Raw genomic sequence first — 72089 nt, 5'->3', positions numbered from 1 at the left:
CGACTCCAAAACCCCAGGGGCTGACCTCGAGTTTCCCCAGGTTCTTTCTGCCAGAGGCTCCAGGTGGGGCCGTTCTCCCCGGCTGCAGTGTAGAGCACATTCTTTACATCTGGTCCTGTTTGAACTGGCCCAAGGGCTACTGCATGGACTATTTCCTGCTTGATTTGTTCAAAGGCTTGTCGTTGCTCAGGGCCCCATTCAAAATCATTCTTCTTACGGGTTACTTGGTAGAGCGGGTTTACAATGAGACTGTAATTTGGGATGTGCATTCTCCAAAATCCCACAACACCTAGGAAAGTCTGTGTTTCTTTTTTGCTAGTTGGTGGAGACATAGCTATTATTTTGTTGATCACATCCATTGGGATTTGATGATGTCCATCTTGCCATTTTATTCCTAAAAACTGGATCTCTCGTGCAGGTCCTTTGACTTTATTTTGTTTTATGGCAAAACTGGCTTTCAGAAGGATTTGGACTATTTTCTTCCCTTTCTCGAAAACTTCCTCTGCTGTGTCACCCCACACAATAATGTCATCGATGTATTGCAGGTGTTCAGGAGCTTCCCCCTGCTCTAGCACAGACTGGATCAGTCCATGGCAAATGGTAGGGCTGTGTTTCCACCCCTGGGGCAGCCGATTCCAAGTATATTGGACTCCCCTCCAAGTGAAAGCAAATTGTGGCCTACACTCTGCTGCTAGAGGGATGGAGAAAAATGCGTTAGCGATATCAATTGTGGTGTACCACTTGGCTGCCTTCAGGGTGTTCTCATCCCAAGCCAAAACACAGCATTCCACCAGCTACTAGGAAGAAAATTCTGTTCTAACTGAAACCAGGACAAGCTTCTCAGGATAAAAAAAAAAAAAAAAAAAACCTAATAGACTAAAACCACTGATTTGACTAAAATATAAACAGAAATATGTTATTTTTTAAATATGAAAATCTCAAAGTCACTACATAAGAGACTATGGAAATAAAAATGTTTTTAAATTAGCCTTATTTTATGCAGTATGTCTGCACAATTTAGAACTTTCTTCTAGTTTTGGTTTTATTCAGTTCAATGGTTGCTTGAATTCCATAGTCTACTTTTATCCTTAGTAAACAATTATTTTATCCCTCTTTGAGGCTGGACTTATATGTTCCCTAATTCTCTTAGTAATGTCTCCTTCAGCTTCAGCTCCATAGTCATTTGTGAACCTTTGTCCTGACACATCATACAGCTATTGGAAACTGCTCTACTTGAGAATTCCAAGAGCTCTCTAGGAAATAAACAATCTCCTTTTCTTCCAGATACTCACTCCTGTTTCTCCCTGCCCTTTTAAAGGAAAATAGGACAGAAACTGAAAGGGAAAATAAGCAAACAAATAAGCAAATAAACAAACAAAAAAGAAACAGACCATCATAATTATATTTCAGTCATATTTACAATTTTGTCTTATCTAAAACAGAAATGTACACTTTCATGCCCTGTGTTGTTCAATTTTCTGTGTTTTGTCTTCTTTCACGCTGCACTTCAGCATCTTAAGTTACATTATTATTACATTAAAATAATATTACATTAGATGTAATGTTACATTAACATTACAATGAACTCTAGGAACATACTCATTCCATTCTGCTGAAGACTGAATGACCTTTCACCATGGTATTCACCCTTTAATTGTAATTGACAGAACAATTTCCTGGTTTCCATTGTGCCACAGAATACTAGATATAGACAATTTGCTACTTTAAACAAGATCAAAATACCCTTAATTGTAATTGTCAGGACAATATTAGTAAAATTTATCCCAATAAAATAGATTCATATACACACAAATGCACACACAGATACACATAAATTAAATAAATAAATAAATCTTGTAAGATCTCATACATCAGAAAGTCTCCAGACGTACCTGTAGCTTCAGTTCTGAAATTGTCTAGATGAAGATTCACTCAATTTAAAGATATTTTATACTAATATATGGAAACAGAGAGACACTGACTTTCTCTTTTGGTTGTGAAGTCAAATTCAATGGTTTATTCAGCTAAATTTAAGAACTTTTTAATACAATAAACCTAATATTTAATAACCTTTTGAAGTCATTTTTATATATCTAATTACAAATTGTGACTGAATGGAAAATATGATATTTGTTAATAATAATAATAAATAAATAAATAAATAAATAAATAAATAAATAAAAAACATTTGTATTGAAATATTGTTTCCCCCATATTATAACTTTCCAGAATTATGGCCCCATGATTGCAGTTTTGTCATAGTGTAAGACCAAATTGGCAGTAGGGACACTAAATGGTCTCAATACTAAAACTCATTTATCTACAGAAATATTTAATTTTAAGGAGTGACAGGCTCTCCCTCCTGCATGGGGAGACAGGGTGGTCTGGGAGAAAAACATCAGGTCAGTCCTCACAGGAGTCCAATTTTCATGGTATATGGGCCATGGGGTCCCTTCTGTTACTGCTTAGTAGCTCCTCAGCATGGGGAGATGAAAAAATTATTACCTGTTACTACCAAGCTAGAGAAGTGAAAGAAAGGAAAGAAACTAAAATTCTCCCCACCCACCATTTTCTACCTGCTCCACCCAAGCAATGCAGTGGAATGGGGTTATGATCAGCCTGTGGCATTTAGTCTCCACCGCTCTTTCACAGTCACTCTCTGCCCTTGCTCCAGTGTAGGCTCCCTCCCACGGGATGCCGTCCTTCCCAAACTGATCCGGCGTGGGCTTCCCACAGGCAGTAGCTCTTCAAGAACTGCTCCAACATGAGGCCGTACCATGGGGTCCATCTGTCAGGAGCAAACTGCTCCAGCATGGGTCTCCCATGGGCGGCAGCTCCCCCCAGGCTCTCTGCTCCTGTGTGAGCTCCTCTCCACAGGCTGCAGCTGCAGCCTGGGGCCTGCTCCTGCGGGGGCTCTTCATGGCCTGCAGCCTCCTCCACGCCATATCCACCTGCTCCACCGGGGGCTCCTCCACGGTCTGCAGCATGCAGATCTGCTCCAGTTGCAGGGGGACAGCCTGCTCCACCCGGGGCCTCTCCACAGGCTGCAGGGGAACTTCTGTTCCAGCACCTAGAGCACCTCCTGCTGTCCTTCAGGGCTTTCTCACTCCTTTTTCTCGTAGTTGCTGTTGTTGTAGAGCTGTTTTTTGCCCTTTTGTTTTCTGCTTTTATAGAGGTGCAACCAACATTGCTTACTGGCTTGGCTTGGGTCTGGCCAGTGATGAGTTCCTTTGGAACCAGCTGGATCTGGCCCTTATCACATGGCAGCTTCTGGGCTGTGATCATGGAGGTAGTAAGCCCACCCATTAAAATCAGACATGTCAGTCCCTGTTATCAGCACAAGTTTCGTATTTTTAGCTTAAGTTCTATGCAATGTTATAAGGATATATTTTGCATTAGGCAAAGCATTTCCTACAGATAAAGGGACTTGAACACCTCCACTCAATGCTAGAGAGGCTACACCTGGCATATTGTGTCCGGTTCTGAGCCCTGCAGTACAAGAGGGACATGGACATACTGGAGAGAGTCCAACAAAGGACCATGAAGGTGAGAAAGACACTGAAGCATCTCTCATATATAAATAAGGTAGAGACTGTGCAGCCCAGAGAAGAGAAGACTCCTGGGGTCTTATCAGTGTATATACCCGAAGTGAGGGTGCACAGAAGATGGAGATAGAGCATTTTCAGGGGTGCCCAATGGCAGGGTTAGAGGCAATTTAGAGACATGATGATGGCTCACAATTGTCACTCAATTTAATTACTGATAATTAATTACTGATTAATTAATTTAAATGTAAATTTAAATATGAAAATTCTATGTGAACAGAAAATATCAGCTTGAAATTTGGCACTGAGATTAGTGGACACAATAGCTGCTTTCTTTACACTCTCTGAGAATCTAATCCATAGATACAAAGACTATAGTACTGCTTAAATTCATAGATTCACAATGGTGTTTTTGAGATTACTTCAGTATTCAGATGCTGTGATTAGAACACAAGAGTGCTCTAAGTTTCTAAGAATAGAAAAAAAAAAAAGAAAAAGGAAAAAAAAAAAAGCTGATTTGAATGTTTTGAAAAAAAAAAAAAGTTTGAATGTTTGAAAAAAATGTTTCTGAAAAAAAAAAAAAGAAAAGAAAAGAAAAGAAAAGAAAAGAAAAGAAAAGAAAAGAAAAGAAAAGAAAAGAAAAGAAAAGAAAAGAAAAGAAAAGAAAAGAAAAGAAAAGAAAAGAAAAGAAAAGAAAAGAAATATCAAAAGCTTCTTTGAATTTACTGACGTGTCCTTAATGGCACATCTTCAAAATGCCTGGTAGAATCCCATTGAAATATCAGGATGAAATGAATATTCTATGTCAGTCATAGGAAAATGGAATTTGTGGGTGCACCACAAAGCATATAACCAGCATCGCTTAATTGTAATAATATTTTACAATTTATTCTCATGACCTTTCCAAGTGATTTGAGACATTCTAATTTTGTTTTGCCTTGAAGCAGTTTCATTTTAGTCAATGAAGTCCAAAAGATTCCCTAATGTAGGGCTCAAATTGTATTTTAATTACCAGATTTCAACTTTTCTGAAGTGTCATGTAGTACACAATAGACTGCTTTGAATTCTGCACTGTGAAAAATCCCTTAAAACACAATTGCCACTCAACTTTTGAGTCACTTATGCTTTTGCTCTGACACTTATAAGTTTAATGGTAATGATATATACATGTATTTACTCATGGAAGAAGAACGTTAAAATGGTGGTTTAGTCAATCGTAATGTTTCTCTCTCTCTTGCTCTTCATTATTTTTGGGCTATAGGCACATGTTGTCATAAATACTGATCAGCATTTATGTAATATCTTTCCCTCAAATGATAACAAAATACTATATATATATATGTATATATACATTTAATGAAATATACACTCATCACTGAAGTTCATTTACAACTACAGTAGTGTAAGTTAAGTAACAGATTTCAACAACTGTTACATTTAATAAAAAGTAAAAATAAGTTATATGGTACGATCCAGAAAAGCTACTTTTTCGGTATAGTAAAATTAATCTGTACAAGGTTGTGGTTCAATTCTTTGAAGATTTAAATATTCATCTGGTTTTTCACTTTTTTTTTTTTTTTTCCTCTTCTAAAGTATCTGTTACTTTTTTTTTACAAATTCTATGAAAACAAACAAACAAAAAACTTATATCTTGCCAGGTGCTTCCTGTCAAGTAGAGACAAACCTCAGTTTGCATTTCACTTGTGTTGTTCTCAGGGTGTTCTTTGTTTTTATTTTTTTATTTTTTTTTCTAATGTATGTTATCTAAATTTATTCAAGACAAAAAATGCATTATTTTTAAGAATTCATTTATTTATTATTTTAAAAATATGATCTGACAAAAGTGTCTTGTGGGCTCCATTGACTCTGATTCTTTAAAATATTTGTTATGTAGCTGCAAAAGCTTATACAAATCTTACCGTAGTTATACTAGAGCTGTATAAAGAATAATTTTTCAAATATATGTATATAATAACAGGCAATTGGTGAAAGCAACAGACAAAATAAAACAGGCAACTTAGGTTTGCCTAAGGGAAACCTAAGGCAAACCTAAGGTTTTCCCTAAGGACAAGGGAAAGTTGCAACAGATAGAATTTCTTCCCCAGGAGAGATGGTCTTTGCTTAATGGAAGAAGTTTAAAATCATGCTGATTTTCAGTTGTGGCCAATACAGTTTCAAGTTTGTCTGTTGTAATATCTACCACTATCATTAGCAATTTCCAGAGTATTTAATTAATATATATATATACACACACATTTAAATACTAATGTCATGTAGTTTTATTTACTTTGTAGCTTTGTTCCAATTTATTTTACAGTATTATACATCTTTTGTGGATCTGAGTTAGTGCTTAGTTCTCTCTAATGTCTTCATCTTCTCCAAATTCAGGATGTGCTATCATTTCCATTAGCTTGTCACTAATTCCATCTTTCTTATCATTTGAGAGTAAATCTTGCCCTTACCATTGTACTCTTGAAGATATCTCTGGGAACCATTCTTCATTCCGTAAATTTAAATATCATTATCCCTCTACTAGTGTCTTTTAGCCATGTTTCAGTCCATATGAGATTATCTGCATACATTCAAATGAAATAATTTTGACTCAGCCACTTTGGAGACAAAAAGTCTTTAAAATTAACTACTTAGGGATGTGACATACAGTTTATAGAACCCTTAACTACCATGTCAGTGCATCTTCTGCTCTTCTCCAGTGTTCTGAAGCACTCTAAAGAAGAATTTTCCTGGCTTCCCAGGGAAGTGGTCACAGCAGCAAACCTCTCAAGAGTTTAAGAAGTGTTTGAACAATAATTTGGTCTAATTTTGGGGTAGTCCTGTGTGGAGCCAAGAGTAGGACTTGATGATCCTTGTGGGTCCATTCCAAATCAGCATATTCTATGATTCAATAATTCTATGATTTTCAAGCATCTCAACCAGTTAGAGGAATAATTTTTCTGTCTGCTCTTATCCTGGTCATGCACATTACCACATTGCTATGAAGTTTTTCTCTGAACAACAGGTATTTTGCTCTCTTTTAATCCTACTCAGTACAGTCAGTGTGGATCACAAGCACTGCATTTCTCGTTCTAATTCTGCTGGTCATTCACACTAAATGTACATCATTTATCTCTAGAGAACCTCTTCAGAATAATCCCCTATCACCAAATCATGCAAATGGTTTTATTACTTCAGGTTCTGCCTTTCTATCCAGTATGTCCAGAACTTGTCTTGTGCTTGAAATTATTTGGATATGGATAATGATAAAGTCTGTTTTTTTTTTTTTTTTTTTTTTTTTTTTAAGGTTTGTGTAGTCTAATGTTAGGTATATGGTTAGTTATGCTATATACTTTGACAGGCATCTTCTCTTTTAAATTATTATTTATTTTTATATTGCAGAACTGAGACTCCAGTGCAAATAGACAGTTTGAAGCAAAAAATGTATAGGCAGAAGGCACAGGTGGTCTGATTTCAGACAGTTTCAAAATTAATAGGTAGACGCAGTACCTGAAAATTTTTGCTTCCTTTAAAACAGCAAATAAACAAGCAAGCAGTCCTTCAAATGTCACTGAGTCAACTCACATTTAATAAAATATGTGGAGCCTCACAATTTGATTGTAAAGGTTTTATTACTGAATAATATAACTGAAATAACTGAATAATAATACTTTTATTACTGAATAATATAACTGAATATAACTGAAAACACAAAAAGCCTTCTGATGTCTCCCCTTGAATGTAAAGCACTAGCTGAAAAGACAATTCAAATCCCAATCTGACTGAATTCAGAGATGCTATTTTTTCTTCACCATTCACTAAGTTGAGCATGAATGTGACATGTCATTTCAGTAAATACATCTTACATTTCAAATATGTTTTTTGTATCCTTGCATATATCTCTTACTTCTTCTTTTTCATTTTATTTCCATTTTTCTCCTATGTTTTCTAGTAACTAAGTCTGTTTTAGCCAGCCAAGATTGTCTCTTTTACAGTATTAGTGTGAATACATGATAGGAGAGACACCTCACAGTATTTTTATGCACAATCTGACTCAGTGTCTCAAAATTCTGATATAGATGGTGAGGGTGTACCCCTACCCATCCCTCTATCTCATAGCTTAAGCAAAGCATCTGGCCTAAGCAGATATCCATCAATGGAAGTCATGATGGATGTGTCTTGTCATGATAGCTGCATCTTGGATTTGAGGGAGACAGAAGATAAATAGCCAATAGCTAGTTTGAGCAAAGCATACTGCCCCCCAAAAACCACAGTGCTGGCCAAATTTGGTAGAAAGCCTGTCTCAAACCAAATTTGGAAGGAAACAGTTGTGTGTGAATGTGACTATGTCAATCATCTTAACTCATAGATAGTGAGCAGCCCAGGAGCCCTTGGAGCTCTCATGACATGACAGCAGGCTGCACATCAGGACCTACCCTTGGGCAGGGAAATCTCCAAAGGTTACTTCTGCAGATTTAGAGGACCCTTATCACTACAGATAGTCAGTAAATGGATTAGGAATGTAACCGTATGCTAACACACTGTAATATTCTCTGTGATCATGCTTCATAATCTCAGCTAAGTATCACACAGAATTTTCAAAATGCTTATAATCCTTAGACATAAACTGTTGACCAAGTCTGGGATTAGAACTGGATACAGCCACACCTAGGCTCTTTACCTCTTCAGTGCAAGGCATTTAGAAAGCAAGGGGGTACATTCTGAACCATAGGACTCAATGGGTGGGTTTCCTTGATGTAATGTCATCTAAGCCGGTGTCTTATGTTTTTGTTTGTTTGGTTGTTTGGTTGGTTGTTTTTTTAGTATAAAATGTCTTTCATCTACTGTCTTTGAGTAGTATATGTCTTTTATATAGTGTGTAATGAAGTGTATCTTCCAGTTATAATCATGTGTACCTTGCCATCATCAAATCTTTGTTCAGTTGTGTAAGCTTTGTAGACAACAAGTCAAGTCACTGCTTGTTTCTCCAGAATGAAGTGCATATTATTCCTCCTTCCTTTTCCACCCACAGCATAGAGTAACACTCATCAATCTCTATTCTGTACCAGACTTCTTCCATTTCAAAACAACATTTTCTGCCAAAATCTGAAACATCATTTTCTTTTCTGTGTTTTCTAGGAGATTGCTTTTTTTTAATAATAAGGGCAACAATTTGGTGTTTTTAATTTTTTATTTTTTATTTTTTCTTACCAGACTGATGAATAGCTAGTGAAACTATTGATAATTATTATGCAATTGTCAAATGAGGTGTTATACTTGTTGTGATAAAGATAAAATTGGCTGGGTTGACACTAACCAACATCTGCTTACCCACACAGCTGCTTGATCACCACTACCTCCTGCCCAAGCATGACAGGGAAGAGGGTACAAAGGAAAAAAAGGAAAAGAACTCATGGGCCAAGGTAAAGACAATTTAATATGTGAAGAAAAAAAAAAAAAGTGATGCAAGTGCAGTGACTCACTACCTTCCACAAACACATTGCCCAGCCAGTCTCTGAACAAATCCACCTTGGGAGACAGCTCCCTCTCCCTTACTTCTTCTTCTGCTTCAGTTTTTATTGCTGAGTATGATGTTATATGGTATGGAATATAGCTTTGGCCAATTCAAGTCAACTGGCTTGGCACTGTCTACTAAAGGAATAGAGTGTGAAAAATAAAATTTTGATGTTATGCAAGAACTATTCAGCAATAGCCAAAACATTGGTGTTACCAACACTGTTTTAGATACAAAACCAAAAGCACAGGCTGTAAAGGCTGCTATGAAGTAAGTTAACTCCATCTGAGCCTTATTCAGCACACTTATAAATACCTCTCATTAAAAACAAAAAGCAAATGGGCTGTATAATGTTACTCCAGTAAAATGTTAATTTGGTTTTTATGTTTTCAGTAATCTTTTTCCTCTCCTTTCAATAGCTCTGACAACTTTATTATTATTAATCTTGGTTTGGTTTTGTTGTTGTTATTATTGTTGTAGTGTAGGACAAGAAGCTTATGATTTTAGTATCCAAATTTCATGTTATTTAACTGAGTTTCTCAGCAACAGTAACATTGTCACACCCTGGCTCATTCATTTTTCCTTTGAGTTTGTAAACTGCTCTGCAAAATATCTTTATAATTAAACTTGAGATCACAGAATCACAGAATAGTTGAGGTTAAATGGGACCTCTGAAGATCATCTGTTCTAGTGCCTACTTGCTCAAGCAGGGACTGAGCAAGTTGTCCAGGCAGCTTTTAAAGATCTCCAAGGAAGGAGACTCCACAGCCTTCTGGGCAACTTGTTTTAGTGTTCAGTCACCCTCACACTGAATAAATGTTTCTTGATGTTTATATGGAATCTCTTGTCTCCCAGTTTGTATCCATTGCCTCTTCTTCTGTCATTGGGCACCACTGAAAATAGCCTGGCTCCATCTTCTCTGCACTCTTCAGGTGTAGACATTGATAAGATCCCCCCCTGAGCTTTCTCTTCTATAGGCTGAACAGTCCCAACTCTCTTTGCCTTTTTATACATGAGAGATGCTCCACTATGCTCCTCACCTTCATGGTCTTTTGTTGGACTCTCTCCAGTATGTCCATGTCTCTCTTGTACTGCAAGGCTCAGAACTGGACACGGTACTCCAGGTGTAGTCTCCCCAGTGGTGAGTAGAGGGGAAGGGTGACTTCCATCCACCTGCTGGCAAAACTTTCGTTCTAATGCAGGAGTAGCCTTCTTTGGGACAAGAACACATTTCTGTGTCATGTTCAAGATGGTGTCCACCTGGATGTCCAGACCCCTTTCTGCAAAACTGCTTTCCAGCTGGGTGAACCATATATTGTGTATGGGGTTGTTCCTCCTTATTGAACTTCATGAGGTTCCTGTCAGACCGCTTCTCCATCCTGTCCAGCACAATGATCTAGGTCTATCAGACACATTCGCATCATCAACAATTTTTCATCAGCAGCAAACTAGCTGAGGCTGTACACTCTACCCCATCATCCAGATCATTAATGAAGATATTAAATAGGGCTGGATGCAGATTTTACCCCTTCAGTACACCACTAGATACTGGCTTCCAACTAGATTTTGTGGTAACCATCCCTACTGTCTGGTATTGGCTATTCATCCAGTTTTCAATAATGTTTCTCTGCCCATCCAGCTCACAAAATTCTCATTAAACATGCTCTCAGAAGTAATAAAATGTATAGCCTGGACAAATACTGCAGAACTACAACCAGGTACAGATCACTTCAGTATTTTGAGTTAAACGTATTGCTAACTGTATTTGTATCATACTCAAGAAACTTAACTGAATCCAACAGTGTCTCATATTAAACATTTATATATATACATGTGTATATATATATATATATACTTGAAAGACTGTAAACCAGAGGTCATTACCATGGAAAGCATATGCTCTTGCATATGAAATGTAAAAACAATAGCCGTGCAGAGAGGAATTGATTATTTTAATCTTTTCCATATTACATAAAATAAAAGTATTAGGTACATAATATTGTTTTACATGTGTGAATGAAGGAAAAATGCAATTAGAAAATAATATACTTCTACTATGTAGTGAAAATATATCTGAAAATAAAATACGTTCTCTCTGGTATGAAACATACTTCTGTGGGGAAAAATAAAAATAAAAAAATAATCTTCAAACCAGTATAGTTATCGTACTTGATTGTCAGCTATGAGAGCATATCAGGTTGCTCAGAGTTTTATCCATCCAAACCTTCAAGAATGGAGAATGCAAGGACTCTATAGACAACCTGTTCTACAGTTTGATTTTCCTCATAACGAAAGCATTTTGCATCACCTTGTTCTCATAAACTCTTCTTTTTTTTCTCATAAAAGCACAATAAATGATCATTAAATCTATAAATACTATTTTTTTCAGTAATAGAATTAGTTTTTCTTGGGCTGCTACTGTTACTATGCCACTTCATGATCATCTTCTAATAAGTATCATCAGCACAATTCATAAGAAAATAAGAGAACTTCACATAAAATACAATGAGGTTATAGGAGCTGAAACTGAATGTAGGTGCTATCAGTGTAGATAAATAAGATTTTAGGGGTTAATTTATCTATTAATATCATATTCAGTTTCTATGTCTAAAAATTGGATGTCAGCATGAGTTTTTCTTATGGTCCTATTATATCTGATGGAAACGTGTTCAATTAACGAGGTAAATAATTAGCCAAATGCATACATGTGGTACCATTTTCAGTACTATAGGAAATCCTGTCTGGTCTCTGTCAGTACAGGAGAACTGGCATTGAGATTGAATTAGCAAAGGCCACAATGATTATATAATTACTAGGAAGACACAAGAATGCTCTGAGATGCTAAAGTATAATAAGGTTCATAATTTCAATCTCTGATTAGCAAATGCTTTATCCAGAGGTTATACTCAGATAACCTGGTTAAATTAAAAAACAACAACAACAACAACAACAATAAATATGTGAAACTATCATTTATTTCATTTACATTATTCTTTTGAATTTTCATCTTTGAGTTGCCTCAGTTTTTACAAAGTTTTCTCTGGATGCTAATATTATTTATTCATTGTTGCTGTGAGGAAGTTCCAAGTTCTGAGTCCTCCCATCAATCTTAATTGCCCGTACTTGTCTCACCTGAAAATACCTTTTGCCAATGGGCCCAGGAGATACAATTGCTGAAGTATTTGCTCTTGCCTGTGCTGTGGACAGTCTTGGCACCAGCTCCTCCCATGGAGCAGGCCTGTTCTTTCTGTTCCTTCTCAGTTGAACAGATCCCTCCAAAAGAGGGTAGTTAAGTTAAAAGATTTTAAAAGTCGCAAAAAGCAAGAAAAAGGAATCTTTTCAAAGGTAAAAATGAACTCTTCATAAAAGAAGATCTTGAGACAAAAAAGTAGCAGACAGAATGCATGGGAATTAGCTTTTACTGTCTTAAGGAAATTATTTCAGTCATAAGGGCATAAGCATACCATGTCATCTCAAATAACCTCAGGCTTTTAGAGCACCAGCATAGGAATGGAAGATAGGACCCATGTTACAAGATTAACTGTTACCTTCCTGGAGCAAAAGCTGAATGTAAAAGGCATATCCTAGAACAAATCAAAAACCTATGTATAGAGAACTGTCTAAAGTATTGGTGTACACCATGTAAGGGCCTACATTTGAGTTAACTGTACAAACTCCCATAGAGGACTAATCAATACAGCTAATTGACTCAGCTTACCCTAAAACAAACAGTCACTTTAAACCAGTTGAGTAATTCTCCATTGACTGTACTGACTACAAGTTCAACTCATTTGCCAAATGTCAATGTTTAGTGTAATTTGAAACTCCTCAAGTTATATGAGAAATCTTTATAAGGCTTAGAATTGTGACAGAGGACTTGCAGAGACTCATGCCCTTCTGAATCAGCAGCTGAAAGACAGGTGGATAGACGTGAGGATCTGTACTGGGTCTGGCTGGAATGTTAACTTTCCCGGCAGCAGCCCATAGAGTGCTGTACTCTGCACTTGTAGCTGGAACAGCAGTGTTATCACACCAGTGTTGTGTCTACTGCTGAGCAGCACTGGCACAGCATTGGGCCTTTCTCTAACCCTCCTAGGGGGTGGGCAAAAAGTTAGAAGAGAAACATCACTAGGGCAGCTGACCTAAACCAACCAAAGGGATATTCCATACCATGTGATATCACACTCAGCAATAAAAGGTGGAAACAGGAAGAAGAGGGGAGAGGTGGGCTCTCGTCATGAAAACGTCAGTCCTCCTCCTGAACGCTGGCTACGTGCGTTGAGGCCCTGCTTCAAGGACGTGGTCAATCATCGCTCATTTGTGGGAAGTAGAGAGTAATTTCTTTCCTCTGCACTTCCACATAGCCTTCATTTATTTTATTTGTTTGTTTTCCTCCCTTCTTTTTATTTTCCCTTTCCACCTCCCTTTTCCCCTTTCCCTTTTTATTTCCCTTTAAATTGTTTAGTTCATAATAATCTTTATTTAATTATTATTTTAATTTCCCTTTAATTAAATTATCCTTATCTCAACCCGTGAGTTGTTCTTTGCTTTACTTCTCCCCCTTCTCATCTAAAAAGAGGGGGAGTGAGAGAGCGGTTGTGGGGTTTAGCTGCCCAGCACGGTAAAACCACCACAGTCCTTTTTGGCGCCCAACGTGGGGCACGAAGGGTTGAGATAACAATAGAATTGTAGAATTAAAATGCGTACAACTAACACACTTACTTGCTAGTAACCATGTTCATTGTCCTGTTAATAATGGCTTTGATCATATGTCATGCAATCCGTGTCATATTCTCCTTTCTCCTATATATCCGATCCGACAAAGTGCTACAATCTGTGTTCGTTTTTTTTTTAATTCGCTGTGCTGCCAAGCACTGACCTTGAGTTTAATCCGGAATTCAGGCTCTGCGCTGTTATCATTTGGGTCTCATGGAAACTATCTTTCAGAGAATGTTCAGAACTACACTGCCTTCCTCTCCTCATCTGGATACCAGTTTATTAATAATATCAGGAATGGTACCTTTCCCTTCTTTCACAGTGGGCTAATTACAACAGTTTGGGAGTATTTTGAAGATCCGTCTGTAACCCATGTATTTCTATTTCTAATTCTGAATAACAGGTTTCATTTTCTCTCTAAGATTAGTCAATTGTTTAGAAAGCTTACTTGGGAATCTGTCTTGAAACAGTCTTGTGGCGAGTGGCAAGGTGTGTGGGATGATGTTGGCAGATACCTGTCACGGGTGTCTCCTCCAATAGTTTTGAACTTCACCCCTGAGCAAGTGCTAAATCCTGAAAACCTGGTAGAATGTTTGAGAGTTGTATGTCCTGACCCTGATAATGCCAGAGAACGACAGCTTGCAACATTGTGCTGGGTCCTGGCTTATTCCTATCAAACACTGTTTAACATCATCCAGCAACTTGAAGAGAGGGAGGAAGTCTCTGAATCTGATGACCAAGTAACACATGCTGTGGCTGACTCAGAGGACCAACTGACTATGGTATCAGTCGCCCCCATAGTCAAGTCAAAACAATGGAAACGGAGGTCAGCTCGTTTAGTAAGGGAAGAAGCCTCTCCTAAGGAGGGAGAAGGGGAAATGGCAGGCACCTCTAAAGCAGAGCCATCACAAAAACAGCAGGAAGAAGAGATGGAAATCATAAAGGAATCAGAAATCACTCGATCCTTATCTCTGAGTGAGTTGCGAGAAATAAGAAAGGATTATAGTTGACGCCCAGGTGAACACATCCTCACCTGACTGCTTCAATGCTGCAATGCTGGGGCCAATACCCAACAATTAGAAGGCAATGAAGCCAAGCAGCTGGGATCCCTCTCTAGAGAAAGGGTAATTGGCAAAGTAATTGGGAGAGGAGCATAGGCCCTCAGCCTCTGGAGAAGACTCCTGGCAGCTGTGAGAGAAAGATATCCCCATAAGGAAGATATCGTATATCACGTAGGCAAGTGGACCACTATGGATAACGGTCTCCAGCATCTGTGGGAATTAGCTGTGTGGGAGATGATTTGTAGTGATTTGGACAATGCCCAGACACCTCAAGTCCAGTGCACAACATCCATGTGGCGTAAATTTGTGCGGAGTGCACCATCAGCATATGCCAGTACACTGGCAGTATTTAACTGGGATGAGGGGATGGGACCAACAGTGTATAATATGTCCTGCCAGCTTCAAAAATATGAAGACAATCTCTCTGTTCCGCTACAGTCCTGTGTCTCAGCTGTGAAGAAACTGTCTGAAAGACTTGACCAGCTCATGGAACGAGAATATTCCCCATATTCCCCCTCATCTAGACGGAGTGATACTTCAGCCACTAAGAATCAGCATTTGTCTGCTCAAGAGAGACAGTACCCAAGACGCACACCACATGGCACCTTGTGGTTTTATCTGCATGACCATGGGGAAGATATGAGGAAATGGGATGGTGTACCTACTTCAACGCTAGCTGCTTGGGTACGTGAACTGAAAGGAAATACAGCAGCAAGAAGAGGGGCTCCTAAGGGAAATGCTGCTCCAGTTTCTATTGGGCAGTACCCCAGAGGCAGTAGAAGAGCTGATGTTATTCTTGACCCTGATGAAGGGACTTCTGCTTCTCATTTGCAAGAATTAAGTGGCAGACGCTCCAACCAGGACTAGAGGGGCCCTCCCTCTGGCCAGGTAGAGGAGAGGGATAACCGGATTTATGGGACTGTGTGGATCTGATGGCCTGGCACATCAGAAATCACAAATGGATGAATATTTATGGAACTGAATTGCTCCCTGGATTTTTACTAGCCATAATGATGACTTTGACACATTAGAGTATGATACAGTACAGAAGTGATTTTAATGACCCACTAGACATACAATTTCCACTCTACAAAGTCAAGGGATGTCTTGGTCTTGTACTATACCATATGTCTTGTACCCTACCTTCAACCTCAAGTAGAAATTTCAGTAGACCGGTATATCTCAAAACAGGTAGACACTTTTTTTTTTTTTTTTTTTTTTAAACCCAATCCCTATCTCTAGGTAATGTGAATCCCTTTATGGAGCATTTTCAGTATGTTGAACATAAAGATAGTAACAGGCTAACAGAGAAGACCCCTATGCCTCCTGTAATATCTGTTCCACAAAACATAATACATAAGAAGCACAGTGTATTTCTCAGAGATGAACAGATGGGAAGTGGGAAGTGTGGTCGATTGAGATTCAGTTCTGAACAATATCACATTGGTTATTCCCACATTCTTAAACTGTATTTTGATCTATGAGGTCAAAAGCCAAAAGCTCAGGAAGGCAGAATAACAATCTGAATCTTTAAATACAATTTATTATAAACTTAATAAACAAATGCAGCAAATCTGGTATGACAGAAAAACAAACAAACAAACAAACAAAAAAAACACATATATATCTATTCTCTTTATACCTCAAAGTGTACTACTGCTATATCTAAACACAAACAATATCAAGTTTAACAAGAGCAAGTGATGGATTCTGAACCCAGGAAGGGACAGCCCTGACTGTATGTACACACTGGGGAATGGAGGCTGAAAAGCAGCCCCACAGAAAGGGATCTGGGAGTTCTAGTCAACGGCAAGCTGAATATAAGCCAGCAGTATGCCTTGGCAGTCAGGAGGGCCAACCCTATCCTATGGTGCGTCAAGCACAGCATTGCTAGCCAGTTGAGGGAAGTGATTGTCCCACTCTACTCTGTGCTGGTGCAGCATCACCTCAAGTAGTGTGTGCAATTTTGGGCACCACCTTATAAGGACATAAAACTATTAGAGGGTGTCCTAAAACCACAAAGATGGTGAAAGCTCTAGAGTTCAAGACATATGAGAAGTAGCTGAAGTCACTTCATTTGTTCAAATGAAAGGAGACTGGGGGGAGACCTCAAGGTGGTCTACAGCTTCATCTTGGGGGGGGGAAAGTGGAGGCACAGGTGCTAATCTCTCCTCTTTAGTGACCAGCAAAAGGACAGCAACAGAACAGCAGTGGAATGGCATGAAGCTGTGATGGGAAGTTCAGATTGGATATCAGAAAAAAGTTCTTCACCAAGAAGGTGGTTGGGCAGTGGAACAGTCTTAGCAGGGAAATGGTCATAGCACCGAGCCTGAAAGAGTTCAAATAGTGTTTTTACCCTGATGGGCAGCTGAACTCCACCACAACCACTCGCTCATTCCCCCTCCTCAAAGGAAAATGGGAAGAAATTTTTTTCCCTTTCTTATATCTGATCTCCCATAGGTGCAACAAGCATTGCTCATTGGCTTGGCTCTGGCCAGAGGCATATCCCTTTTGGAGCTGGCTGCAAATGACTCTTCTCTGACATGGGGCACCTTCTGGACTCTTCTCACAGAAGCCACCCCTGCAGCCCCATTGCTATCCAAACCTTGCCATGTAAACCCAATACAACAATGCTCTCAGACATACTGTCTGATTTTTTGTGTGGTCCTGTGTGGAACCAGAAATAGGACTCAATGATCCTTGTGGGTCCCTTCTTATTTGGGATATTCAATGATTAAATTATTCTATTACTTTAATATATCAAATCAGATCATTTAATTCTTATTGTTTTATTAAAAATAAATATACTACTCACTGTTACATTTTCAATACAATAAGTTTCATGGGAGCAAAATAAAGTTTTTATTGTAATTTAAGGCTTAACTCTTTTTTGTTTGTTTGTTTGTTTATTTGTTTTTATGTTATTGTTGTTAATCCATTTGTTTGTTTTCCTGCTGAAACCAAGAAAATCGGAGATATGTTTTCCAAACAGGACCACACATGAGTGTGTTTTGCACAGCCCCTATATTTTCTTCATTTTATAAATCAAATACCTTGTAAATTGGACAAAGTCTGCTACCAGGTTATATTCTTCACATTGAGCTACAACTGCAGACTTCTTGATCACCAGGAGTGAAAGTCCTGTTCCTCTGTGTCTGAGTCGATTTTGCATGTCACACCTGGACCTGACATTTGTGTGCATAAATTCTGGAAAAAAATGTACATGTGTGTCTATGTCTGTGTTTATGCTATAGAAGTGAGATTGTTCTCCACCAACCATACACATTCCATTTAGTAAATAAATTTTCCATTTTCTGTCCCTTAGTGATGTTCCTGTGGCAACTTCACTCTAATTTTTCATGATGCAGAGAAAGTATCAAATGGCATTTGGTACCTGGCTTCACAAAAGGCAAATCATGCCTGACAAATCTAGTGGCCTTCTATGATAAAGTGACTACATTAGTAGACAAAGGAAATTCAACCAGTGTCATCTACCTAGATTTCTAGACCTTTGGCATATTACCACACAACATCCTTGTCTCTAAATTGGAAAGATATGGATTTGATGGATGGACTATATCATTGATAAGGAATTGGATGGATGACTCCATCCAAAGCGTTGCCATCAACATCTCAATGTCTAGGTGGAGAGCAGTGACAAGTGGTTTCCTGCAGGCATCTATATTGGGACTGGTACAGTTTAATTTCGTTATTAATGACATAGACAGTGGGACTGAGTGTACACTCAGAAAGTTTGCAGATGAGGTCAAGCTGTGTGGTGCAGTCAGCACACTAGAGGGAAGGGATGCCATCTAGAGGGGCCTGGTCCAGCTTGAGAGGTGTGCCCATATGAACCTCACGAATTTCAACAAGATCAAGTGCAAGGCCCTACACTTGGGTTGGGGCGATCCCTGGTAACAGTACAGACTGGGGAATGAATGGGCTGAGAGCAGCCCTGTTGAAAAAAAAGCTTGGGGGTTTGAAGTAGAAAAACTCAACGTGAGTCTGCAATGAATACTTACAGCCCAGAAGGATAACTGTGTCCTGGGCTGCATCAAAAGAATTGGTCGAGGGGGATGATTCTCCCTCTATACTTCAGTCTTGGGAGACCACACCAGTACTGCATTCAGCTCTGTGGCCCCCATCACTAGAGGGATATGGACCTGTTAAGGGAGGTCCAGAGTAGGGCCACAAAAACTATCAGAGGTTTGGAGAACCTCTTAAGAGGTTCTTATGGAGAAAGGCTGAGGGAGAAGGGTCTCCAAGGAGACACTAATGCAGCCTTTCAATACTTGTAGAAGTCTTATAAGAAAGCTGAAGAGAGACATTGTAAAAGGGTGTATAGTGATAGAAAAGGTGTAATGGTTTTAAACATAAATGAAGGTACATTTAGATCAGATATAAGAAATAGTTTTTTCACTATGAGCATACTGAGGCACAAGTTGCCCAGAGAAATTGTGGATGCCACCTCCTTGGAAGTGTTTAAGGTTAGGTTTGATGGGGCTTTGAGCAGCCTTATCTAGTAAGAGATATCCCTGTTCATGTCAGGGTGTTGGACTCGAAGTTCTTTAAAGGTCCCTTCCAATGCAAACCATTCTGTGATTCTCTGATTTTCCGAGTCCATGATTGTATCTTGTTACTCTATGATTCTGTGATTCTGTGATTCTATGGTTTAAGTTGATATGGGGTGGCAAGAGGTGTCTCCTTCTGGTTCATGAAATCTATCTCCATGTTTCAAACTGCTGAAACAGAAGTTTAGAAATATCTTCTCAATTTAGGTGGCTGAATCTTGGATTCAATTAATCCAATCCTTAATCTACAATGTGCAATTCCTTTTTTTTTTTCCTTTTTTTTTTTTTTTTTGTTTTTTCTCGCTTTCGTTTTACTGTTTATTATTTTCTATCCTTTTGGGTCTAATTTTTCTGTAAGGACAGTAATACAAGTTTTATGGACCTTGTCATGAAATAGACTCTCCAAACTATCTTTTTGTTGTTGTTCTTTCTTTAAATAAATTATAGTACACTTATATGACATAAGATATTTTAGTGATATATTATATACTGTAAAAATATGATTTTTACATTTTACAGCATACACATTCTGAGCGTTGTATCTCAGCTGCCATTAAGAGATGCAGAATGTTCTAATGGAAACACATTTTCTCTTTTTGATCTCTTTTAGCTTGCAGTGGCATTTCTTTGCCGTGGGTGCAACCTGTCAAAAGAAATTGCTCAACACACTTATTAATAGCAATAACAGTATGCCTAATGAGATTTAATTAGCACAATCTAGTAGACTCAGCCAGTGACTGCTTCAGAAAACTTGTCACTGAATTTTAGCTCATAACCTTAAAGATTATGTGGAAGTTATTTTAAAAGTCTATTTAGATTTTTTTTAAATATATATATAGAATATTTAAATATTTTCTATTTTTATTTTTCTTTACCTTACAGATTTAGAAAATAGAAGCCAAAACACAAAATAAAATAAAGCAACTGATTCCTAGGAGAAAATAACAATAATTGAAAATATTTTTTTGTTATTTAAATTTTAGTTGATCATTTTAGCTTTTACGCACACTCTTGAAAATTGTTTGCACTGAAAGGGGAAATGCATAACCATTTGTCAATGTTATCTGCTTCAGTAGAAAAACTCACCTACTTTTCCTTCACTTATACGTGAACATCATTTGTTATTACAGAATACATTCCTTATGTGTCTGTAAATGTTCTTTCTTTAACCCCTATGGTATCTTGTTACTCTAATAATAATAATGCTAGTAGAGTATGGCTATACTGAAACCTTGGGGAAAACTTGAGATTTACAACTGTTTTGCACACTCCATTCAGTGAGTTTTTTTTTTTTTAAAAAGTGTAACTTACATAAAAACAAGGGGGGAGACCACACAATACATTACACTAGATCTGCAGTACCTGAACACCTGCTTAGATTTCAGCCTCACATTATCAGTACTAACCATCCAGTTTTGAGGCACAGGAGAGCTAGAGCACTCAAATAGACTATTTTGTAACTTGAAGGAAGATGTATATTTTTCTTAATGCTGTATAGAAGTTCAGACTCACAGTTTGCTCTGAAAGCATTCCTTTTCAACAACAAGAGTGATGTTGATCCCAACACAAGAGTGTTGATCCCAACACAAGAGTGATGGGATCTCAAACCTGTGCCAGTACAATCAAATGGTAAAATGTAAATCTCTTTCACTTTTTACCAGCATAAGCAGACAGAGGAAAACAAACACTTTATTGGTTATCTTGTGTGAAAAACAACCAACCAACCAACAACAACAACAGCAAGGACTGTAATAATAAAAGGAAAATCAGTATCATACATGTAATTGTTCTAAAAATTTAATATCTAGAAGAGTGGGAAAACAATAATGTGTTTCCATTTTTAACTTACAAAAGTAGAGAACAAGTTAATGCCTATGTCATCAGCGTCCTGGGGATTCTGTTCAGAAACAGAAAAGGCTATTCCAGAAGCTGCAAAAGTTGCTTTAAAAACTGCTATTATGGAAGCACCTTGTCTCTTGTGATATTGTCGGTGATAAAGATGAGATCAAATTGTAATGTTAATATAATAGTGGTGGATTTACAACAATATGTATTGATATTTAATATCAATAAGCATTTTAATATGCTTGTCAGAATAAATTTGTTGTCAGAATAAATAATTTCCAATTATTAAAAGTAGAAAAAAAAACCCTATAGTTTACTAATTAAGAATTGTACTATCCTACACAGATTTGACTGTTGATCTTCTGTTTGTTGTTTTTTTTTTTTTTTTAATGCAACTAATATATTTTTGTTACAACTAGTAGAAATCATCATACATGAGTAGTGATTGTCTCATAAATATAATTCCACTGTCCTCTTATAAAGATGGAAAGTCATTCATAAGAAAATTGGGTTCTCATTACTTGACAACAAATTTTCTCTAATGCATGGATCTTTCTTCTCTAGGAAAACTCTTTTTTTTTTTTTTTATCATTGTTTGATTTTGTTTTCTCAGTGGTCTTTATGATCATTTCAATTTTTTCTGAAATATTTTTTTTTCATGGGGAATCACCACTGGTATGTCTTGAAACAGATATAGTAAGTAGACTTTCTGTTCAGAACTCAAAGTTTCCATGACTATTCAGAAGAAAAGTATGCTCTTCTGAATAGAAATTTTGCATGGAGTCCAAAGAGCCCAAGGGGATAGAAGGGATATTTCTGGAGGAACTTTTATTCACTCAGTGATGAGTACAGACAAGCTTGTGCCAAACATTAGAAAACATGCAACATCAATGACAAGAAAAAAAGAGCCCATCAGAAGAGATGAGAACAAAGACAGGACAATATTTGACAAGAACTCTTGTAATATTTAGATCTAATAGATGGAAAAGAAATCTCCTCCACACCTGACTCTGATCTTTATTAAGATAAATCTTCCATCTAGCTTGATACAGATTTTACCTATAAACTTGTTTTAGTTTTATCGAGTATGTTTTGTAATTTATAGCTTCCTTTAAGATATATATATTTTTTCCTTTGTAAGCTAATATAGGATTGAAACATTTTTGCTTTAGATTTTGCTCTTTTGCTTTAGATATAGTACATAGATTTATGTATAAATTACAATATTTGCAGAAAATGTTTTCCTTTCAGTGGTACTCTAATGTTGTTTGCATATACACATTTTAGAATCACAGAATCATAGAATGGTTTGGGTTGTAAGGGACCTTAAAGTCCATCTAATTCCACCTGCCATTCCATAGGCAGGGACATCTTCCACTAGACCAAGTTTCTCAAAGCCCTGTCTACCTGGCCTTGAACACTTCCAGGAACGGGACATCCACAACTTCTCTGGGCAACCTGTTCTAGTGCCTCACCACCCTCACACTAAAGAATCTCTTCTGAATATCTAATGTAAATCTAACCTTTTTAGTTTAAAGACTTCTTGTCTTTTTGCTACACTGCCTGACAAAGGGTCCCTCCCCACCTTTCCTGTAGTCTCTGGAAGGCCTCTGTAAGGTCTCCCTGAAGCCTTTTCTTTTCCAGCCTGAACAACACCAAAAAGATGTTAAACAGTGCTGGTCCCAATACTGACCGCTGAAGAACACCACTCATTATTGATCCCTACTTGGACATTGAACCATTGACCACAACTCTTTGAGTGTGACCATGCAGCCAATTCCTTACACAACAAGTGGTTCATCTGTCAAAACCATCTGCAATTTAGAGACAAGGATATCATGGGGGACAGTGTCAAATGTTTTGCACACATCCAGGTAGATGATGTCAGTTGCTCTTCCCCAACCACCAATGCTGTAATCCCTTTGCTGAATGTCACCAGATTCATCAGGCATGATCTGCCCTTAGTGAAGCCATGTTGTCTGTCACTAACTGGCTCCTTATTTTCCAAGTGCCTTAACATAGTTTCCAGGAGGATCTGCTCCATGATCTTGCCAGGCACAGAGGTGAGACTGACTGGCCTGTAGCTTCTTCGGTCTGCCTTTTTTAAAAAAATAGTGGTTATGTTTCTCCTCTTCCAGTCAGTGGGAATTTGGACTGCTATGACTTCTCAAATATGACGGATAATGGTTTAGCAACTATGTTTGCCAGTTTCCTCAGGTTCCATGGATTTGTGCACCTTTAGGTTCCTTTTCAAAAAAAGGTAATTGGGTTAATACAGTTAATAGCATCATTGAGGGAACTTCTGAATGGGGACAAACTTAAATTTTCCCGAAATTACAGAATTGGGAGATTTACTGTACACATGTATAGGTAAAAATGAAACAAAACAAAGCAAACCTGCCAAAAGCAAACAGATGAAAAACGGTAATACTGAGTTCAACAGACTTTCCTCTTGGATAGATAGGGCCACAGATTTCAATGAGATGGAACCTGAAATTAGATTACTATACTTTTTCTTAAGCTTATGCATAAGTACATAATTTAGTATTTCACCTGATTCCTACCCAATAAACTAAAATTAAAAAAAAAAAAAATCAAAAAATTAAAAAATAATAATCAAGAATATACATTTTTCTTTTCCTATGATGTTAAAGTGGTTTGATGTCCAGAAAGACATCTATGGGAATACTTAGAGTTAGAATTAGTCTCTATGCTGAGTGGATTGAACTGATTTTATACTTCTTCCATTCAAAATTCCTCTACTTATCAAAAAGTAAGCAAGTAAGTAAAAGACAGGTGTTATTTACTTCCCTGAGGTTCCTTTGTACAAATGTTTCTGTTTCTAAATAGCCAACTTCATTAGAAATAACATTTGGCCAGGTTTGCCAAACATAAATTTATAAATTCAAACTGAATAAATAAATTTGAAGAGGAAATACTATAGCATCTGAACTATTTTAATGATATCTTTAAGAAAAAAATGTTAGTTTGATTGCTCATATATGTAAGAATTCCTTCACGTATTTTAAAAGCATCCTTTTGAATAATGCCATAGAGAATGTAAAGATTCAATTCATCATTAAAAAGTCATATTTATTAAAAGTAACTTAGTTTTGACCTTAATATGCCATATCTATTTCAATGATTTCCTTTTCCCACCTGGCTTTTGCCTGAAAAAGCCTATGCCCTGAAACATATTTTGTCCAACTTACAAGTAAATTTTACATATTATTGATATAAATAGATCACTAAAGAGATCTTAATAACCACACTTACTCCATAATAATAGACTAACTTATGATATATGAACCGACCAAAACTATTCTCATGAACAGGTGTATTTTGTTTGTTTGTTTGTTTTGCTTTTTTTTTTTTTTTTTTTTTACATTTGTCATTATATCTGTGTTCATTCCACTGACATTCCTTAATTAATGTAACTCTCTTGCCTATATTTTGAGATAGGCTTTCTTACATACACGCTTTTTCCCTTGCACAAAATTAAAATATATGTACAATGTACCTTATGCACTTTAGAAAATTTATCCCCATTACCATTATTTTTCAGAGATTTTTCTTACCACAGTCTGATGGAAATTTCAAGAAAATCTAAGTAAATATAAGATTATGCAAAACAGCTCTGAAATACCAACTTATTTTGGTTAAAGAAATTTAAGTTAGTGCTGCATAAAAATATGGTAACTTATGTATGAAAAAGAAAGTAGGAGAGAAAAAAGACAAAGAAGAAAAAGAAAAAGAAAAAAAAAAAGGAAAAAAAAAAAGAAAAAAAAGGAAAAGAAAAAAAAAGAAAAAGAAAAGCAATTTTATCAAACCTACTAACTGTCACTTATCTGAAGTTAAGGTCACAAAGCAGATGCAGTCATTTATTTGTTTCCCCTATTTTTATCATTCATGTCACCGCCAATGTCATTCATAAGAAACTCCTGTCAGACGGGTTTTTTTTGTTTGTTTGTTTGTTTGTTTGTTTTTCCAATGCCTCTTCCTGGCATCAAATACTTTTGAAAGGACAACAAAGGTTACTCTTTTTTCTTATTGTCTGTGCTGTTGAAACCTGCACAGTACCTGTCAGTAAAGTTCACAGGTGACTTTCATTGCATCCCAGCTTTTAACAGCAATATATACCAAAAGGCACAATAGCAAGGAGAAACCAAGATACTACATGGTTTACAGGATTTACATCTAATAGAATTAAAAAAAAAAAAAAAAAAAAAAAGTAGGAGGAGGAGGAGAAGAAGGAGAAGGAGAAGGAGAAGGAGAAGGAGAAGGAGAAGGAGAAGGAGAAGGAGAAGGAGAAGGAGAAGGAGAAGGAGAAGGAGAAGGAGAAGGAGAAGGAGAAGGAGAAGGAGAAGGAGAAGGAGAAGGAGAAGGAGAAGGAGAAGGAGAAGGAGAAGGAGAAGGAGAAGGAGAAGGAGAAGGGATTATTATTTATAATATTAATGACAAATATTGGGCTGCTCAGTCCTTGGAGTTGGAAGACCATAACTGAGGAACCACTGACATTCCATTTGTGGCCACAAAAATTGTACGGAACCAGTTGTACCAGCTGAACGTTCATAAGTCCATTGGGCCTGAAAAGATTCAACTCAGAGTACTGAAGGAGTTCAGTATGGGTATTATAGCCAGAGCTCTCTCAATAAGGTACCAAAGGTCTTGGGAGTCTGGGGAAGTCCCTGCTGACTGAAAGCTAGCCAATGTTATACTAAAAAAACACAAGGGAAGACCCTAGAAACTACAGACTTTTTGGTTTAACCTCAGTGCAGAGGATAAACTACTCCAGTTTAACTGGAAAAGTTATAGAGATTATTCTCGGTGCCATTCACAGATTCATTCATATAATTAATTGAATTATAGAATGTTTTGGGTTCGAAGGGGCCTCAGAGATCATTTACCTTTCACTAGACCAGGTTGCTCATAGCCCCATCCAACCCGGCCTCGAACACTTCCAGGGATGCAGCATCTACAACCTCTCTGGTCAACCTGTTCCAGTGCCTCACCAGCCACTGAGTAAAGAATTTATTCAGAATCTAAATATACTTTCATATAATTTAAAGCCATTAGTCCTTGTCTTTTCACTACATGCCCTGATAAAGAGCCCTTCCCCAGCTTTCTAGTAGGCCACCTTCAAGTACTTGAAAGCCACAGTAAGATCTGCCCAGAGCCTTCTCTTCTCTAGACTAAACAACCCCAGCTTTCTCAGCCTATCTTCATAGTAGAGGTGCTCCAGCCCTCTAAATATGATTGTGGCTCTCCTCTGGATCTGCTGTAATAGGTCCATGTCTTTCTTATGCTGGGGGCCCCAGAGCTGAATGCAGTACTCCAGGTGGGGTCTCACAAGAACAGAGTGGAGGAAGAGAATCGCCTCCATCAACCTGTTAGCTACACTTCTTTTGATGCAGTCCAGGATACAGTTGGCTTTCTGGGCTGCAAAAGCACATTGCCAGCTCATGTTGAGCTTTTCGTCAACCAGCACCCCCAAATCCTTTTCCTTCGGGCTTCTCTCAATCCACAGAGACCAGCTTTCAATCCATTGATGGTTGCTTTCAATCTATTGATGGTTGCTCTCAGTCCTTTGCAAGGCATTTAAAGATCAAAGGTATTGTCAGACATAGTCAAGAATAAGTGAAATTTGATCTTCCTCTATGATAAGATACACTGATGGGTAGATGAAGGGGAGGCAGTGTATGTAATTTTTCTGGTTTTTAATAAGGCCTTCACAGTATCTTTCTGGACAACTCATCTGTGTGATGAAGAGTTTGAAGCTATGCTGGGTGACCAACAGATCTAATTAGAGAGCTAAAAGGGTTGTAGTAAGTGGGACTCCATTTGGCTGTTGGCCAGTCACTAGTTTTGTTCCCCATGGCTTAATTCTACTTCCAGTTTTATTCAACATTTTTATCAGTGACCTGGAAATAGAAGTCAATTGCATCCTTAGCAGGTTTGCTGATGATACCAAACTGAGAGATACTGTTAAGTCTCTGGAGGGACACAAGGCCTTGCAGAGGGGTCTAGATAGATGAGATCATTGAACAATCACCATTGGCATGAAATTCAACAAAGGAAAATGACAGATTCTGCACCTGATGCAAAGTAATGCTGGATACAGATACAGACTGGGAGACAAATTGCTAAAGAGCAGATCTGCAGAAAGGGATCTGGGGGGTCACAAGCAGATCCAACATAAGTCAGCAGTGTGCACTGACAGCCAAAGCAGCAAAAAAGCATCTGAGGTTCCATTAAACATAGAATAGCCAGCTGGCCAAAAGAGGTGATTCTATTACTATATTTAGGCTAGTGCAGCCTCAGCTTGAGTGTCATGTACAGTTCTGGGCTACACTTTTTTTTTTTTTTTTTGTATTGTGGAGGATGTTAAGGTTCTTGAAACCATCCGAATGATGACCAAAAAAAAACCAAAAAAAAACCAAAAAAAAAAAAAAAAAAAAAAAAAAAACAAAAAAAAAAACTGGTAAAAGGGCATTTTCCACAAGGAGAGGTTGAGGACACTCGTTGTCCAGTCTAGAGAAAAGAAAGCTAAGAGGCAACCTCATTATTCTCTATAATCTACTGAGGAGGGGAAATGGAGAGGGAGGTGTCAATCTCTTCTGCCATGTGTCAATGATAGAATGTGCAGGAATGGCACAACGTTGAGCCAGGGAAGGTTCAGTATGGATATTAAGAAAAAGTTCTTTACTGGTCAAACACTGGAACAGGCTTCCTAGCAATTGATGCTCCTTCGTTCACGGGCATTGACTCAATTGGAACTGGATGATGTCCCACAGCTGTCTGTGTTCAAGAAGCATTTGAATTATGTCCTTAGTAACATGCTTTAACTATGGCTAGCCCTCAAGTGGTCAGGCAGTTGGACTAGATGATCTTTGAATGTCCCTTCCAACTGAACTAAACCTGTTCTGTTCTGCTCTGTTCTGTTCTGTTCTGTTCTGTTGTGAGAAAATGGTATTTGTAGAAGAAAGGCAGGTAGTAAATAGATGGGGAAACTAATAAGTAAAATACATCATCAAAACAAATACAGAAAATCAGACAGGATCAAAAGATGAATTGAAAAGCCACTACACACTACTAGAATAAGGGAAAAATTTTTGTTTGTTATATGATACAGAGACTATGAATTCTATTTATTTCCCAGTTCTAGTGTTGGCTGCATAGCAAACTTTGCAAATCACATTGACTATTTCTCCACAAGGACTTTTTCAGTGGATCCAAGTATTATGTTCTTTTCCTGCCCACCATTTGACCATGTAACTGTCAATCTTACAGCCTGTTTCTGCATCATGGTAAACTCATAGGTGTGCTAAGATGCACAAACTGTATGCTATGAGCGGGAATATGGTTGAAAGACCTGTTATGATTGTTCTTAAGCCTATGTTTCACAGAATCACAGGATATTGAGTTTGTAAAGGACCTCTTCAGATTATCTAATCAACACCCCCCCTCCCTCCCATCCCACCCCCTGCTCAAGTATGATCAGTTACAGGATGTTGGAAAGGACTTTATTCAACCTTATCCTTAGGTGTCCTGGTTTCAGTTAGGATAGAGTTAATTTTCTTCTTAGTAGCTGGTAGAATGCTGTGTTTTGGCTTAGGATGAGAAGAGTGCTGATAACACCCCGATGTTTTAATTGTTGCAGAGCAGTGCTTACACCAAGCCAAGGACGTTTCAGCTTCTAACTCTGTCCTGCCAATGGGCAGGCTGGGGGTGCAGCAAGAGCTGGGAGGGGACAGACCCAGAACAGCTGACCCAAACTAGCCAAAGAGATATTCCATACCATCTGACGTCATGCTAACCAATATATAGGGGTGGCTAGCCGGGGTTTGGGGGCCGGACTGCCTGGGGTTAGGCTGGGCATCGGTCAGCGAGTGGTGAGCAATTGCATTGTGCATCACTTGTTTTGTACAAATTATTCTTAGTACTATTACCATCATTATTGTTAAGATTATTATTGTTATTATTATTTTCCCATCTTAATAAACTGTCTTTATCTCAACTCACAGGCTTCACTTTCCCATTTCTCTCCCCCATCCCAGAGAGTCATATGCTTAGAGCTAAACATCTAGGTTTTAATAACAAACATTCATTAAAAATATATAAATAATTAAGGATTCAAACTGAAACTGCAAAATATTTTTTTCCACCAATTTTTGAATCGTTTCTTTATGTTATCAAATTCAGAGACACCTGCTTCCCAAATACTACATTTTTAAAAGAGCTGGAATCAGGTATTTAGCTGTATCCTCAGGTGAAGCCAGATTTTTCACTGGAGTGGTTTTACCCTGATGAGCAGCTGAGCTCCACCACAACCACTCTCTCACTTCCCCTCCTCAAAGGAAAATGGGGAGAAAATATCATGGAAAGGTCTCAAGAATTGAAATAAGGACAGGGAGATAACAATAATTGTCATGGGCAAATATAAGGAGATTAGCATAATGTATTGCTTATTTCTGGATAAACAATACATTGGAATGCTATCCAGCAGACTGGAACAGTGAGGTTCTGAAGTTAGAAGGGACCTCAGAAGACCATCTAGTCCAACCTCCCTGCCAAGCAGGATCACCTAGAGCACGTAGTGCACAATGGCATCCAGGCAGGGTTGGAGTATCTCCAGGGAATGAGACTCCACAACCTCTCTGGGCAATCTGTGCCAGGGCTCTGTCACCCTCACTGTAAAGAATGCCCTTTCATATTCAGCAAGAACTTCCTATGCTTCAGTTTGTGCTGGTTCCAGACCTTCCCCCCATCTACCCTCTTCTATGTCCTTCTCTAGGGGAAGGGGGAATGGGGGCAGCAGTCAGTCCATAATGCTTTGCCTGCTCTTCTCCTTCACAATCACTCTGTGCCTCTGAACCGCTCTGCTCCAATGTGGGGTTCCTTCTATGGGATGCCGTCCTTCCCAAACTGATCCTGCATGGGCTTCCCACAGGCAGCAGCTCTTCAAGAACTGCTCCAACATGGGTCTGTACCACAGGGTCTATCCATCAGGAACAAACTGCTCCAACATGGGACCCCCATGGGTGGTCCTTGGCAGGTCACAAGCTCCTGTGTGGACTCCTCTCCACAGGCTGCAGCTCCAGCCCAGATCCTGCTCCTGTGGGGGTTCTCCATGGGCCACAGCCTCCTCCAAGCCAGACCCACCTGCTCCAGTAGGGGCTCCTCCAAGGGCTGCAGTGTGGAGATCTGCTCCATGTGGGACCCATGGGCTGCAGGGGGACAGCCTGCTTCACCAGGGCCTTCTCCACAGGCTGCAGGGGAACTACTGCTGCGTGCCTGGAGTACCTCCTGCCCTCCTTCTGCACTGACCTTGGAGTCTGCAGGGCTGATTCTCAGTCCTCTCCCTCCCAACTGCTGTTGTACAGTAGTTTTTTTCTTGTTCTTGTTTGTTTGTTTTTTGGTTGGTTGGTTGGTTTTGTTTTCCCCTTTCTTAAATCTGCTCTCCCAAAGGTGCATCTGTCTCTTACTGTGTCAGCTCTGGCAGCAGCGGGTCCCTTTTGGAGCTGGCTGTAAATAGCCTTTCTCTTACATGGGGCAGCTTCTGGGCTCTGCTCACAGAAGTCACCCCTGCAGCCCCACCAGCTACCAATTCTTGCCACATAAACCCAATGCATTCAGTTCCGTCTCTAAATAGTGAGGAATCCGAATTTAAGAGAACCTGGTGCTTAGAGTTTATGCTTACATACATTTTTTAGAACATTTTAGACTACTTACTGAAGGAAATAATTTGCATGCATCTGTAATATGATTAAACATATATGCATTTCTAACCTTATCTGAAGGTGCAAAATTAATATTCTTACATTTATACAACTGAACACTCAATTTTTTCTAATGCTAAATTTAGATATTCAGTAGAATTTCTCTACATTTAAGTTTGTGCATATATAAAAATATGCAAAATATAAAATGTAAAAACTGAAGATCATTAATAGTGGAATACAAAATAAATAAATAAATAAATAAATAAATAAATAAACGTAATAGTATAGGAAGTGTATCATTCTGTACGGAAGACACCTCAAAATTTAAATGGCCTGAGCTCATTTAAAGATCTTTTCAGAGGATTGCTACAAATATATTTTTAAGAGCAAGATGTTACATTAAATTGAAAACTGGCACAGAGAAGCAATCATTACTTTAGTACAGAAGTATTACACTGCTCTGCTTCATTACACAGCTAGGAAAAAGATACATGGGATCAGGGCTGATGTCCTTTGACTGTAGCGAATGAACTATTAGAGAATCAAACATACAAGACAGTGAGAGTCAGAAAGATTACATGTGTCACATAATTTCTAGTTACCCTTAATCTGCGTCATTTTTCTGAATGGTTATGACTGAAAACTTAACTCTGCTATTCGGATGAATAATGTTGTAAGGAGTTGCAATAAGATAAAATTATAATTACTAAACTTTTGCTATCAAACTAGTATCAAATACAGAAATAAAACACAGAATATATTATTCTTGAAATCATTGGTGTCCAAACGAAGTTATATTTTATGGTGTGGTAGTAAAAATAAATAAATAAATAAATAATGTTTACAAAGTAAATAACCAACAACTATGTTGGTATTGTTTTTGGTACTGTTTTCAGTATTGTTTTCTGATGCTGAAATGCAATTAGAGCTTTCATTTCACAGAAAAGGAGAACAGCATAAGTATTTATATTTCAAATTGGCACTTAACACTTTTCTACTACCTTCTTACTCAAGAAATTAATATGCATTTTTTTTGTGGTTCATGAACCCCGTTTAATATTTTTCATACATTTCAGCAGAATGATTAAAAGGATAATTTATAATCAGCTTTACCATTCTTCTATCAAATGAGCTATTCAAAAGCAGCATCTATATGAAAGTTTCATTAATCTTAAAAATTTTAATGCTTCTGCACTAACACAATTTACATTTAAAGCAGTGCACAAACAAGTGTTTTTAGACCAACAGTATCACAAGCTAGAATGTTCAGCCACACTCACATCTAACAAAATTTGCTAGGGTTATGCATTTGAGAACATATATCGGGGACTGACAAAACTAAATATTGAGGAGATGGTTTAGAAAAAGCAAGTTTCCACTTCAGGTTCCAGAACCTTTCATCTTGTTGAATTATGAATTTTTCCTCCATTTTCATGATTGCAACAAATAAGATACCATTGCTAGCATATACTGTTCTGTAAAACAAGTTAACAAAATAAAATATGTGAAATATTACCACTCTGCGATCAGGTAACATGCAATTTCTCATTATGAGAAAAGGTCTCAAAGGATGGGCAAACATTCCTGATAATCCACAGTACGAATAACAGTATATATTTGTTGGGATCCTTTTGAAAATAGTAGAGAAAATAAAGAATCTCAGCAATATGATTCTGTAATCTATGTAGGCATTTTTCAAAGAATAGGTTTCACTTATCTCTGAGGGTAGATAGAAAAATAGATCGAATGTAGATTTTTAGTTGGTACAACTTTGGCATGTTTTGTCAATTTACATTTACAAATGAATAGTAATTTCTCCTTAAAGCTTGTCCAACTCAGTCATTCTTAAAGAGTAGTTCGGCTTTCCTTTTTCTTTGTTCATTCTTTCCCCAGAGAATTTTACTACAAGATCATCATTGTTAAAAAACTTTACCTTTAATACTATCTTCCTTTTATTTTAACTTTTCCAGAGTATGTGAGTATCATGGTTGTATCTGCAGGTTAATTTATCTCCCCTTCATCCCTCACTACCCAACCCCTTTTTTAAGGAATGTATGAGGCAGTATTTTAAAATTATATATATATGTAAAATATTAAATGGAAAATGTCTTCCTGTAACACATGCTAGAAAAATATATTTAACAGAATGCTACTTTTTCAGCTCCTATTTCACCATCCTGGCTTTAGGTCAAGACATCTTAAAGGTGCATTATTCGCCTCGCCTCGCCTCGCCTCGCCTCGCCTCGCCTCCCCTTCCCTTCCCTTCCCTTCCCTTCCCTTCCCTTCCCTTCCCTTCCCTTCCCTTCCCTTCCCTTCCCTTCCCTTCCCTTCCCTTCCCTTCCCTTCCCTTCCCTTCCCTTCCCTTCCCTTCCCTTCCCTTCCCTTCCCTTCCCTTTTTTAACTCAAAAACTACTCTTGATTTTTCTGATGTGATGCTGTGCTACACAACTGCATCACATCACTGTCTTTAAAAAAAAACACTTTTATTCATTTATATTAGCCATATTTAAATACCTGAATAAAAGACAGAACATTATGTTCAGATATAGTTTAACACTGGAAAAATCCAGAAAAGATTAATTTGATTTTTTCTATAGTTCTCTTTTTTTGGAGTTGCATTTTCTAGGTATATATTAAACTTACTAAATAGATAAAGATATAACAGATTGGGAAAACACGCATACACACAAACAGAAAAAAAGCAAAACAAACATAATATTCAGAACAAGCTAACTTCTTAAGATACTATTACAGAAATATTTACAAGATTAGATGATCATTTCAGAAGAAATTATCCTGTCTTCTCAAGACAATTAGTTTAAAAACAAACAACCTGCATTGCTATAAAATAAATGCTTAAAAATTTGCTAAAAAAAAAAACTATGCTAGGAAGTCATTTTGTTTCATATAAACCAGTTAATTTCTTCCTCTTGAAACTTCCTAACAAAAATGTGGCCTTTTCAGATATGTTTGAAGCTCAAATATGTCCAATGAATTTTTTTTTCTTTTCTTTTCTTTTCTTTTCTTTTCTTTTCTTTTCTTTTCTTTTCTTTTCTTTTCTTTTCTTTTCTTTTCTTTTCTTTTCTTTTCTTTTCTTTTCTTTTCTTTTCTTTTCTTTTCTCTTCTCTTCTCTTCTCTTCTCTTCTCTTCTCTTCTCTTCTCTTCTCTTCTCTTCTCTTCTCTTCTCTTCTCTTCTCTTCTCTTCTCTTCTCTTCTCTTCTCTTCTCTTCTCTTCTCTTCTCTTCTCTTCTCTTCTCTTCTCTTCTCTTCCCTAATTAAATTCTTGCACTTTGAATCACAAACTTTGACACCATGGTACCTAGCAAATTGTGACTTTTAGTCCACATCTGGCTTGGTAGAAGTGAATAGTAGCTATCCTGTCCCACACTTAAAAATGTATTTTTTAAGGTATTGCTGCAAGTTCTATAGATAGCTTTTGATAAGTTATTTTCATTTAATTACTCAATATGAATTTCAAAATTAACTTTGAAAATTAAACTGATTATTCCTTGTTCAGAAATGGCAAGCTTTGTTTAGAAATGAACTTATGAAGATGTCTGTCCTCCTGAAAAAAATGCTACTCGTATTGAGGCCTTGCTTCCCGGGACATTACCAAACATCACTTGTTGATGGGAAGTAGAGAGTAAATATTTCCCCCCCCCCCCCCGTGTTTTTGCATGGTGTTTGCTCATTTATTTCCCTCCTCCTTTCCTCTTTAATTAAATCGTTGTTGTTGTTGTTTATTTGTTTGTTTGTTTTTATTTCCTGTATACTTTCTCCTCCCCCTCTTTTTCTTCTGAGGGGGAGTGAAAGAATGATTGTTGTGGAGTTCAGCTGTCCAGCAGGGTAAAAACCCCACACATTATGACCCTGCAACTGCATACAGATTTCTAACTCCTCTGATCCACCCCCACACCTGCCATTTTTCTTCATGTGTTAGTGTATGGATACTTCAGAGATATACCATCTAAGGCTTAACTCCCAGAGAAGATATAAGACCTTACCCCATTATGCTGCTCTGTAGGCAGTTCCTTATTTTTGAAGATACACTTCAGGTAGGTCTCATTCTGCCCTGTTTTATTGAATATGAAATTTTTGAGAGCATCCCTGAGGAGAAGGACCTAGGGGTGTTGGTTGATGAGAAGCTTGACGTGAGTCAGCATTGTGCCCTTGCAGACCAGAAAGCCAACCATATCCTGGGTTTCATCAAAAGAAGCATGGCCAGCAGGCTGAGGGAGGTGATTCTCCTCCTCTACTCTGCTCTTGTGAGACCCTACCTAGAGTACTGCATTTAGCTTTGAGGTCTCAAGCACAAGAAGGCCATAGATGCATTAGAAAGAGCTCAGAAGAGTGCAGCAAGGATGGTAAAAGAGTTGGAACACCTCTCCTACGAAGACAGACTGAGGGATTTGGGGTTGTTCAGCCTGGAGAAGAGCAGGCTCTGGGGAGACCTTACAGTGGCTTTCTAGTACCTAAAGGGAGCTACAGGACAGATGAGGAGGGACACTTTGTCAGGGAGTATAGTGATAGGACAAGAAAGTAATGGCTTTAAACTAAAAAGTGTAAATTTAGATAAGATAGTTAGAATAAATTCTTTACTGTGAGGGTGGTGAGGCACTGGAACAGGTTGCCCAGAGAGGTTGTAGATGCCGCATCCCTAGAATTCTTCAAGGCCAGGTCAGATGGGTCTTTGAGTAACCTGGTCTAGTGGAAAGTGTCCCTGCCCATGGCAAGAGGTTTGGAACTTCACAATCTTTAAGGTCCCTTCCAACCCAAACCATTCTATGATTCTATAGTTGCTCTTGTCCACATCACCCTGTACCCTTTGCTTAACAACTTGGTCTAACACTTCCTTGCTTGATTTTGTGCCATCATCCTCAACTTGCTTTGTTCCTTGTTCAAAGTTCTCCTTGCCAGCCAGTTGGGAAAAATGTTTTCCTCTACCTAATCAGGTGGATACCATCTCTCCCTAGCAACTCTCAATCCTCAAATGCTTTCCAATGGTTTTAAAACCATATCTCTGTTGTCAACGTCAGATGTGCAAACAGTTGTTGACACTAAGGATGTCTGCTCCTCGAGTCATTCACCCTCATCAGTTTCAATGAGAAAACCAGCCTTTATCCTTGCTGATTTAGCCATATAACTTGATATTCTCCATGTCTTCCTGGTAGTATTGTTGGTGCCCATGTGGAAGCATAGCAGTTGATAATGGACAAGTTTCAGCAGACTCTCCCCAGTATCTTGGGCTTGAGCCGCTGGCAAGAAGCAGTATTTGGAAGTTAGACATTGTAATATTGAACCTTAGAACCTCCTGCTTGCAGTTTTATGCCTTAAAATTTGGTATAAACAGGAAATTGTTAAATTAATTTGAAATCATCAGTGATATCATTTTCAATCAACTGTATCTTCATACTTAGGAAATCACAGGATTTAAGTAGCAGGTATTCCAGGGGTCACGTGTGTGGAAAGATGCTATAAGACGCCATATGACAGGAACAACCAGTTACAGACATCTCTGAAACTGGTGTGAGTAGTCCATCATGCACAAAAACTTCAGACCAACATCAGCACTCTTTGTGAGCCATAATTTAGACATAAATTAGAAGCTGCTAAGGGCTGCAGATTCTTCTAGAGATGCTGCTGGAAAGGCATTTGAAGTCAAGAGGGTTACATATACCCCTAAAGGGACAAGAGTCTTCAGGAGACCCATGCTGAGGCGAGCTGAAGGACTGTGGTCTTGGGCAATCCACATCAAGGCACAGACACCCCTGAAGTACTGCAGTAGGATGCAACACAGGAAAATATGAAGATGCAAAAGCAGAAGATGCACTGGCAGAAATCATTACACATATAGCCCCAGATTTCTATGCCAGTCAACATCTCACTGAAGAAATTGGGACTGAGTGTAACTCAGGTTGAAAATTAGAGGATCTGCAACTACGTATTTGGCTTAATTTGAGTCTAGGGAATATGAAAGAAAGGGGTTTTATGTAATTATTTAATTGCTTAAGTTTTATTTTTTCTTCAATACCCAAGTCAACAATCAGAAATTTATATGAATTGGCAATGAATTAAATTAAGTAATAATTCCCCAAGTCAAGAGTGTTTTGTGTACAACAGCATAACACACAAATCAAGATTTTACAGAACTCTTTCAGGGAGCACTTCTGTGATCTTAAGAGCATTCTAAGGGAGCATAATGATGAAATAGTGATATGTAGCATATTCAATAACAATTTATATTCTTCTGGCACTCAGAGAAACAGGAGTCAAATTAATTCTGCATCTTTCTAATCAAGAAGGCTCAAACAAACATAACATTTTTTCTTAAGCAGCTGGTCTTAAAAAGTCTTGATACAGAATTAATCTATTGCTCCACTAATTGTCTGTGTGTCTGTAATATTATTCATAATCTAATCCTGATAAGTAAAATTTAAGTTTGGTCTGTGTTACAGAACTCAGATTCTCCTACCAGCTCCACCACAAGCAGAACTTTTTATTTTTATTTATTTTTTTTTTTTTTCATTTTGATCTGGGAAGCTGCAATACAGAAATATTTAGAAATTTCCATTAGGTAATTGCTAACTATTAAAAGACCTTCTGGAAACACACGGCAAAAGTAATAAATAAATACAATGATTTTTTTTTTCCTTTTTTTTTTTTTTTTCTTTTATTCCCCTATGAAAGAATCAAAAACAGAGCCTATATTGGCTTGTTCAAAAATAAATGTCATCGTACTTATTAGAATGCAAAAGCTTCTAAATTCTATTCCACGTACCCTCTCAGTCTGGTTGTTTCTCACATAATTCATCTTTCTCGTTGTTTTACAGGTCATGAAAAGGACAGGCAAAAGAAAGTGAACATGGAAAATGTAATCCCTCCATATGACTGTATATTTCTTGATTGCTGTTTTATTTTCATTTATATATCTTGAGATTTTTTCATTATATTAAAAAGATTGAGGTAATCTGCACATAAGTTACATATATTACAGAAGCTGTAGCAGCAAAATATTAAGACAAAGTTATTTCCTAAGTACCTGAAAATACAGAAAAGCTAATTGTTCAAACTGTTACACATGATTTCTCAAAAGTGTTTTAAATATGTATGATCCTTTGGGAAACAAGAGTGATGGTAATAAGAGAACTGAACAATATGGCAACATATGGCAAAGGAACATACTATTCCTAAAAAGGAATAGTATGTCTAATAAGTAGATCCAAAGTCAAACACTGTATAGTCTGATTTTGCATGGAAATAACAACTGTGACATATGCTAGAAGAGTCTGTCTGATTTTTATACCACAATCTTATTTATACAGGTTGTCATACCAGTAAGCTTCACTGAACTGAAACTGAATTACTATGTTATTAGAAATGTTATCACACTTCTCAGTGCCACTTGCAGTAAGGAAATTTTGGCTCATAGGGATTGTCTGCAATTTTTCATGGAAATATAATTTTAAAAATAAGTAAAAATATCATATATATCAAATTAAACTACAGTGCAATAAAATTCAATATAATACATCTTCCCTCTACTCCCCTTCATTTTGCAATGAGTCAGTAATAGTATCTTCATCAGGACTTATTTCAGGTGTTCCATTGTCATCATGCTCTTTTAGGTCAAACTACATATATTACTGGAATATCACTTGTGGAAACTCAGAAAACATGTGGAATGTATGAAGATATATGGGACAACAGCATTCTTCCATTCCTCAAGGAGAAGCACACCAAAATATTCCAGCTTTGTTCCGAAGATCATAGTGCATGCACACTGGCTGTTCTTAGACTGATAGATGAAAAGAGTACATTCAAGAAAAAAAAAAAAAAAAAAAAAAGAGGACAAATGGTCATGAAATACAATTTTTAGCTGGAGAATGAAAGAAGCCCAAGAAAAATAATAATAATAAATATATGTATATATATAAGTCTATTCTATTTTCTTTCTAGCAGACAAATTATGCAATATTTATTTGCAGCCAGCTGCAGCAGAGTATGAGTTTGTGTCCTGTTTTTGGCTAAGATAGAGTTAATTTTCCCCTAGTAGCTGGTGTCATGCTATGATTGGGATTTAAGATGAGAATAATAACATGCTGATGTTTTAATTGTTGCAAAGCAGTGCTTATGCTAAGCCAAGGATTTTTCAGCTTCTCACACTGCCCTGCCAGTGAGGAGGCTAGGGGTGCACAAGAAGCTGGGAGGGGTCAGAACCAGGATAGCTGACCCAAACTGGCCAAAGGGTTATTCCATACCATATGACATCATGCTGACCAATTAATATGGGGTGGCTGGATGGGGTGGGAAGAATTACTGCTTGGAGCTGGGCTAGCTTGGGCTCTTTGTACAGATTATTATTATTCCTGTTATTATTGTTAATAATAATTTTCTGTGCTATTAAGCTGTCTTTATCTCAACCTACTCGCATTTATCTTTTCTTTTTTTCTTTTTTTTTTTTTTTCTTTTTTTTTTTTTTTTCTCTCCCATCCCACTGCGAGGTAGGAAGAGTAAATGGCTGTGTGGTGTTTACCTGCCTGACTGGTTAAATCAAACCAGTTTGTTAAAAAATTACAGCTGTAACTGAAAGCACATGAGAGGGGAAACAAAACAAAACAAAAAGATTAGTAAGGGCAGTTTCTTCTCCATGTCTGGAGAAGCTGAACAGAGCAGAAGAGCAAAATATGATCTTGCTGATGCACAAGTAGTGTGGACAAATCTGTACTAAACTTTTGAAAGGACTCTTGAAATGGTCAACTAATGCCAAAGATCTCTTGGTTCACCTGTACACAGCTGAAGAATTTCAGTTTGAGTGGAAGAATTTATTCATCCAAAGGATTATTGTAGGTGGGAGACTGGAGTACCTGATAGTAGGAAGAAGAAAAGTTTACCTTTTTCCATTTGTTAGGGACCTCTGCCAATTTCTGGTACCTATCAAATATGATAAAAAATGATATTTCAAGGACATCAGGTAGTTGTCTCAGCACTATTGGAAGCAGCCCGTGGATCAGAAATAGATCTTAGAACGCAGCTTCTTATAAAATTAAAATAAATTTAGAGAAGAATATTAACACTTTCATGAACAAAATAACAAGAACAAGCATGGTCAAGCCTAGAAATGTTGGTTTCTTTCCAATCTACCTATTTTCCTTAAAGTCAACAAGAACCACATGATCTTATTGCTGTAGATAATTCCATGTCTGTGTTCTTGGTTTTCATAGAATCATAGAATAGCCCAAACTGGAAGGGACCCACAAGGATCATTGAGTCCATCTCCTGGTTCTGCACAGTTTTGCCCAAAAATTCAGGCCATATGACTAAGAGCCAAATGCTTAATAGTCCAAACATTTCTTAAACTCCAACAGGCTTGGTGCTCTGACTACGTCCCTGGGAAACCTGTTCCAGTGAGCAAATGCCCTCTTGGTGAAGAACCTTTACCTGATATCCAACCTGAACCTCCCCTGTTGAAGCTTGACACCATTCCCTCAGGTCCTATCACTATCACTAAAGAGAATAGATTGGTGCCTGCCCCTCCACTCCCCCTTGTGAGGAAGCTGTAAACTGCGATGAGGTCTCCCCTCAGCCTCCTCTTCTCCAGGCTGAACAGACCTAGTGACCTCAGCCACTCTTCGTATGTCTTCCCCTCTAGACCCTTCACCATCTTTGTAGCCCATCTCTGGACACTCTCCAATAGTTTCAGATCCTTTTGTACTGTGACGCTCAAAACTGCACACAGTACTCGAGGTGAAGCTACACCAGCACAGAGTAGAGAAAGACAATCACTTGCCTCAACTGACTAGCAACGCCATGCTTGATGCACCCCAGGATATGGTTGGCCCTCCTGGCTGCCAGGGCACACTGCTGGCTCATATTCAGCTTGCTGTCAACCAAAACCCCCAGATCCCTCTCTGCGGGGCTGCTCTCCAGCATCTCATCACACACTCTGTACGTATAGACAGTGTTGCCCCTTCCCAGGTGCAGGACCTGGCACTTGCTCTTGTTAACTTTCATACGGTTGGTGATTGCCCAGCTCTCCAATCTGCCCAGATCCCTCTGCAAGGACTTTCCACCCTCGACAGAGTCAACAGTTCCTCCCAGTTTAGTATCATCAAAAAACTTACTCAAAACACTTTATAGTCCTTCATCCAAATCATTTATGAAAACATTGAAAAGAACTGGTCCTAAAATAAAGCCCTGGGGGACCCCACTGTTGACTGGGCCCCAATCTGATGTAACCTCATTTACCATAACACTTTGAGCCCTACATGTCTGCCAATTATTCACTTATCATATGTTTTATCTAGCTGTATGCAGGACATTTTGTCCAGTAGTTTCCTATGGGAAACTGTGTCAAAAGCTTTACTGAAATCCATAAATATTATATCAACTGGCTACCCTTGATCGACTAGATGGGTGATCTTATCATAAGAGGAAACCAAATTTGTTAAACAGGACCTACTGTTTGTGAACCCATGTTGGCTGTGACCCATGACTGCGTTGTCCCCCAGGTGTATTTCAGTAACTTCAAAGATAATCTTCTCCATAATTTTACCAAGCATTCATGTGAGACTGACAGGCCTATAGATACCAGGATCTTCTGTCTTGCCCTTCCTGAAAATTGGCACAACATTTGCCAGCTTCCAGTCAACTGGGACCTCTACAGATTCCCAAGGCCATTGAAAAATAATTGTGAGAGGTCCCATGATGATGTCAGACAGATCTCTGAGCACCCTGGTATGAATCCCATCCAGACCCATGGATTTGCATGGATCCAGGTGAATCAGCAAATCCCGCACACACTCGGGGTTGTCTGGGAGTTTACCATTCCCACCATTACGGTCCTCCAGCTCAGGGCCTCCCAGGGTCCCAAAGCTCATCTTCGGTGTTGAAGACGGAAGTAAATAAGGCACTAAATATCTCTGCTTTGCCTATGTCATTCTTTGTGAGGTGACCATCTTCATCAAGTAGTGGACCTGTTTTCTCTGATCCTTCTTTTTCTGTTCACATATTTTAAAAAAGCCCTTTTTATTGTCTCCCACAGACCTCTCCGGCTTCAACTCTAATTGGGCTTTGGCTGCACAAATTTTCTCCCTACAAAAGCGAACAGCATTCCTTTAGTCCTTCCATGTTGCCTGACCCTGCTTCCAGCAGCCATACACTTTCTTTTGGTGCCTAACCTACAGAAGAATCACAGAATTGTCTAGGCTGGAAGAGACCTCCAAGATCACCGAGTCCAACCTCTGACCTAACACTAACCAGTCCTCCACTAAACCACACCATTAAGCTCTACATCTAAATGTCTTTTAAAGACCTCCAGGGATGGTGACTCAACCCCCACCTCACTCATACTCAGCCGCCTATCAACCAATACTCCCAGATCCTTCTCTGCCAGGCAGCTTTCTAACCACTCATCTCCCAGCCTGTAGTGCTGCCTGGGTTTTTTTTTGCCCCAGGTGCAAGACCCGGCACTTGGCCTTGTTGAACTTCATACGGTTGACCTCAGCCCATCGGTCCAGCCTCTCCAGTTCCTCTGCAGAGCCTTCCTGCCCTCGAGCAGATCGACACACACACCTAACTTGGTGTCATCTGCAAAATTACTGAGGGTGCACTCAATGCCCTCATCCAGATCATTGATAAAGATATTAAAATAGGACAGGCCCCAGTACCAAGCCCTGGGGAACACCACTAGTGACTGGCCTTCAACTGGATTTGACTCCATTCACCATAACTCTTTGGGCCCAGCTATCCAGCCAGTTTTTAACCCAATGAAGCGCTCATCATTAGAGAAGCTACACAATGCACCAGTCCTCCTCCACCCAGCAGACTGTCTGGTGCTCTGTCCAGTCCAAGCTGAATTATGTTAGCAAACAGGACTCTGCCATTTCTTTAGGCAGACAGGTTTCTCAGCAAGGTTCAGTCCATCAGGAGTGCCCAGCACAGCCTGGATTTCCCTTATCCTTCTAGTATTGGCTTCAGGATTTTGGAAACTCAGAGTCCCCACTGAAGGCTGGGTTGTGGATACTGTAACTGCAGGCAATAATGCAGATTTCAATTGATGAAAGCCACAGCTCTAAAGATAGAATTATGCAGACAGGTTGCTAGTACTGTTGCAGATTTCACTACCCTTTAATGTTAGAAAAGCAGCTCTGTAGACAAATAAGCCAAGCACACCCAACCTACTACGAGCTACACCGTGCTCCCCAGGTGCGTGCAGAGCAGCTCTACCCTTGCATGGGGCTGTTTCACAGACTTGTGGGGTGTTTTGGGTTGGAAAGGACCTTGAAGGTCACCCAGTGCCACCTCCTGCTATGGGCAGGGATGTCACCCACCAGCCCAGGCTGCCCAAAATTCCCCTTCAGCCTGGCCTTTGACAGCATGTGCCCAGGTCTGAAGGCAAAACGGCCACATGCACCATTGTTATGTTCCTGTTTCTCAGAAGTCAGGCATCTGGAAAAGCAAGTATTTGCCACAAAATGCCTTTTAATTATTATTGTTATTTAAATACAGGAACTGGGAACCAGCTATAGTATCTAAGTGTCTAGACTGCCCAGAACTAGTGGGTGGGTTGAAGCAGCTATCTCAGCCATCAGGTCTAGGGGCAGTATCCCTGCCTCAAGGTAACGCTTCCTTACCGCTCACGCAGTCGTAATCTACAGTGACAGTGATGGCAGTGCAGCTTGCTCTGTCGGTACCCCGAGAGGCTTTCAAATCAAAATTGCTCCTTAGTGTTAACTCCAACCACTTGAGTTATGTTAACACCCACAGGAGAGGCATTTTGCTGCTCTTCCTCTGGGAAGAGTGGCATGTGCTGAGGCCCTCAATCTCACGTGCAGTCTTTCCTCTGATGCCGATAGGGTACATCTTTGGGAAATCTTTGGCTGCTGTATTTTCCTTGCTGTGGATCAGGACAAACCAAGGTCTCAGCTGTCTGCAAACCATATGTCTTACTGAGGTCTCAGCTGTCTGTGAGCTGTGTGTCTTCCTATTGCGCTCTTCCAAAGGAGCTGGGGGTGGGTTCAAAGAATTTGTTCAAAGGAGGCTGCTAGCGAGACAGCAAGACTGGTGGCTTGAGAAGATGGGAGGGAGCAAATTTGCTATCCTAATAACATTTATATTGTGATACTGAGGTGCTTGAGGGGTGCCCACAGACAAATTCCCTTGATTTATTGCTAACTTCATTGGAGGAGCCTGCAACTGTAATTCCTGGGTATGTGCTACCTGTGGTTTTTGTTTGTTTGTGTTCTTTCCCACTGAAAACTACTTACAAAAATCATATATTTGATTCCTTTCTTTCTGGCAAAGTATTGTGAATTGCTAAAGAAAAGAGATAAGAACAGAAACAGAGAACTAGGTATTTTAACATTGTCTGAGTTTCTCAAAATGTGATTTTTTCTTTAAATTGTTTTATTATTTTTTTCTGCTGCAATAGCTGCTATACTTCAACTTAATCCACTTTCTCTTTGAAATAAATTCTAAAAGGAAATTACAGTTCAGAACATGATTATATGTATACGTATATTTATTTTTAACTTTTTTTAATTTTTTCAGGACATTGTATACATTAGTTTAATGAAAAACAAATTCTTCAGAAAATATGTGTTCTATGTATCTTATGCTTATGAAACCTATCAGAATGTTAGAATTCCAAGCTCAATTGTTTAGTTTATTAGTAAAAATAAATAAGAATATTTCATATAAGGAAAACTTTTTTTTTTTTTTTAAGAAAAAAAAAAATCCATAATGTTTATCTCATATCAGAAATCTACCAGAAAAGTTAGTGCTCAGGAGTGATTGTGTTAGTATATTGAAGCCAATGACAGACACTCAAAGCCATATATTGTAAATTGACTTTTATCCAGTTTGATTGTGATGTGAGCACTGCCTTGGTTACTTCAGGTAGAAATGGCTCTTTTGTCTCAGACGAGCTACTACATAAAAAGTTCATGACAATTGTATGATTATCTGTATAGAATTGGTTAATGAGACACTAAAGTCTTTCATGAAAATGCCAGCAGTGGTAGTCTGCTCTGCATCCTGTCTTAGTGTTATAAGGAGAAACTCTTCTGTAAATTCGCTTTACTTATCTGTAAACTGTTAGGTGTTTCAGTGGTTTTCCTCATGATTTTAAGTGTATATATATATACATATATGTTATTTTTTCTGAACACACTACTCCCTATCCTGCAAGAAAATAATTTGCATTTGTGATATGTGTTTACATTAATCATCTAGTTTTGATATATGTAAAATCCTCGATTCATTACAACTGTAAAACACAAGAAATGTTACAAATTCTAAATTAACCCTACCTAAATACAAAATATTTTATTATTGTGGTTTAATATCTCAAAATAAGTTGAAGGAAGTCAATGGACAGTAACAGACATCTCCACCATGCAAGTGCAAAAGGATAGCAGACAGATGATAACACAGGATGATATTAGATGTTCCACATCTACAAGCACAAACCAAGTATTCACTTATTGATCACTAAAAGCATGTAACTTTGGGATGCACATAAAATTAGGTATAAGCATAACAAAGAGAATAAAGAACAAATACTTACCACATGTAAAACAAGTATTTAGCATATTTAAACTATACAAAAAATAGTAGAACGTGGATACAATATGGAATTTACTGACCTGTGAAGAAATAACAATTAAGTGGACTGTGCTAGCATGACTTAAAGCTTAGTAATTAGATTGTTTAATTAGATTTAAAACAAAACAAATGAAAAATCTTACAACAAATATTTGGATCCATATATATTGTGTCTGCATCAGTTTGGTGTGGTAGGCAATTTGTATGCAACAACATCTACGTTTGGTCAGATTAAATATAGTGAGCTATGTCTCACTAACTTCATTGATTCAATCTCCCTTGTCTGCAAGAACTTTGACACAGCAAAGTCTAGATGTCAAAACTGCAAACACATGAAGTCAGATATCTAAGACTGATGCTTATTCCAATCAATGTCTCATACGTCTACCATAAAAGCATTATACTTATTTGTAAAATATATTTTTATGCACTATACACCACTAACATGGCAATTCTAATTCATTGATACAGATCTGCACATACACAATTGCACAGGGTGGTCTCTGAACAGCACTTGGGAAGCCAAATTGTGTTCTGAAGCTTAGCATTTACAAAGTAGAAGTAGCACCTCCTATACATAGCTCCTTCTGTATTACCTTCTGCAGAAATGACCTTTCTTCCAACAAAAAATCAGTTAAAGCATCTCTGTTAAACTATACATGGAAATTTTAAAATGTTCTCTATTATATATATACACATATATATAGTGCATATATACACACACACACCTTTTTTGCTTAATTCATGCACAGAGAGGAATACTTGCACCACTAATACACACTACACCAGTTAAGTCTTTGACAGATGTATGTATGACAAACGATCAGACAGTTCAAGAATATGATTATAATCTTCTCATTGCTGTTAATTGGCAGGCTGACTAGAAAGTGTAAAGAGATATGCGTCTAATAAGCATGATCTAATAAGTCTTGTATTACAATCAGCCATTCATAGCCTGGTTTATTTTATCTGTGTTATAGTTCTTAATCAAACTATTTTCAACACAAGCTCCTTTAAGATTAAGGTTCAGGCAGAACATTTTGGGTTGCAATGTCCATTGCAGCTATCCCACTAACGATGTTCTTTCTAAATCTGTCAGAGTGAGGAGTTTTTTCTACCTTTCCTAAACAGGTTAAGGAATTTTATACAGAGAGGATATGAACTATAAGAATCAATGTCCCTTATAAAGGCAGGTGAGAGTCTTTTTTCAATTTGCAGTATTTTTCTTTTAAATTTTTCTTTCTCAACCTACAACATACTTCACTCTACTTACAGAAGATTTTAGACTGAAATGGCTTTTAACGTTATCTTGCTTAAAGTGTTCAGTAGATTTCCCAACTTCTACAGTGTTTGAAACATGAACTCCTTGAAAGTGAAACTGTTTAAAACATGATAAATAGTCTCAGGAGAAAAACAAACAAACAGAACTCCTCATTTTTAATAACTACTAACCTTAACATAAATTTAGACAATTGTTCTGGTAGCATGATTGATCATTTTTTATTTGGGGACTAAATTATGTAAATATGAATGTGAATTTCATATGAAAAAATATGGCTTTGAATAAAAAGGGGTTCTTTGCTTGGCCAGGACTTCAACTGTTCTTTTGCTTTTAATAGCTGACTAATATATTATATATTTGACAGAATTTAAGGTCATAATTTTGTGTATGTATGTATACAAAATAAATATGAAATAGTTTTCATTAATTGATCTGTGGGCACCAAGTTTAAAAAATTATCTTTATCTCTTCATTGCCAAGTTTCTGTTTGTTTGTTTGTTTGTTTTTGTTGTTTTTTTTTTTTTTCTTCTGAAATTGTACCATCAGGCTCCAGAATTTTCTTGCTTATCAATTACAACAGTTCATATAGTTCTATAAATACATTCAGAAAAACTTCACTCATCTGTCTGTCCAATTTCCCTATATTTATCTTGTTCCAACCACTTTACACACTTTAGTTTTACTTTAGTTTACAGTTCTTTCATTCTTGGAAGTTTCTGAAAAGGCAGGTAAGAACCTTTTCAGAAATATGTTTTCACAGAAAAATGTATAACGTAGTTTGGAATTAAAAATATTTTCAAAGGAAATTCTTTCAAAGGTAAGAATTATGCTAGAAATGATTAAGTTACTTTAATCTGTAAAGCAATATTGCTATCACAAACAGCTTGAGATTCTTTAGTATGGGATTAAAGAAAATGCCTTTGAAATTAGGATGAATACAGACTTTTCATATTAGATATTTGATAAATGTGTGGATGTTAATTACATGCTTGTTAAATCTGAAAGTTTTTCACCTCTTGAAGTTTTCTTGTTGTTTTTGGTTCCCTGCTTCCAAATAAATAAATAAATAAATAAATAAATAAATAAATAAATAATGTTAGATTTCTATTCCACACCCAGATTTTAAATTACCTTTAGAGTCATCCGTACTTCCCTGTATTTTATTTTTGATTTGTAATTATTTGTGATTTGTAATTGATTTCTATTTATTTGTATTTTTCTTTTGAAATAATTGTGTTGTGAATTGACACAAGAGTTTCAAATTTATTATTCTATGTTAAAAGATTAGTGTTTTGAAATAGCATCTTTAGATTTCGTAAAACTAAAGCATTGCGTTTCTAAAGCTTGTCTGCCTTTATTTTTACATACCAGTAATTTTCCATTGTTCGCAAAAAACTTAAGATTAAATAAAAAGTAAAAATCTTATAGGCACATAGTTTATCTTATCAAAGTATTTTTAGTAACTCAAGAACTGGATCCACTGTAGGAATTTAAGCATTGAAGTGGAATGACTTCTGAAATGAAGATAGGCCAAGAATATACAAACTAAGACAAAGGATCACTGTACTGTTAAAAGGAGACATATTTATCTTTTGAAGTTTGGTAATCACATTAAAGTTGAAAATTTAATTTTGCAAGAGCATGTATTTTCTAAATCCCTTAATCCATATACAGAGTATTAACACGAGATATTAATGACAAACCACTTCTGAGAAGAACTCTGGATGTGATAAAATTTTAGGTTTTCTTTGAGTTTTCAGTCTAGGGGAAAGAAAACCAACAATAATAACAACCAAGAATCTGGCAAACCATCAAATCTATCATTCTCCTAACTATACTTGCTTCTTTATTTAATACTTTCTTCTGACATATTAGAAGATATGCTGACCAATATTTGTAGTGAAATCCTTTCAACACTACTCCTTTTTGGACAACTGAGGAATCTCTTGTATCTCTGTTCCATTAAACACTACTATGGGGTAAGTGATCCTTCCTCTCTGACAGATTTAATTTGTTGTCAATAGAGGACGTCTTCAGATTATTTGGAGCCTATTTTATTTCTTAATTCTACTTTCAATCTTTGCCTTATGATACTAAGTTATAACATAGACCACATAGATATCAGAGGCTTTGGAGAAAAAAATGCTCATCAGTTTTGGGTCTACTGAGAGTTTTTGACTCTCCAGCTTGATGCTGTAGCCAGTGCTAAACACATACTCCCACGCTATTACACTGTAGGAGAGGTTGCTACTATTGCTGTTATCAGTAGGAGATGAACTCAAAGATGAAAGGTAGAGTGAAAACAGAAGAGTGTAGTGGAAGCAGGTGCTGACTCCCAATTTTCCATCAGTTATTATTGGCAGAAACAGCAATCTCTCAGATGTTATAGGAACTCTGGCACTTGCTGCTTAGGCAGCTATCCTCTCTTTTCTCAAGAGGGGAAAGAAATTAGACTCCAGAAAGGTCTGTTGAAAAAAATGTAATAAATCACCTATGCCATTTATAACTCCATTTGAAATTATTCATTTTTAAGATTAGAAAAACAAAGGGAGGAAGAAAAAGCATGTGTTACCTAAACTACTTCAGAAATAAAAATCCACTGCATACAGAGTAATGGATCACTCCAAAATCACAGAAATCTGTGATAGAAGGGGTTACAGACCTCAACATTCAAGTGCTCTAATGCTTGTACTTTGACTACAGACCTCTATCTTTTTGGTTTGTCTGTGACTACTATGACTACACTATATAACTCTATATAAAAATGAAGAGCTCAAAATAATGAGAACATATTTTTTGTTTGTTTAAAAGAAAGAAATACCCTCAAAAACATTTCTATACCTTTAGAATAATTCTTGGTATTGCTGTGTTGTCAAGAACTTTCTAAATAACCAAAAAATGTTTAAAAGTAATAAAAGTTTAGATTAAAATATTTGAAACTGAAAAAATCTTTTGTAGAACTGATAACAGGGTCAAAGATATTACATTGTATAGGAAAAAAAGACCAAGGATAAGGACAATTCTAAAGCCATCACAAACACACACAACACACACACACATTAATAATATTTAAAAAAGGCCTAATTGAGATTTCAAGGAAACCCTAACAAACCATGCTGCAGAGCAGTGTAAGCATTACTGCAAAAGTCAGCCTAACAGTTAATAGTCTAAAATCCAATGAATGTAAAGATAGCAGTATTGCAACAGTGCAAAAGTATTAAAAAATGATTTCCTAGAAGCTGTGTTTTATAATTTAACTATGTTCAAGTATGTGGAATTCACTGCATAGATTTGAAACACACATTGACAAAATGAAAGATAGTGAAAATGCTGTAGATTCATAAACATTCATTTGCATTTTTTAATAATGTAACAGAAAAATAGATGTATAAGATTTGAGAGACTACAAAACAATGTGCTAGCTGAAATGTTCCAAAATAAGGATAGGGTTTGCTTGAAAATAATATTCAGCAAGGTTATGATTCTATTAAAGTATTGAAGCAGTAAAAATTTGCTTCACAGACTAACCGTTACATAGAAAGCAGTCATAAAACTGAAAGAACCTTTGCATCCAGCACAGAATCTCAAATGTTGGTAACAACAGTTATCAAAAGGCAAAGTGATGTCCTTTTATCTCAGACATGAATGCGAGCTACCCTAAAACAGAAATGAAAGTAGCTGTGCACAGTGTACAAAGGGTTCTTTCAATTGCCAAGATCTGCAAATGCTGATTTTACTAGAAAGTCACACTGTGAAATTATTCTAATTTTCTGAGCCAATCACACACTGACTTGACTTCATTATGTGTGTTTATTGTGTGTCTATTACATAGTGTACTACTCAAAAAACATTTTGAAATCTGTTTTCATCAGAAGCATATTAACCTTTGTGATATGTTTAAACTTTCATGGCACCAAGCCTCCGAGAGTTCAAGAAGCATTTCTACAATGTTCCCAGACAGATAGTTGGATGTTTGGGTGGTCCTGTATGGAGCCAGGAGTTGACTTAGTGATCCTTGTAGGTCCCTTCCAACTCAGGATATTGTATTATTCTATGATTCCGTGAAACATCTTTCCAACAAAATGCTTCTAATTTAAAGGTGAGTGTAAACAAGATGCCTTCAGAATGAGAATAAAAATGTCAGGTAATCTTTCTTGTAAACAAGTTTTATTTATTTATTAAGAAAACACAAATAAATGCAGGGATTTGTTGAAGTATATAAAACATAAGACTTCGTTTCCTTCCTAGTAGAAATGCTTTCCCAACAATTCAGCAGGAGGCTTTTTTTTTTTTTTTTTTTTTTTTTTAATTAGTCTGGTTTGTAACTGAAACACTGACTTCCACTGAAATCTTGAAGGGACTGACTTTTAAAGAAACTAACTCAATCACATCTATAATAGGGTTTTAATTAAAACAAAGAGACCCATAGCAGATGCACTCACTTCCTGCCTTAAACTGTGATTCACTTACATTCGTCATTTGCATTTCTTATTTTTGATATGGAACTTGCAAACCGTTATGCACATTTTCTGAAACTCAAATACAATTTTAAATACAATTTTAAAATTGATGTCTATATTCCATTATACCCTATATACAAGGTACTGCAACCATGGCTTAAGAAGACATGTTCCAAGGAAAGCAGAAGAATGAGAATACAAAGAAAAGATTTTGAACATACCACCATTCAATAAGAAATGTGTAAAGGAATCCTTGCAAAATCAAGTCAGAAAAAGACTCTATGTGTAAAAGAAAGTCTTATTCTGTTTTTACATTTTAGTTGCAACTTCTTTAGAAATGGAGGAGGAGAAGGAATTACCATGAAAAATTATTTGATATTTGATATTGGCACATTTTAGCTTTTAAGAAATAGGCTTAAGTGTAACAGTGATATAAACAATAAACTGATCATGTCAGACAAATGTTGGCCCTGAATAATAAAATAGGAAGAGTCCTATCAATAAAATAATACAATGGCATCTATATTGCATGTTAAGTTGCAGGAGTAGCAATCAACACATATTGATGTGGTATTTTTTGCTTTTTATCTAAAATACATGGCAGCTTTCCTTTCTCTTGGATCGTTCTGATGAATACATTTGCTATCTGTAAGAATAAGAGCAGAAGAAAAGAAAAACAAAACAATGTTTCTACAGGTATCTTTCATATCATACTTGGGAACTCTTCAATGTATCAGTATTAGCATCAGTCAAAATGACACAAGGAAGATTAAAGAAGCACACTGAGAAAATATAGATGGTGTCTTCAGATATACTTTCCCGAAATTCAAAACATTCAGCAATAATTCAATGCTAACTATAGCTGATGTGACTATTTATTTCCTAGATATTGCTCATTAACTCATGTCAAACTTTTGAATTCCTGAGATAAACAGCCAAATAGCTTCTAATTCACTCAAGAAACACCCAGTTGTACTGCAAAACCTCCTTGCAATTAAGAATTATAAAAGAAATGTCATAATCTTCTGCAATTTAAGAATTTCTTTAAGTCCTACATATTCGTATTTATGAAATAGCAGAGCTATTAAAAATATTTTTGATTATCTAATCCACAAGAACAACAACAATAAAATAATAAAACTAATGTGCTTAGAACTGAAGTAAAAACAAAACAAAACAAAACAAAAATAACATTCAATACAGAGTTTCTTAATTAGACTGAGTTCAGGACATCTACACTAAAGCTGAAGTCAATACAATATATTAAAACGTTTCAGGCTGAATTCCAAAAAAAAGACTGAGAAATTTGCAGTAACTACTGCTTTCTGTCAATGTATCTTTAAGATCAAATGTAATAATTATTAGATTCTGAGTATAGAAATATCTTGGTCAAACTTTATTTGCAAGTGACAAAAATGATTGTTCAGTCCATAGGGAGCAAGAAAATCTGATGTAGTAGGCAGATTGAGTACAGACAGACAGAAAGGTAACAAGGTCAGATAATCCAAGGCCAAGTGTGAATGACGTCTGTAAATACTGTACTAGGGTCAGAGGAGAAGTCTACTTGAGATTAATATCTTATTAAGTATCCTAAACGTTAGAGGTAATCACCAACATGGCTGTGCCTTGTTATTGCTGTTATTAATGGTGTCATCTATCTGTCACCTGCTATGCTAGATGAGGGTCATAAGTAGTGTAGTTATAGTGACCCTAGTTTGATTCTGAAAGAGTCTGAATGGTTTCCAGTATATTCAGTCACCCTTTCTAGTTCCTCGTGTTGTCCTTTCTACTTTTTTTCTACTTTTTTTTTTTTATTTTTTCACTTGAAATCTTATTACTGAGTTTGTCTTAAGAAACAATTTTACTTCACAATTAGCTCACATTAAGTAAACTGAGTTATGGAAGAGTGAGTGAGGTAAATGAGCTATGATAGAACCTCACCAAGTTTATGACTTAAGTGAATTTTATCTTATCAAGACAAAAGACATTGAAGAACATAAACAAGAAAGCCAAATTAAATGATATATAATGGACTGGGTTCCTTACTTAAATGTATACATCCATAGCGTAGATGTCTGAATTCAGATCAGTACTCACCTATCCCAGACCTAATTTACTACAATAGCCCTCTTAGTTCTCAGTGATCTCTGCTTATAGTCTGCTTAGTAACTTAGTTATGGACCTGACTAAGCTATCTTTTGTCTATACACAGGCCTATATTGTTTAGAGCTGAGCATCTACCATCAGCAAGCAGCAGCATCTTGATTCAGTGGCTGCAGCACCAAGTATTTTCTAGGAAAAGAGTACCTAGGCAGACGTTTTTGCAGAACAGTACATTGCTACAAGAAAAACATCTACAGTGTTCTGGGTTAGGAAGCCACAAATGAGAAGTCTGAAGAGACTCCCTCTCTTCAAAGTTTTGACAGACTATCTAGGGTGAAAGGAAACATACTGTAATAGCATCTCTAACACCTACTGTGAGTAGTATCCACTGTGTGGTGCACTGAAATACGTCCAGAAACTGCTAAGAAATGTATTTGATTTCAACCTGAACTGAATAATCCTAATTTTCTTTTTATGGTTCTGCTTTTAGTACTATAGCAGTAGCTGTATTAAAGCTACTCACCTAAAGGAGTAGCTCTGGTATATGAGTCATCTGACATTCAGGTGTTCATTGTTTAAGCGCCCTTTCTTGTTAGGTCCAATTAAGATTTTATTTGAATATGTTTTCTTCAAACTAGGATAATGCTGATATCACCAGAATGTATCTCCCCTGTGTTCTATTAATGGTAGGATAAATAATAAAGAATGAGATATTCATTTAGAAAACAAGGGTTGAAACAAACAAACAAACAAACAAAACCACCATGGAATATCCCAAAGGTTAAAGAATTCCTCAAAGAATGTTAAGACCATGGTTCAAATTTCATCTCAACAACGCATATTTCATCACAGACCTATGTCACTGAAAACAGTTTACAAAACAGGACAGATGGTGTAGTGAATACTTTTAAAACCTTTTTTTAAATCATTCAAAACAATTCTAAACAGTGGCTTCCTAATTTAAAGCAAATCGATTGTCCCATCCTCACTGTGTTGCCCTGCCTTTGCCAAAAAACAAAACAAAAAAAACCAAACAATCAAAAAAAAAAAAAACCACCAAACATCTCTTGTTCAATTTTCTGCAAGCTTTGATTTCAAGCAATACACAGTTTGCAATGTTAAATAACTTAAGCTGAAAAATTCCTAGAAGTGAAGAGAAAATATTGTTTTGAAAATAGTAAATCATATAAAGTATATATGGTTGTGTTTTTTTTTTTTTTAATGTGGACTAATGCATGAATCAAGGAATGAAAATACTTTTAATTTAATCCTTTGTGAATTTCACCTTTCATCATTATAAATCATCCACCTTCAGTCATCAATAAAATTATATTTTTAAAGATTTGTTACAAGATAGGCAGTTCACATGGAGTTCATAATTGCATAATTGGTCATTATATTTTGTATTTTTTTATTTAACCCAGTGTTTCTGTATTCATATATATCACCTAGTTATTGAAAACAAAACAAAATAAAACAAAAGAAGATAAAGCAAACTGCAACATTAATATTATTTAAAATGTCTGTATTGCATACAGTATTATTCTGAATACTATATTTCTAGCTGCTCTATTACAGCCACCTCAGACAAATGAGCTGGCAACACATGATGGTGTTAGTGTAGTCAGGCACTTAGCAACACTGACATCAGATGCTGGCATCCTTTGTTTCTCAGCAGCATTTAATCCAGAATGAACTAGAAACTAAAACTCAGAAATAAACATCTCAGTTTGTGCAATAAGATTTTGGTGCAACTGCTGAGAAAGTATTTGTCTCGACTTTCTTAACTTCTAATTACTTATTGGAAAATGTATGATACTCCAGTGTTGTTGCATATTTGTTTGCTTGTTTATTTTAATTGCTTGCCAGGTAAACCACAGATTTCCCATCCTGTTAGACCAGTAGCAATCTGGAAGAGTATGTACATCAGTGTAACATTCAAAAACATCATTTTCTCTGAAGAATAGGAGAATAGAAGGAACACCATAAAGAAAGAAAACTAACCACCAAAAACAATCATTAAAAAAATTGCCAACCCCCAGGAATGGGCCCAAAAGAGGAATAAAATAATAATTTAATATTATTTATATTTTATTTAATTATATTATATTTATATTATATATATTATATTAAATTAATAATAATGAAATTATAATAAAATAATGGACCGAGTCTCACTTCAAAGTTGATCCACATCACTCAGTGTATAGTGCTACAAACTTTAGTTACGTTGTCAAATCACAGAGTTAACCTGATTTTTCAGTGAAGCTTCAGCATGTTTAAAGAGGAAATGAAATAAATAAAAAAAAAAAAAAAGAGAGAATTAAGCAAAGAAGGAAGGAATCCAAGAAGGAATCCAAGAAGGAAACAAGAAAACAAGGAAGGAAGGAAGGAAGGAAGGAAGGAAGGAGGACATGCAGCACAGAAAGTTTCTCAAAGAAAGGAACTCCATCTTGAGTAAAAATCAGGCCTCTCATTGAGACATGAGGGAGTAGGACACCAGAACTTAGGTAAAGAACAGGTGTTTTTAGTTTCAGTTTTCTTCCTGAAATAATCAATAGATAATATTTCTTGTTTTGACATAAGTTTATTCCTCAAGTCAATTCTTCCTTTCTCAGGCTGTAAATTGGTCCTCTCTTCCTTGTGTGGTTCTTATCAATGGAGTTGCATCTTCAGAATGCGTCCCATTTGAAGTATTCAGTCACACTTCAAAGATTCTTGTTCTCAGGTAGGGCTTCAAGCTGGCTTTTGTCTGTGTTTTACAGAATCACAGAATCACAGAATTTTCTAGGTTGGAAGAGACCTCAAGATCATCGAGTCCAACCTCTGACCTAACACTAACAGTCCCCACTAAACCATTTCCCTAAGCTCTACATCTAAACGTCTTTTGAAGACTTCCAGGGATGGTGACTCCACCACTTCCCTGGGCAGCCTGTTCCAGTGCCTCACAACCCTTTCAGTGAAGAAGTTCTTCCTAACATCTAACCTAAAACTCCCCTGGCTCAACTTAAGCCCATTCCCCCTCGTCCTGTCACCAGGCACGTGGGAGAACAGGCCAACCCCCACCTCGCTACAGCCTCCCTTGAGGTACCCATAGAGAGCGATAAGGTTGCCCCTGAGCCTCCTCTTCTCCAGGCTGAACAAGCCCAGCTCCCTCAGCCGCTCCTCGTAGGACTTGTTCTCCAGGCCCCTCACCAGCTTCGTTGCCCTTCTCTGCACCCGCTCAAGCACCTCCATGTCCTTCTTGTAGCGAGGGGCCCAAAACTGAACACAGTACTCGAGGTGCGGCCTCACCAGAGCTGAGTACAGGGGGACGATCACCTGTACTCTGTAGCCCTGTAGCCCTGCTGGTCACACTGTTCCTGATACAAGCCAGGATGCCGTTGGCCTTCTTGGCCACCTGAGCACACTGCTGGCTCATATTCAGCCGACTATCCACCATCACTCCCAGGTCCTTCTCTGCCTGGCAGCTCTCCAACCATTCCTCTCCCACCCTGTAGCTCTGCTTGGGGTTATTGCGTCCCAGGTGCAGGACCCGGCACTTGGCCTTGTTGAACTTCATGCAGTTGACCTCAGCCCATCGGTGCAGCCTATCCAGATCCTCCTGCAGAGCTTTCCTACCCTCAAGCAGATCGACACACGCACCTAACTTGGTGTCATCTGCGAACTTACTGAGGGTGCACTCAATGCCCTCGTCCAGATCATCGATGAAGATATTAAAGAGGACCAGCCCCAGCACCGAGCCCTGGGGGACGCCATTAGTGACTGGCCTCCAGCTGGACTTGGCTCCATTCACCACGACTCTTTGGGCCTGGCTATCCAGCCAGTTTCTAACCCAACGAAGCGTGCGCCAGTCCAAGCCACAAGCAGCCAGTTTCTTGAGGAGAATGCTGTGGGAGACGGTGTCAAAAGCCTTGCTGAAGTTAAGGTAGACCACATCCACAGCCTTTCCCTCGTCCACCCAGCGTGTCACTTTGTCATAGAAGGAGATCAGGTTCGTCAGGCATGACCTGCCTTTCATAAAGCCATGCTGACTGGGCCTGATCGCCTGCTTCCCATCAAGTGCTGCATGATGACTCTCAGGAGGATCTGCTCCATGAGCTTTCCTGGCACTGAGGTCAAACTGACAGGCCTGTAGTTTCCCGGGTCTGCCCTCCGGCCCTTCTTGTAGATGGGCGTCACATTTGCTAGCCGCCAGTCGATTGGGACCTCTCCCGATAGCCAGGACTGCTGATAAATGATGGATAGTGGCTTGGCCAGCTCCTCTGCCAGTTCCCTCAGTACCCTTGGGTGGATCCCATCTGGCCCCATCGACTTGTGCACATCTAAGTGCCGTAGCAGGTTTAGCAGCCATTTTATGTCAGAACTTTCTTATTACATTCAGATTACCTTCATAACTGATCCCATCAAGCTCCCAGGGGAATATTAGCTTTTCAGTCTAGTTGCTAATATTCACCTGCATGTGAAAGCACCTTCCTGGTTTTGCCTGTTATATTTCAGGTACGTATCACAGCAGTGCATGAAATTATCTTTTCAGTCTGTAAACAAATGAGGTCAAGATAAAGGGTAGGTAGAAGTAACTTGAACATCTAAAACAGACAATGGAAACTCGAACATTTAACAAGAGAAAACCACACGATTCTCTCCAAGAAAACTTGACAAAACACTGTGGTTACTTTAAATGTCTGTTTACAGACAGTTACTGAACACAGTGAATCACTTCCTGGAAACACTTTTTTCTTAAGTGCTTTAAGGGAATGTAAGATGACTGAGATGTACATGAGTACTTTGTATACAAAAGTAGAGATCTGTGCCACCTGAAGTATATTGGACAATTAATGCTCATGATTAAGTAATTGTTCTTCAATTATTTTTCATAATTTATTTCTTGGTGAATTCAGAACTCGGCAAAACCAAAATCAGATAGTTGTAATTCTTATACAATAAAAATAAAAAAAATAAAGCACCGTGTGAAAGAAATATGAGAATTATTCAAGTACTTAAGAGTATCTCTCTACCACAATCATGTTAATCATCTTAAAATAATTTAACTGTTACAATCAAGTAGTTAACAGAAGTAATTTTCAATAGCAGATTTCTTTTTAAAGATCCTTAGATGCCATAGCGTGAAGCGTCAGCCTCAATAGTTCCATGGAGTAGACCTGTGCGGTGCCTGGAGTTGGATTTCATGATCCTTATGGGTCCCTTACAACTCACGGTATTCTATGATTCTATGATAGTTCAAGAAATCAGTTACTATAAAGGGAACACGTTACTTTCAGTCAAGACATATCTGTAAAGAAATGTTTCCTAATACCCAATCTGAACAAGGTCAGTGAAGAAGAAGGGGGAGGAGGTGCTCTGAGCGCTGGAGCAGAAGTTCCCCCAAGGCCAGTGGAGAGGCCGCTGGTGGAGCAGGCTGTCCCTCTGGAGACCATGTGTCCCAAGGCTGAGAAGATCTCCACACTGCAGCCCATGAAGGAGACCACAGTGAAGCAGGTGGGTCTGGCCTGGAGGAGGCTGTGGCCCATGGAGAGCCCTCAGAGAAGCAAACTCCAGACTGGAGCTGCAGCCCATGGAGAGGAGCCCACACAGGAGCAGGTGACCTGGCAGGAGCTGCTGCTGGGGAGGACCCATGTTGGATTATTTGGCTCCTGAAGGATGGACCCTGTGGTATGGGTACATGTTGGAGCAGTTTTGAAGAGCTGCTGCCTGTGGAAAGCCCACGCAGGATGAGTTCAGGAAGGATGGCATCTCATGGGAGGGACCCTATGTTGGACCAGGGGAAGAGAGTGACTGTGAAGGAATGGCAGAGTTGAAGTGTTACAGACTGACCACAGCTCCCATTCCCTGTTCCCCTGTGCTGCTCGAGGGGAGGAGGTGGAAGAGAGTGGATGGGGGGTGGGGAGGGGAAGAAGGTGTTTTTGATTTATTTTCTTTATTTCTCACTTCTCTGGCTTGCTAGTAATAGGCAATAAATTTCTCTAATCTCCCTATGCTGAGTCTGTTTTTCCTCTGATGATAATTGTTGAGTGATCCCCATGTCCTTATCTCAACCCTTGAGCCCTTTTCATCATATTTTCTTGCCCTTTCCCTTTGAGGAGAGGGAGTGAGAGAGCAGTTGTGGTGGAGATCATCTTCCCAGCTGAGTAAAACCACCACACTTCAATAAAATTCAGAAAGATTATGTCTACCACCTTCCCTTCAACCATCAAGGTTAGCATCCATATTGCAGTTCTGCTGCTTCCGTTGCTGAGTAATCTGTCTTGATACTCCTCAGACTGCTCCTGGTTGTACCACTGGTGACCACACCAAACAAAAATAGCAGATAATAGTGAGTGGGTTGTACGAGGCTTAGTCGTCTCTCAGTGACATTCCTGATATCTGCCCATGGTAAGTAGCACATTTCTTTCAAGAATGGGTAGATCAACAAATGAGTGCCTCCATAGCCCTCAGAAGAAAGTTGCTTGCTACTACCATGTCTCACCTTTTCCTAGTTGTGCTGGTTGTTATGCACACAGAAGATTGAGCTTCCTCACTCAGCTCCAGCCTCTCTCCAGATGTGACAAGTCTTTTCTCATCAGTCCACAGAGGGCTGCAGGGGCACCTCAGGCTTCAGGGGAAGTCTCTTCCGCCTGCTGTTCCCTGACATTGTAAGCTTCCATTCTTCTGTGTTATTGGCCTTCCTCAACTCTTTGTGTGCTCATAAGGGAGTTTTTAGCTTCCTGGCTGTGGGCCTACTACAGACTGTGCTTGGAACCAGCTATCTAAATCACCAAGCAGGCACATCCCACACCAGGGTGGGGGATGGCAGCATACAGGGGGCTCCTGAGCCAGGAAAGCCCCAGGGTTGTGCAGAGGCCCACTCAGGACCAGCAGCTCATGTGAGAATGGCTGAGGAGGCAAGGACAGGGCCAGAAGCAACAGCAGTCACCCCGGTCTCCAACAAAAGGCCAATCCTAGGGCGTGTGAGGAACCATACTGGTCAAACAGGGTGTGGCACGGAAGTTCACAGGGCAGTTTCCATGGGGGGGGGAGTGTGGGGGGGTGGCAGCATGGGTGCTGACACTCTGCCACTTCAAATGGTGGTGGTAACCTGCTTGCATGCTTGCAAGTCTTATGAGGAAAACAAGTCTAATGAGGAGCGGCTGAGGAAACTGGGGTTGTTTAGCCTGGAGAAGAGAAGGCTCGAGAGACATTCTTGTTCTCTCCAATAGCCTGAAAGGAAATTTTGGGGAACTGAGGGCCTCAAACTGTGCCAGGGGAGGCTTAGTTTGGAAATTAGGAGACATTTCTTCTCAGGAGGAGTAGTCAGGCATTGGAACAGGTTGCCCAGGGAGGTGGTGGAGTCTCCGTCCCTGGGGGTGTTTAAGTAAAGGTTGGACATGGTGCCTAGGGACATGGTTTAGTGGGTAATATTGGTGGTAGGGGAATGGTTGGACCAGATGATCTTGGAGGTCTTTTCCAACCTTAATGATTCTGTGATTCAAGGTCTCCTCTCTCTGGTGAGCAGTGATAGGACCCAAGGTAACATCATGAAGCTGTGACAGAGAAGGGTCAAGATAGAAGTTAGGACAAAATGTTCTTCACCTAGAGGGTGGTTGCACACTGAAACAGGCTCCCCAGGGAAGTGGTCATGGCCCTGAGTCTACTGAAGTTCAAGAAGCATTTGGACAATGCTCACGGAGACATACATTTTGATTTGGGGCTTGAGGTTTTGCCTCTCCTGGCTTCACAATGAGGCCCCAGGTACTCCTTGCAGCTCTGGACTTGAAGGGCTGCATCCACCATCCAAAGCTCAGTCTGAGTAGATGGCACTATCCTAGCATGGGTATAGCTGATCCAGTATCTACTGTGGAAGCAGTTCTGTGGTATGTTACCAGCATATCCAAGCCTGTTACAGTGATCCAAATTTGACTAAGGCTCCTTTCTTTGCTCTGTTCTTTATTAGTCTTCTGTGGAAGCTGCTGTGCAAACTACTGAATCTGTTGTCTACTTCTTGCAGCTGCTCTCCAGGCTAGGCTTTTACATGGGGCTCTCCAGAGCATCAGCTAAAGGGATAATTTACTCCCTGATGAGAGGGTGTGTAGTGGGTTTACATGGCAAGGTTTTGGTAGCAGCGGGCCATAGGGGTGGTTTCTTTGAGAAGGATCTAGAAGCTGCCCCATGTTTGGTAAGGGCCACACTGCTGACCAGAGCCGAGCCAATAAGCGATGTTGTTTTGTGCCTCTGTGAGAGCATATTTAAGACAGGGGGAAAAAATGCTGCACCACACAGCAGCTGGGAGAGTGAGAGGAGTGAGGAACAGCCTTGCAGGCACCAAGGTCAGTGAAGAAGGAGGGGGAGAGGTGCTCCAGGCGGTGTGCTCCAGCAGAAGTCCCCTGCGGTCTGTGGTGAGGACCATGGTGAAGCAGGATGTCCCCCTGCAGCCCATGGAGACCATGGTGGAGCAGGTGGCACTGCACAGACTGAGGCTGCGGCCTGTGGAAGACTCCTGCCGGAGCAGATTCCAGGCCGGACCTGTAGCCCGTGGAGAGGAGACCATGCAGGAGCAGGTGACCTAGCAGGATCTGCTGCCCGTGGGGGACCCAGGTTGGAGCAGTTTGCTCCTGAGAGATGGACCCCATGGTACGGACTCATATCTGGAGCAGCTCCTGAAGAGCTGCTGCCTGTGGGAAGCCCATGCCGGAGCAGTTCATCAAGGACTGCATCCCGTGGGTGGGACCCCACAGCACAGGGGACGAGAGTGACCGAGAAGGAGCGGCAGAGAAGAAGCGCTGTAGACTGACCATAACCCCTATTGCCCCATTCCCCTGCGCCGCTTGGGGGGAGGAGGTGGAAGAGGGTGGATGGAGGGGTTAGGTGCTTTTGGTTTCTTTCCTTTTTTTCTCACTTCTCTAGCTTGTTAGTAATAAGCAATAAATCTTACTATCTCCCTATGCCGAGTCTGTTTTGCCCATTACAATAATTACTGCATGATCTTCTTGTCCTTATCTCAACCTTTGAGCCCTTTTTATTGTATTTTCTCCCCATTCCTCTTTGAGGAGGGGGAGTGAGAGAGCGGCTGTGGTGGAGCTCGGCTGCCCACTCGAGCAGAACCATGACAGGGTCCCAAAGTAGCAGCCAAAGCAAAGCAGTTGCAGCAAAGTCTTCAGGCACCCTAGCAATAGCAGAAGATCATTGTCCATTAAAAGTCTCTAGAGTACCTTGGGTCCTCATCCTTTTGGCTCCCCTAACCACATTTTTACCTGACAGCAGCATGTACCCTCAGTTTCCTCACTGGGTTCTCAGATATTCTCCAATTACTTTGATGCTTGTTCCCAGAAGGTCCAGAAGCTCACAAAGCAGAACCCAGAAACTCTTGTGCAAACTTCTATGTCTGTTAGCTGTACTGAAATGACCAAAAAGGAGGAGCCTGCCTCCACCATTGACAGGAGCTGTGCAGCACAATGTAGGAGAAATCCATCCAATGTCCACCTGATGCTGCATGAATGCAGGATTCTCAACATCTGAAGGGACATATGATTGATACTTTAACTATATTCCTCTTCTTATTTTGTCTTATTGAAACAGCTGTTTATAAAGTCAGTTGTTGGATCTTTCTTTTTGAGATCCAGAAAGAACCACACATCGTCCCTCTCTCCCTCTTTCACTTCACCTGCTGCAAAACAGTTTACCACCATGTGACGTGCTTTCCTTTGTTGATGACAATCAGTGCTGTAGACAAAATATGCACTGAATCACATCAATCATTGTCATTATAGAAAGCTATGGAATTCCTTCCAGGTTAAATTCAGTTTTGAGCAAAGTCTCCAGTTTCTGATCAAAAATAAATTATTCAAGGGTTTTGTTGTTCTTATGTAAAATTGGTCTTTTCCCAAAAATACATTTTCTGTAATAAAACAAGCAAATGAATGACAAAAACAAAACAAACCCCACAGATTTCAGAGTTTTGACATGATTAATAACATCCATGTTAAGAATGAAGAATATATGAAGAATATGAAGAATGAAGAATAGCAGCTGGCACACTAAAGGTTCCTGAAAGACTTCAAAAACTATATAACATTACTGTTACATTACCTAGTACAGTTTTTTTTTTTTTTTTTTTTGTGAGGCAATGCTATGGTCCTCATGTAGAGTGGGCAGTGTTCAGCTAATGAGGTAGATGTTTATTGGTACTGTTATTATTGTTATACTTATTATTGCATCACAACTTGCACAGAGGAGCCCAGACAAACTGGAAAGCATAGTTCTCACTAGAGCTTTGACTATGTTTATAATTACCTGGACTAACAACATTAAACTAAACATTTCCAGAAATAGTATCAAAAATATAAAATGTCCTGAGAAATCTGAGTTTGAGATAGCTTTTTAAAGCTGGATTGTATTATGTATTTCTAGATAGCTTCTAACAATCCATTCTTCAGATGGAAAAAAAATAATAATAACAATAAAGCATCAGCTTATTCAAAAACACCATGCATTATTTTATTAGATTGACATTATATATACATGTACATGTATATATATTACTGGGTCAAATTTATTCTTTGTTTGAGTGCATAATAGAATATAGATTAGTATGTGCATTATATGGGAGAAAAATATTGCATTATGGACATTAAGTTGACAGTAGCCATGACAGGGCCTTTTTTGAAACCATAAATTTTGCAGGTGCAAATAGATGTAGGCAGTTTTATGACAACCATTATTTATATGCATATTCATGGAATTTAGTCATTTATACAGCTGAATGCACCTGTAAGCCAGGTACTTAGATACCGAAGTCAGATTAACTCTGTCTATGAATATCTTCACCCATAATTATTACCAAATATGGAACTAGAAGTAAAAAATAAATGAATAAAATATATATATATGTTTGGTTTAGCTTCTAGATACATATGTGGAAACAGAACAGATGCAAATAAGGATGACAGTCCTAAGCTAGTCTGTCCCAATATCCAGAAATAAGGCATATAAGCTATGTATCATATATAACAAAGACTAAAACTTTCCTTATTGAAAAAGAAATACAGGTTGTTTGTCTGTGGAAAATAAATGGCTTTATGTACAAAACAATGATACTATAGAGCTGCTGAATTGTATTATTTTAAGGAAAATAAAATATATAAAGTACTATGTAATTATTTTGTTATGTTTTATTACATTTGATCCTATAATGCCATTTAAATCGGGCCATTTAAATCGGGCACCACCGCCATTTCACAGCCACTTGCCGTGGCAATTGGCTCCGGGGCAGACGCATTCTGCAGCGGAGTGGGGGATCGGGCCGGGCAGGACTATTTTTTCTGGCATCGAGCCTACTTGAGGGAGGTGCCAGGACCCGGCAGCCTTCATGAGGGAGGCTGACGAGGCGCAGGAGGAGCCAGCAGCGCCCCCTCCCCCCGGCTGTTCAAAAGCCTAGGGAGCGCGAGCAACCAGGAGCGTGGCGAACAGGGCAGGCAAACAGGGCGTGGCATGTCAGAAGGGAGTGGCGTGGCAGTTCGTGCAGGCAGGGCAGAGCGTTCCCTCCTGCCTATGCAAACAACTCCTCTAACGGCAGTCTCCCTTTAGCTAGGCAGCAATGGTCTCCACCAGGCACGGTGCTCTCTCCAGGAAGTCAGTACACACCCAGACCAACTGCCTGTCCAAAAATGCAGCAGTTCAGGTCACTGGATGCGGGGAGTGTCTGAGCCTGTTGCTGCCATCGGCGGGAGGCAGAGAGACTGTGTGCGTGAGGTGCGAGCAGGTGGAAGACCTGGTCCGCATGGTGGCAGAACTCAAGGTGGAGGTGGAGAGGTTGAGGGCTATCAGGGAGTGCGAGCGGGAGATAGACTGGTGGAGCAACTCCCTGCAGGGCCTCAAGGAGAGGTACCGGGGTGAGACACCCCAAATGGGGGTGGACCCCCTGATCTGTCACTGTCGGGCAGAGGGAGGGGACCTCGGAGTTAGAATCATAGAATCATAGAATATCCTGAGTTGGAAGGGACCCTTAAGGATCATCAAGTCCAACTCTTGACACCGCACAGGTCTACCCAAAAGTTCAGACCATGTGACTAAGTGCACAGTCCAATCTCTTCTTAAATTCAGACAGGCTCGGTGCAGTGACCACTTCCCTGGGGAGCCTGTTCCAGTGTGCAACCACCCTCTCTGTGAAGAACCCCCTCCTGACGTCAAGCCTAAATTTCCCCTGCCTCAGCTTAACCCCGTTCCCGCGGGTCCTGTCACTGGTGTTAATGGAGAAAAGGTCTCCTGCCTCTCGACACCCCCTTACGAGGAAGTTGTAGACTGTGATGAGGTCTCCCCTCAGCCTCCTCTTCTCCAGGCTGAACAGGCCCAGTGACCTCAGCCGTTCTTCGTACGTCTTCCCCTCCAGGCCTTTCACCATCTTCGTAGCCCTCCTCTGGACACTCTCCAACAGTTTCATGTCCTTTTTATACTGTGGTGCCCAGAACTGCACACAGTACTCGAGGTGAGGCCGCACCAGCGCAGAGTAGAGCGGGACAATCACCTCCCTTGACCTACTAGCGATGCCGTGCTTGATGCACCCCAGGACACGGTTGGCCCTCCTGGCTGCCAGGGCACACTGCTGGCTCATATTCAACTTGCTGTCTACCACGACCCCCAGATCCCTCTCTTCTAGGCTGCTCTCCAGCGTCTCATCGCCCAGTCTGTACGTGCAGCCAGGGTTTCCCCTTCCCAGGTGCAGGACCCGGCACATGCTCTTATTGAACTTCATGCGGTTGGTGATCGCCCAGCTCTCCAACCTATCCAGATCCCTCTGCAAGGCCTTTCCACCCTCATTCGAGTCCACAACTCCTCCAAGTTTGGTGTCATCAGCAAACTTGCTCAAAATACCTTCCATTCCTACATCCAGGTCGTTAATAAAAATATTGAAAAGTACCGGCCCTAAAATGGAGCCTTGAGGGACCCCACTGGTGACCGCCCACCAGCCTGACGCAGCCCCATTTACCATAACCCTTTGGGCCCTGCCCGTTAGCCAATTGCTCACCCATCGTAGGATGTTTTTATTTAGCTGTATGGTGGACATTTTGTCCAGTAGGATCCTATGGGAAACTGTGTCAAAAGCCTTGCTGAAGTCCAAAAAAATCACATCAGCTGGTTTCCCTTGGTCCACCATACGGGTGATCTTATCATAAAAGGAAATCAGGTTAGTTAGGCAGGACCTACCCTTCACAAACCCATGCTGGCTGGGACCAATGACTGCTTTGTCCCCCAGGTGCGCCTCAATAAGTTCGAGAACCATCTTCTCCATGATTTTACCAGGCACTGATGTGAGACTGACAGGCCTGTAATTGCTAGGGTCTTCTTTCTGACCCTTCTTGAAAATCGGCACAACATTTGCCAGCTTCCAGTCTACCGGGACCTCTCCAAATTCCCAGGATCGTTGAAAAATAATTGAGAGAGGTTCCGCGATGACGTCCGCCAGCTCTTTCAGCACCCGGGGATGAATCCCATCCGGACCCATGGACTTGTAGGGATCCAGGTGGAGTAACAAATCCCGCACACGTTCAGGGTCGGTTGGGAGTTTGTCATCCCCACCGTCCCGGTCCTCCAGCTCAGGGCACCCTGGGTCCCGAAGCCCATCATCGGCATTGAAGACAGAGGCAAAGAAGGCATTAAGCATCTCTGCTTTGCCTATGTCATTGTCTGTGAGGAGACCTTCCCTGTCAAGGAGCGGCCCTATGTATTCTTTAGTTCTCCTTTTTCCATTCACATATCTAAAAAAAACCTTTTTATTTTCTCTCACAGACACAGCCAGCTTCAACTCTAGGTGTGCTTTGGCCACACGAACTTTCTCCCTACAAACACAAACAGCATCCCTGTATTCTTTCCATGACACCTGGCCCTCCTTCCAGTAGCGAAACACTCTCTGTTTCCACCTAATCTCCATTAGAATGTTCCTGGTCAGCCACGCTGGCCTCCTGCCCCGCCTGCCTGACTTGCGATATTTAGGAATTGCCTGATCTTGTGCTTCTAGGAGGCATCGCTTAAAGAATGACCAGCACTGGTTATTCAGTTGAGGAGGAATGGAGACAGGTCCCTGCTTGACCTCGCAGGCGATGCCCTCCCCTTCTGGCTCCGCCTTCCCAGGTGCCCTTAAACATGTACAACAGATTTGAGGCCCTGAAGCTTGAGAGACCTGTGGGTGAGGATGAGGTAGGAAGCCTACCCAGGAGGATGCCTAGGGCAAGGAAGTCAACTCCACGCCTCAGGACTGCCTCCACCAAGAAAGAAAGAAGGGTGATTGTTGTGGGCGACTCCCTTCTCAGGGGAACAGAGGAACCTATTTGTCGGCCTGACCCTACCCTTCAGGAATTCAGCTGCCTCCCTGGGGCCAGGGTCAGGGATGTTGCCAGGAAGCTTCCCAAGCTGGTTCACCCCTCTGCATATTATCCTCTTTTGATAGTCCAGGATGGCAGTGACAACGTTGAAGAAAGAAGCCTCAAGGCTATCAAACGGGACTTTAGGGAGCTGGGACAATTAGTGGAGGGAGCAGGAGTACAGGTGGTGTTTTCATCTATCCCTACGGTGGCAGGGAGGGGTACAGAGAGGACACGGAAAGCCCACCTGTTAAACACGTGGCTCAGGGGCTGGTGGCAGCACAGAAATTTTGATTTTTTTGACCATGGGACACTTTACTCGGCATCTGGCCTGATGGCCGCAGATGGGTCCCTATCTCTAAGATGGGTCCCTATCTCTAAAACGGATCCTAGCCCAGGAGCTGGCAGGGCTCATTGAGAGGGCTTTAAACTAGGTAAGAAGGGGGATGGGGCTGAAACAAGGCTTGTTGGAGCTGTGCCAGGGGGAACAATGGCAAGGCCAGGGGATAAGGCAATGGCCCAGCTGAAGTGCATCTACACTAATGCACGCAGCATGGGTAACAAACAGGAGGAGCTGGAAGCCATCATGCAGCAGGCAGGCTATGACTTGCTTGCCATCACAGAGACATGGTGGGACCACTCTCATGACTGGAGTGCTGCAATGCCTGGCTATAAGCTCTTCAGAAGGGACAGGCAGCACAGAAAGGGGGGTGGTGTGGCTCTCTATATTAGAGAATCTTTTGATGTTGTGGAACTCGAGGCTGGGAATGATAAGGTTGAGTCCCTGTGGGTTAGGATTGGTGGGAGGGCCAACAAGGGAAGCATCCTGGTCGGGCTCTATTATAGACCGCTGAACCAGGACGAGGAGATGGATGAGGAGTTCTATAGACAGCTGACAGAAGTTGCAAAATCATCAGTGCTTGTTTTCATGGGGGCCTTCAACTTCCCTGACATATCCTGGAAACACAACACAGCCCAGAGAAAGCAATCTAGGAGGTTTCTGGAGAGTGTGGAAGATAGCTTCCTGATGCAGCTGTTTAGTGAGCCTACCAGGGGTGGAGCCCCACTAGACCTTATGTTCACAAACAGAGAAGGACTGGTGGGAGATGTGGTGGTCGGAAGCTGTCTTGGACAGAGTGACCACGAAATGGTAGAGTTCTCTATTCTTGGCAAGGCCAGGAAGGGGACCAGTAAAACTGCTATATTGGACTTCCGGAGGGCTGACTTTGAGCTGCTCAGGACACTGGTTGGCTGAGTCCCTTGGGAGGCGGTTCTGAAGGGCAGAGGAATCCTGGAAGGCTGGGCACTCTTCAAGAAGGAAATCTTAATGGCACAGGAGTGGTCCGTCCCCACGTGCCCAAAGACAAGCCAGTGTGGAAGTAGACCGGCCTGGCTCAACAGATAGTTGCAGCTTGAGCTTAGGAGAAAAAAGAGGGTTATAATCTTTGGAAAAAAGGGTGGGCCACTGAGGAGGACTATAAGGATGTTACGAGGCTGTGCAGGGACAAAATTAGAAAGGCCAAATCTCATCTGGAGTTCAATCTGTCTACAGCCATTAAAGACAACAAAAAATCTTTTTACAAATACATCGACACAAAATGGAGCACTAAGGAGAATTGCATGCTTTATTGGATGTGGGGGGAAACCTAGTTACAAAAGGTGAGGAAAAGGCTGAGGTGCTTAATGCCTTCTTTGCCTCATTCTTTAGCGGCAATACCAGTTGCTCTCTGGATACCCAGTACCCTGAGATGGTGGAAGGGAATGGGGAGCAGAATGTGGCCTTCGCTATCCATGAGAAAATGGTTGGTGACCTGGTACGGCACTTGGATGTGCACAAGTTGATAGGGCCGAATGGAATCCACCCGAGGGTACTGAGAGAACTGGAGGAGGAGCTGGCCAAGCCACTATCCATCATTCATCAGCAGTCCTGGCGATCGGGGGAGGTCCCAGTTGACTGGTGGCTAGCAAACGTGATGCCCATCTACAAGAAGGGCCGGAGGGCAGACCCGGGAAACTACAGGCAGTCAGTTTCACCTCACTGCCAGGGAAGCTCATGGAGCAGATTATCTTGAGTGTCATCACGTGGCACTTGCAGGGCAAGCAGGCGATCAGGCCCAGTCAGCATGGGTTTATGAAAGGCAGGTCCTGCTTGATGAACCTGATCTCCTTCTATGACAAAATGACACGCTGGGTGTATGAGGGAAAGGCTGTGGATATGGTCTCCCTTGATTTCAGTAAGGCTTTTGACACTCTTTCCCACAGCATTCTCCTCAAGAAACTGGCTGCTCGTGGTTTGGATTAGCGTACGCTTCGTTGGGTTAGAAACTGGCTGGATAGCCGGGCCCAAAGAGTTGTGGTAAATGGAGTCAAATCCAGTTGGAGGCCAGTCACTAGTGGTGTCCCCCAGGGCTCGGTGCTGGGGCCAGTCCTCTTTAATATCTTTATCAATGATCTGGATGAGGGAATCGAGTGAACCCTCAATAAGTTTGCAGATGACACCAAGTTAGGTGTGTGTGTCGATCTGCTCGAGGGCAGGAAGGCTCTGCAGGAGGATCTGGATAGGCTGGACTGATGGGCTGAGGTCAACTGCATGAAGTTCAACAAGGCCAAGTGCCGGGTCCTGCACCTGGGGCACAACAACCCCAAGCAGAGCTACAGGCTGGGAGATGAGTGGTTGGAAAGCTGCCTTGTGGAGAAGGACCTGGGAGTATTGGTTGATAGTCAGCTGAATATGTGCCAGCAGTGTGCTCAGGTGGCCAAGAAGGCCAATGGCATCCTGGCTTGTATAAGAAGCAGTGTGGCTAGCAGGGCTAGGGAAGTGATTGTCCCCCTGTACTTGGCTCTGGTGAGACCGCACCTTGAGTATTGTGTCTAGTTTTGGGCCCCTCACTACAAGAAGGACATGGAGGTACTCGAGCAAATCCGGAGAAGGGCAATCAAGGTGGTGAGGGGTCTAGAGAACAAGTCTTACGAGGAGCGGCTGAGGGAGCTGGGCTTGTTCAGCCTGGAAAAGAGAAGGCTCAGGGGCAACCTTATCACACTCTACAGGAACCTTAAAGCAGGCTGTAGTGAGGTGGGGATTGGTCTGTTCTCCCATGTGCCTGGTGACATGATGAGGGGGAATGGGCTAAAGTTGCGCCAGGGGAAGTTTAGGTTGGATGTTAGGAAGAACTTCTTTACCAAAAGGGTTGTTAGGCATTGGAATGGGCTGCCCAGGGAAGTGGTGGAGTCACCATCCCTGCGGGTCTTTAAAAGACATTTAGATGTAGAGCTTAGTGATATGGTTTAGTGGAGGACTTGTTAGTGTTAGGTCAGAGGTTGGACTCGATGATCTTGAGGTCTCTTCCAACCTAGAAATTCTGTGATTCTGTGATTCTGTGGTAATTATAGCATAGCTTAGAATTCATTTTGGCTTCCATAGTTTTAAGGCCTTGGACCTCAGTTTTTGCCTGATCTTTGCTTAAGTGGCCCAGACTTCACACACCTAACTTTCTGAAATTTTTGCAGCCAGATCTTCTGAACCTTAGTGGCTAGGAGAAGCCTTAGTATGCCCAGCTTTAGCCATTTAAAAGTTTGACAGTTCCTTTAAGAAGGATGTCAATGGACAGTGAAGTGTATTTTTAACAAACCGCTCAACGTAAAATTGGTGAGGCTGAAATGGACTCAGAATGTCTGTTGTTTTACTTGACTTCAGTAGGAGCTTTAGGCAACTGATTGAATATTCAAAAAAGACAAATGCTATTCATAAGAATTTAGGCATAATTTAAAATAATCCCTCTGGTCAAAAAAGACATGGGTTTACCTTGAAGATGATTCATGGCTGGAACCTAATTTTGTGCATTCCAAGTATTTGTCTGGAGGAAAGGTAACTCTTCTCTCCAGGCTAATCTTAGCATATACATTTATGACCAGAATACCATTATTCATGGATGGCTTCCTGGAAGGCTTCCTGACAGCAAGTTTCAGGTGCTTTGGTTAGATTTCTAGAGTCCAGTAAGCTGAACCTAGGATCTTTTTCAAATATATAGTTGCAGATTTTTAATATCTGTCACTCTGAAAGCCTACTTCTGAAAGTAAAGTGGTAATGCATCACATGATTTAGTTCTTCAGACTCTTTGTTCACTCATAAAGTATGACAAAAGTTGTAGATGTAGCCTGAACATTTATGTACACCGCAGCATTTTAACCATTTATGTGACGATCACTTCTATCAACCAGCTACATTTACATTCTCCAGTGTATGGATGTTACCAATAATGCTTTGCTTAAGTAAGAAAAAGTCTTAAAAAATCTGCTGCATATTGTAAACTAGTAAGTAGAGTG

This window comes from Netta rufina, assembly GCF_964035555.1.
Source record: "Netta rufina genome assembly, chromosome: 1".
Taxonomy (NCBI): domain Eukaryota; kingdom Metazoa; phylum Chordata; class Aves; order Anseriformes; family Anatidae; genus Netta; species Netta rufina.
This window is presented reverse-complemented; position numbering follows the sequence as displayed.